Source organism: Harpia harpyja, chromosome 13 (genome assembly GCF_026419915.1).
Source record: "Harpia harpyja isolate bHarHar1 chromosome 13, bHarHar1 primary haplotype, whole genome shotgun sequence".
Lineage (NCBI taxonomy): Eukaryota > Metazoa > Chordata > Aves > Accipitriformes > Accipitridae > Harpia > Harpia harpyja.
The window spans coordinates 42,472,226-42,544,151 of record NC_068952.1 but is presented as its reverse complement, the minus strand read 5'-3'; the positions used below and the strand labels follow the sequence as shown (position 1 = coordinate 42,544,151).

General features: G+C 45.8%; 1 protein-coding gene across 2 annotated transcripts; it reads right to left on the bottom strand.

The window, feature by feature from the left end:
- Positions 1-13,488: 13,488 nt before the first annotated feature.
- Positions 13,489-68,701, bottom strand: DPYSL2 (dihydropyrimidinase like 2). 2 transcript variants are annotated; one of them, XM_052805793.1, is made up of 14 exons: positions 68,322-68,701; positions 53,812-53,900; positions 52,303-52,487; positions 34,216-34,380; positions 33,000-33,061; positions 31,747-31,827; positions 30,773-30,841; positions 26,068-26,188; positions 22,400-22,556; positions 22,097-22,238; positions 21,705-21,875; positions 18,678-18,857; positions 17,060-17,225; positions 13,489-16,378 (listed from the first exon to the last, which is right to left on the bottom strand). In XM_052805793.1, exons 1-14 carry the CDS (start codon positions 68,670-68,672, stop codon positions 16,287-16,289), a joined length of 2,031 nt encoding a protein of 676 aa, XP_052661753.1. In that variant the 5' UTR covers positions 68,673-68,701; the 3' UTR covers positions 13,489-16,286. The 2 variants fall into 2 exon arrangements, with proteins under 2 accessions (XP_052661753.1, XP_052661754.1); XM_052805794.1 differs by lacking the exon at positions 68,322-68,701 and adding an exon at positions 57,280-57,716.
- Positions 68,702-71,926: the final 3,225 nt, after the last annotated feature.

The following is a 71,926-nucleotide window of genomic DNA, read 5'->3' as shown; positions in this document are numbered from 1 at the left end:
AGACGTTTTAAAGTCAGTCTAATCTTCCCACGTACGCTTCAGGTCCAATTTTTCTGTGAGCAGTAACGCTGAAGGAGGCAGTTTGTCTTTTCGGCACAGCCACGCTAAGGGAAGGCATAATTACAGGAGTTTATCTTTTCACTCCACACCGTATTATTCAAAAGGGCAAGATATTTGCCTAGAAACAGTACAGTAGGTGGGAGGGAAAAATTCCAGCAAACACTGTGCACTTCCATAGTATCTTTCATCAGAGAACGTGAAAAGGCTTTATAAACATTACTGGGGAGATTTTTGTCTAAGTATTTGGCATTGGCCAAAGCTCTTCTTCCTGCTGTCCTTCCCCGCCTAAGCCCTATTAAAGGTTTTTAACGTCCATTTCTTCAGCTGTAAAACTAGAAAATGTGGCTTTGCCCTGAATCATACAACGGGCCAGTGAGGGATTTAGTGTCTTGAACCCAGGAGCTCTTTATATTCACACTTCTGGAAAATATAGGTCCAGATGTACTCAGACGGAAAATTTAATCCAGATCTCTTCCTCCTCCTCCCCAGCTGCGCATGGTGTGGCTGGGGTTACGTCCATCGCTCCCTTCGGCGTGTCTCTGTGAGTGGTTATGGGAGCTCTGCAGGCAGCATCTGGGCTGGGGTCTAGGATTAGGACCGTGGATTTTCCTCTGGGAGGCAAAATAGGATTTCAAACCTCAGGCTTCATCAATGCCCATTGCAGTCAATCAGCTGGAACCATGCCTATAGCCAAGCACGTGCCAACATACTCTGCTAAATTATGGGCTAAAACTGTCTTATAGGCACTTACCTGGGAACGCGAGTACCGATGAGCACTGCTGACCCATTACAGCACCAGGCAGACACAGCTCTTCAAAGAAGATTTAAAACAAAAGTTGCAGGGTTTTGGATCACATCCCCTCTGTTGCCGTGGCTCGTTCATAACATGGGTATTTAAAAAATAAACTTCTTATAAATAAAAAGGACCATTTGACAACCAAGTGACAAGTTACAGTGAAACCCACAGTGTACAAATGCCAGGGGCTTTTTTCAGTTTATAAAACCTTGTTTCTAAGTTTATATAAAACATCTTGCTGGTTTTGTTGGGGTTTTTTTAATACTAAAAGAACTCTAGGACCCAATCCAAAGACCACTGAAATGGATGCAAATACTCTCATTGATTTAAGTGAGTTTGGATCAGCCTGTTTTTAATATGGGATGGCTGCACAGGGAGAGATTTCTCCAGCCCAGGCTGGGGGACTCTTGCCCTCTGGTGGCTGCTGCTTCCTCTAGAAATAAACTATCAGGAAAAACTGCTTTAGAGCTGGATTAGAAAAAAGCCCACCAGCCAGCCTGACTGTACTGGGAAGGGTGAAGTCTGCAGTAACAGAGAATAAATGTCTGTTAACACTAGAGTGGCTCCACAAGAGCAAAAAGGGCAAAAACTCTTTTCTACTTTTTCCCCTCTGATGCTTCCAGATTTTGGTCTGTTCAGCTGCACAGAGCGGGGCTGGAGGAGGATTTTTCAGAGCCGTGCTAATGAGTTCTCCGTTGTTCGTCAGATCAGAAGGTGCTGCCCAATAAAACTCAGCACCATCCACATGCACGCATTTAATAAAGACTGATTGCCCGTAAACCACAAAGATAGTTGCCCGAAAGACCATAAAGCCCCTGTTGCAGCTGGGTTCCTCCCACCACAGCCCTGGGATTTGGTCACAGATGCTCTGAGGGTTTGCTAGACCTTGTCAGGGTTAAGGGAACTGCTCTACTCGGTGATTTTTTTAATGTTGGTGAAAGGCAGAGCAGTTCGGTCGCGAAGGACACAGTCTTTGTTGTTGAAATCAACACTGGACTGTGAGAAGAAAGAGGAAAGTGGATCTGAGCTGAAAACTTTTGAGCCCAAGGGATTGTTTTGCTTCTGAGAATCTGATTTATTGCTCTGGCATAAGAATAAACCTAAGCATGTTTAGTTTAATAATATAGTTTCTGTGTGACAGTTTTTATCAGGAGACGTCCGTGCTGCTTACAAAGGTAGTCAGAATTGTATTTCTGTTTTACAGAAGGTAAACTGAGGCACGAAGCCAGCCCCCAAACCAGAAACGGACATAAGCATGGCACCAATTTCCAGCATCTTCGGTGCAGGCAACCCCACCTGAGTTGGATGAGTAAAGACTCTTGCTAGTAAGTACAGGGAAAGAAGCACTCTTAGGCATGTTGCAGCTCATCCTAGGAGAGAAGCCTCTCTCCCCTGCCCAGTCTGTGGGGGAAAAGGCTTTAAATGATGATCGAACATGCAGAATCACAAAGCGGCACTAAGGTTGTATTTGAGCTCTAAGTGGCACCTTTGGGGCTGTTTTCCTTATTCTTTCTATTGAGGCAAGAAGATGCTGGCTAAGTTGTTTGTACAATAACGTGAATGCCAAAATATATGCTTTCTACTCCTACAAATGCAACCTGAAGTGGTCCTACGGGCACTTTAAAACCAGTGCATGTAAAGCAATGCACAACAGAGGAATGGTCCAAAGCCAGATGTGTGGCTGCAACGTGGGATGAACTGAAAAGCGTCTGCAAAACTCCCAGAGGCACCTCTGCCATGGCACGTTGTTTCCCCTCCTGATTTTGTAGCCACAGCTTGGCATGTTTCTAAAAGCATCTACGCTGATGCTAATAATAGCTCACCTTCCATCTGGATCCAGTCCTCAGGAAGGCACAATGTTCCCTGTGTAGCGACTACTGCTTCGTCTTCCGACCCGCGGGGCTGCCAGGCTGTGAGGAACGCGTACTCCCTTGCCGGGGTGAGTCATTGCTGTCCACTAAAGCAGGTAATGTTCTGGGCACTAATGTGGAGATGAGTGAAATCTGGAGGAGGGAAAGTGATGAAAAGATCCCTAATTATTCATAGGGATGTTTCTCTCTCTCTCTGTTTGCACTGTCTAACTGAAAAAACAATGTGTTCAGAATTATTTTGAGCTGATTTGTTCTAGCTGAAGTTCCCAGCACAATTGTTTAGCCAGAGCTGGAGGGAGGGAGGAGATGCTATAAGCCAGAATTGGATCTGAATTACCAGCCTATGAAGTTCATTCTAACTCTTTCCATGCCCAGGATGATTTGTACTTTATAACCTCGGATCCAAACCCAGTGTGGATATGCAGGAACATTGTGAAAACAGTAAGAGTCACAACAGTAAAACTGGGATCAAAACCTGGTATGACTCCAGAGTAGCTCTGCTAAAATAAAATAAAGATTTATATAGATTAAATAGATCTGAACATACGCCTTTTGGGTCAAAGCTTGTTACAATACAAAATCTTTCACATCTAAGCAGTTGGCCAAATCCATAGATCACACAGTCTATGTTGGTGCAATTTAGTGGTGGTAAGCAAATGCTTTAATGGCATCCCAAGGACTGGAGAATCTGTTACCAGTACTGTATTCATATTTTAAAAAGGGAAGATAAGCCTGCTTTGGTTTGCCAGCAAAGGTGCTTCCTGAAATACTGATTCTAGCCCTGGGGAACAGTGAAGTGATACGTCACGTCTTTTAAACATAAGAATCCATCTAGAGCCAAACCTGTGCTTTCTCTGAAGACACCTGAGGGAGGTGGGTTAGGCTTCTCCAGTAAGGAGAAGTCGGTCAGTGCCCCCAAGGCTGAACCCTGAGCCCAGGGTCCCCGTTACCCAGCCACCCTGGCAAGGGGCAGGTCAGAATAAAGTTTCTGCTTATAGTTAGTTTTAAAGGACAGTTTCCTGCACAGATACTTTTATAATCCCAGTATGCAGCCTCAGCAAGATGACGACCTAGAAAACACTGATGCTCTGGTATGTCCACCTACTACCTTCACCGAATGATAAAGAGACTCAGCACTTCTGCAATATCATTCATGCTAACCTGAATTAGTCCACCGGGAGCCACGGTTGCCCTGTAGTGGCTAGGGCACAGCATATCCCATTATCTGCAAATTAATAGGGTTGGACCTTTAATTCGTGTGTTGATCCAGGTGTCTCTGAGCTCAAACCCTGCTTCAGACCTATGCCCGAGCGATAAGATGACAAGGCAGCTAGCAAGGCAGTCCTCCATGGGCAGCGCTCCTGACCCCAGGAGGCTCTGCACGGCTCGAGGATGGTAACGATAGCACAACGCTGACAGCATATGCTGCTTTCAGACACAGGGAATCAACTTGTGCTGAGACCAGGCAGATAATTCAATATTTACACAGGATTTCAACAGTAAAAGAATGTTGTTATGCCTTAAAAGCTTTTGGAGGATGAGATCCAAGATGGCACAGCAGGGCCATGGACCAGCTCCAAATTCTATTTCTTTGTGGGGAATTTGTCAAAATGAGGTGTTGACTCTGTAAATCGCTCAGCGAGCAGATGTCGCCCCGTTCACAATGCCAAAGCTCCCAGTAGCCCTCCAACCTCCGGCTGCCGAGCGTGCCTTTGACCTTGTGGTTCAGTGAGGCTCCGGGAGACGAGGCTAAGGAGCCAGGGTTAGGCTGAGGAGTCAGCCCTAAACGTTGTGGCAGCCCCTTTCCCTGTGCTCCGCAGCCCAGCGCTGGGCTGGGAGCAGCAGATCGACGCATCTCCTGGTTCTGCCACAGGATTCCTGCATAACCTGGGATGACTCACTTCATCTCGCCGGGCCTCTGTTCTCCAGCTTTAAAATGGAGAGTGTCATAGGCAAGAACACAGCTCCTTTATCTATCTTTTGTATTAATGCTCCGCACGGTCGTGTTTGCCTCGGACAATGCAGAGCCCCAGTTTTGGCTGGATGTTCCTCTACTACCACTGTGTCATAGTCATAATAGCACGAATTTATAATAACCAAGTTGTGGTTCTTTTCCTACACATACTGCAGGAGCCCCTTTCTTTATTCCAATTCCTGAAGCCAGAGGCAGTTGCACAAAATCTGCGTTAGAAGATGATATATGACAGACCTTTGAAATCTGCCATTGAGCTGCTATTGTTCTCGCAAATGTGTTTACGGACTTAAAGAGACAAAAACTACTGAAGGGCTTTAATCAGCAGCCAAAACCGTGGGAAGCAACGCAGCAGCCAGGAAACCCCCTCTCTTTACCTGGCTCTGCCAGGGAGAGGGCTGGTGATGTCTAGGGGAAGGCACTCTGCCTCTGTGCTTGCCATTCCTACGGCTACTCGGAACGCAAGTTCCTCATGGCAGGGACTCTTTCTTAATCTAGACTTCATGGTGGGCAAATGGGACGGTGGCTCTCATGCTAAATTGCTGCCATTAGAGTAACTAAGCCCAGCACCCTCCCTCTCCCTGAGAAGCTGAACAGGTACATTGCAGCCTCCCTCTTCTCCATGCTGCTTGGCTCATCAGCTGTGTTTGTCCCCTGGCTTTTCTTTCCCCATCCCTCTCCACTTGAATTTTAATCAGAAGCAGCAGCTGAACAGAAGGTGCCATTTCCATAGCTACGGAAGAGGCATCGACAGCGAGAGGTGATGGAGAGGCTTTTACCCAGATGCAGTCATCATTAACATTCACCATAATAACCTCGCCTGCAAGCACAGCCCTACTATGGCAATAAGACGCTCGGGCTGTAAATCCTTGGCCAGGCTCATCTTTCATCACAGAGAACAATACCTTTTGGGGTCATATTTCTAATCTGCCAATTAATCATTTTTATACGTGGTAATGTTTACATATAAGCAGAGACCACTTTAAACCACGAACGGCTACACCAGTGGTTACCTGGGCTTAGGCACGGGTGGACAATAATTGCCCTTTCTGCGGTATTATCCGGACACACATGCACACAGACGTACACAGCATCTACCATCTGTGTCCTGCTCCTCCCATTGGACTGGTTTGTGCCTCTTGAAACAACACTGTTCAACAAAGACAGTCTCTCTGGATTTCTGGCTGTCCCACTGAGTTATTTTGGGATGCTGGGTACGGCCTTTCCTCTCCATTGTCACTGTTTAGCTTTTTTTTCACTTGTCTTAGACCTTCTGTCTGTCCTTCTCAAAAGCCTAAACCAGAAATATTCCCTCCCTCCAGGATCTTCACAAAACCAATATATTGTTCAGGGGCAACCCCCCCCCCTTGTCATGCCACGGGTTTTCTCCAGGCCCATTATGGTTTGTGTTTCATTTCAGGTACAAAACCTAGTCAGTGGGTGAACCAAGAAGCTGCGTGGCATCTTTGGGGGACATATTAGAAGGGGACCAGCTCTGGCATTAGGTTGGGGGTCTCTCTGCAGCACTGGTTTGTGCCTGTCACAGTGGAAATCTCTCCCCTGCAGAGCTCCAGCCTTGGCCGCTTAGAGATTTCTACCCAAGCTTCCCACATGGCAGCGCAGAGTGAGGAACCGGATGAATAAAATTGAATTTGAACGTGAGGGAGGGAATGCGGGTAGGAGAAAATAACCCTTTGAGTAATTTATGAGGCACGTTTATAGCTGTTATTTATAGAGCTCTATGGGGGATTCACATTGTTCTCTACCATCTGACATTATTTGGCAGTTTAGTGGTGTCTGCAAAAAAAAATACCCCAACCCCCCAAAAAACCCTCCTCCAATACCACATTTTTGATTAATAATCTTGAAAGCTCAGAGTGTCAGCAAGTCCTCAGAAAGACTGTCCCTGCTCTCCTCTAATAACTTATGGCTTAAAGGTACAAGGGCTTGATTAAAACTCTCATCACAGTAAATCAATGGTAGCTCAGGGAAAAGAGGTCCTTTCCCTCCCCCTTTTCAGATAAAGTTTACTTGCTTGTGCTTTTCTGGCATTTGATTTTGCATGCATGCAAAAATACTAAATCAATGCCATCAGTAAAGCGCTCACTGGGGGTGCTTAGTCCTGTCCATGGCAAGCTGAAAGCATGCTTTTTTATGCATGTGCCTTCAACGTTAGTTTTGGAGAGATTAATGAATTCAGGTGCAGTAAAAATAGTCTACTGCAAACAAACAAATTCCTCCTTAGCATACTGGAAGGATAAAGAATGTCATCTGCAGGAACACAACCTCAGTGATACCCACGAACGAGGCAAAGCAATTGCACCATTGCTGTGGCTGTTTGGGGCAGAGGAATTTTTGAATGACCTTGCCTGTTAGGAGCTGTTAATCCTAGGATTTACCTCGGCTGAGGCACGACACGCATCTGGAGATGAGCAGAAGAAACCTTTCAGCCCCAGTTATGTCTCTACATGGGCACAATATGTGGATCTAATTATAGGAGCGAGGTTCGCAGGAGGCTGCAAAATTAATGCTGATTCCTCCAAGTCTCCATGCTAGCAGAGTCGGGAAGGACTCATTTCCATGCCTACCCTGTTACCCTATGAGAGGGAGAGTTTTTTCACTGTGTTTCTTAAAATACCAGATCTCGGGAGACTTCAAACTGACTGCTCAGCCCTGGTCACAGTGGAACCCCCTCAGCCTCTGTAGGGTCTTTCCTGCACTCAGCAGTGCGGCTGCTGCAAGTTTGTTAAAGGAAAGGACAAAACACAACCGTTGGCTTAAAGCAAAAACGTGGGATGGTAGTTCATTACAGAATTGGCCTGGAGCCTGGGAAAGCTTGGTCCTATCACCAGACAAGCTTTAGAGAGGGCAGGAGAGCCAAGGGGAGCAAACCACAGGGTCTTCAGTAGAGCTTTGGTCAATCCACAAGTAATTTGGGGCTCAGCCTTGAAATGGCCAACTGGGCTGAGTTCTCTGGGACTTCACGGTTCTCTCTGACCAAGAGGTAATGCGAAATGGCCCAGACAGGAAGGCCACGTTAAACCTCATGGTGTGCCTGCTCTTTAAAGTATCACACGAAGCAAGCCCTTCCTGGGGACTGTCTAGCATTTGGAGCCAGAAGCCAGAGCGTAGCTGATGACCTGTGACACTTGAATGTCATCTAGTCCCAGTCCAACCCCCAATTGCTGTTTGACTTGGCAACTGGCTTCCCCTCCCTGTCCCAGAAAGGCAACGCTCCACCACGGTGGCAGCCACCTCCAAACCTCCCTACCTCTCCCCTGCTACCTTTGTCTTTGTCCTACAGGAGGAAAAACCTACAAAGAGATGCATAAATGAAACAGGACATTTTCCCGCTTAGTTGATGTCATTAAAGGAGAGAGATACACCAGTTTTCATCATGCTTTGACTGTCTTGTAACAAAAATCTTGCAAGAATTTGTAGAAAAAGCCTATGGGGTGACTCTGACGGGGCTCTTAGAAAATCACTAGTCAAACTATAGCTTTGGTGCAAAATTTTGCGTGCGAATTAAAAAATGCAGGGAAAAACACATGATTCCCTATTACACTTAGAGCCAATTTTTATTGGAAAAAAAAAAAAAAAAAGATTATTTCAGCTGTGTAAGAACCAGCATCTATCTAATCTAGGACAAAGTAAAATATGGCAGGTTTTGGTGTCGCGAAGCATAACAGATACAGAAATGCCAAGGCCTGTGTACTTTGTATTTAAGTAGGTCCATATCTGTTCGTGGAGGAAGTAATGTGCAGAGGAGGGAGAAAGAGCCCCAAGAAACTCAGAGAACTGCTGCTTCAACACGTGTATCTGGTGCCATCCTGTGGAAATGAGCCACTTCGGGGGAAGGGAGCAAATCCTGCCCGGTTTTAATGAGCAGAAAGGTCTCAGGGGTAGGGATTACTTTTTGGACTTAGAATAAGACTAAGAATGATAGAAACTAGAGTTCAGTTAGCATTTTAACTAATTGTTTTCCAAAAATCTACTGTGTGATTTTCTGGGCTAACAACTGAGATAGTTTTACATATTATTTGCGTAGCTGTAATAATCACGCCCCATTCCCGTATCACCTAACTGTTAGCAAACAACAGTCTCTATTAGGATGCTGTACTCTGCTCGCTCCTATTTTAGGGACCGGCGGAGGACAAGATGTGGCTCTTGCACAAATGAAATTGAAATTTATGTATGTGAGTTTAAGTAAAATTTCTGAACATTTGTCTCTGAAATCTGAATGAAACAAAGCCAAAAAAAGGGTAGTAATCTTCATGTTTTCAAATTGAAATCCAGAAAGCAGAACAAGCTATCATCAGACAAAACTGCCTACGTAACGCTGATTTCTGATCTACTTTATTTATTCTTGCATTTGCATTACTTTATATCTTAGGAATGTTTTGCATGACAGACATTAAATATAAATGCCCTCGATTGCTGTATGGGGTCTGGCTTGCCCACCGAAGCATGAATTCCTTGCCATCCTCTACATTCCAATCCTAACGATTCAACGCTATTGGTTAAATGAGATGACTCTTATACTCACAGTTTACATGGGAAAAATGAGCAATTTAAAACTTTTTTTTAACCAATAAGCATTGCTACTTTTTAAACTGCACTCAGGGGGAGCAAATATTGGCCTTATTTGCAACTTAAAAAAAAGGACTGCTGCAAAAAGAGGCTCTTCATTTTCTATATGCACTTACATACACCAGCAACAGGAATCCACATTCATAGCCAAAACCTGAAGATTGCAGGCTTGTCGGGTCAGATCTTCCACAGTTTCAGACGGTGTTACGAATCCTCTGTAGTAACGCAGTCTTTCATCAGTTCGGGCTGGCCGGACTGCAACTCAAGACGAACAGCAAAGGGTCAGCGAGGGGAAGGCACCGCAGCCTTCATCAGCACACACTAGCTGTACAAGCTTATAAATATTCAGCGTGCTGTTGGTTGCAGATCTATTGCTCTCATCACACAAGGGGACAGGCTGCAACTCTGCAGCAGGACGTGGCGGGATGTGGGGTGGGAGACGGCCAGAGCCACGGCGTTCGGCTCGGCAGCTGAGCCACCCCGTTTCACCCCAGAGAAGAGTCCCACATCAGTCTTAGAGGGATCGTTCCTCTACTGTGGGAAGGCATAACAAGAACTACTGGCAAGAAATGAAAGGCAGGCCAATTCAAATCAGAAGCAGGGGGAAAAAATTAACCACAAAGACGATTAATCCATGGAATAAATAACCAAGGGATTTTCTGCCATTTGAGGCTTCGCAAGTCAGCACTGAAAGACTCACTATAAGGAGTCTGCCAAATTTTATTGGTTAATGGTCGAAAAAAACACTTGTGGAAAGAACACCGCGCTCAAGTACGTAGCGGTAAATCCACAGTTAGAGTGCCAAGGCTGTAAGTCAATCACAGCTCAGCAGAGTTAGCAGAGGGCAATTTCTCTGGCCTGTGTTACATGGGAGAAAAAATAGATAATCTCCTCTAATTGTAGAGCAGTCACTTGGCAAAGTTTGCAGTTTTATGAGAAGAAAGAGGAATAGGAGGAGCAATAGCAAAGAGGGAAATGATTCTTCTGCAGATATTAGCCAGCAGCTAGCTCTTGGAAAGAGATGGCGGCACAGCTTAGTGCTGAACAGAATTAGCTTTGATTATTTTCCGGAAAGAAAATGGTTTTGTTTTCTCCGAGTGGGTTTTTTTTTAAGGGAAAACTTCTCCTGCTACTGGTAAAAACAACACAGAGCAAAAAAAATATGCATCTTTTCCAGGTTAGAGAGGAAGAACCATTAGGGGAGTTTCGTACTTCTATTTTTTACTATTTTCTCAATGAGAAACGAGTGGAACAACTAATATGATAATCCAAACACTTGTTCGTTCTTTCCCTCTTTTTCCCCCTCCACCAGTAGCTTCTTATGCAGGGAACAGCTGCACAAAGCCAAAAGCCAAAAAACTTGTTAACCACAGAAGAGGGGCAGGAAATGGCAGGGAAGAAACAGAAGCATTTCAGAGGAAGGAAAACACTGCCATTTCTTCAAACCTACCTTACCTCTGCTCTTGGACATCGGACATTTGTGGAGAAAAGCCAAAATCTGTTTTAAAAAAGAATGTTTGGGTGTTTTTTCCTGTAACTAAATTGATAGATAAAGTTTATGGCTTGCTCTGTATTTTATTAGAGGAAGGTGTCTTGTTAGGCTTAAACTATAATGGAATACACTCAGATGATTCATATCTTTTTAACATTGAAATACTATCCAATATATTAATATAATAGAGAGGATATATGCGTATGTCATCTCTCTGTCACAGTAATCATAAGCCCTGTGCATGTTCTACATTTATTACATCCTACATCATTCTTAAGATGATCCATGCGCCTCAAGGGAGTTTGTCCTTTTCATTTTTCATGTCCTGCTGCCACCTAATGGCAGCAAGCTCAACCTTCACCCTTGGTGTAAAAAAGAGGAGAAAACCCGTTCTGAAGCTTCCGTCCCTGTAGAGCAAGCAGCTAAAAGTACTAAATGCTTTAGAGTCATAAAAATCTTGGGAAATTTAAGTTAATTAAACTTAGTATTCATTAATAGGATTTACGTCCTGCACAAGCTATCTAGAGTCATATATAGTACCTTAAGTTAGGGGCGTGATACTGTGTTCCCAGCCCACGTGAAGGTGCCAGTCATGGTAACCCACGCTAAGGGTTACCCAACAGTGGGGTTTTTTGAAGTGCAAAGCAACTAGGTCCGCATTGCCAAGGAGCCCCTGGGGGCCTGTGCACTCAGACACCCGCAAATTAATGTGGGGGAAAGTATCAAGCTGCAGAAACACTGGTTTTAGCTGGTAGGAAAATAGTGCAGACTAGCCTTGTCTGCTGCAAAACCGGTTGGGTTGGACAGAGGCACATATGTAAGTTTTTATATAGATTATATAGAGAGATATGAATGAGCCCTAGGTCAGAGAAGCCTTGGCTTTGAAAATGCTGCGCTAGGTCTTGGCACACGCTGAAGCAGGACAGCCAAGATGCCAGGACCAGTGACAATTATCACTCCCAACACCCTGCCACTGAGGAATAAATCAAACCACATCGTCCGCAGCTCTGATAACCCACCTCTCCTCATGAGCTGACAGCTAGTGTTCCAGGTCACCGAGTCAAATTCATCACCTCCTTCCTTTCTCCTCCTTTTAGCCACTAATTCTGATTCAATGTTAAGATCCGATTCGATCTATATTGGGTCTTACATGCATGGCCGCAGACCAGTCAACGGGAGGCATGCAGAGAACCAAATCAGCGCATACGTAACGAGCCACGAGTGGGGCTTATTGCTGCCAGCATAAAGAATTACCTGGATTAACTGGCTGACAAAATATGGCTATTCCTGTGCTCTTCTGGGGCAGCAAACCAGCACTGCCCCACTGACCCGAATTGAGTATCTTCCTGAGATTTCTAAAGGGGTTGGTTCCTCAGTACACGTTAGGCTTAGATCTGGCTGTTGTTGACTTCTTCCTGACCTCACAAACTTCTACATGCCTCGGTTGATATTTTCTGGCCTGTTCTAACATGGACCAGGTTCACGGAGTCCCTGGAATTGATTTCCTGTGGAAGAAGTTTCTTTCTTTCCAATTTAGGCACTGGAGGAAGAGATAATGATAGAAGAAAAACAAATAGAGGCTCTGCAGATGTGCGTTAACCAAACACCAGTGCCTTAGGCTGAATGTGTCTTTCACTGGGATATTATTGTTGGGACGAGCTAATAAATCTTATACACAGCGACCCACTAACCCTGCTCTATGGGATTTGATTGCACATGTGCTAATATCTAATTTAAGCTGCCAGTAGCCAAATAACTGCATGTCATTGGTGACAGAGCCAGGATCCCCACATTAAGCAGAAGTCATCTTATTAGTGGATGACCATTGCCCCTTCTCAACAGATAAAAAGGAAACCCTCTTAAAACTTCCCACTGGATAGGGGTGCCAGGTTTAAAGCTGTGTGGAGAAAGCCGAAAGCATTTCACAGAGCGCTTAAACATTTGGTTTTGTTCAGATGAGGAACAAGAGCTACACATCATTGCAAAGTCAGTTACGAACTCCAGCCGTGCTCGGATTTGGGGGAAGACCACCAAGAGCGTTGATATGGTGGATGTAGGGATGCAGCAACCAACGGTGTGAGCGGCTGGCAGCGATGCTGGCTCTTCCTGAGCCCTTCCCACGATCTGCTGCCATCTCACTCACAGCATCTCTGCGACACCGAAAAACCCAACCCACTGCCACCGAAAGCGTCGCTGGCATTTTTCCAGCCAGCTCTAACCCTCCCCGTGCAGTTATCTGTGTGTGGCTTCTATTTACGGCTGTACTTTCTCTCCCCTCCTCCATCACTGTTAGGAGGGTCCAAGTAGAAACACATTGGAGGGCTGAAGGCTACGCCAATAGTTTTAGCTTCTTTTGCTCACATTTCATCAGCGATCTCTGCAATGCGGAGCCAGGATTTTTCAGGCGATTGTCTCTGCTTTGCCAAATACTGTTTTAAACAGACAACTGCCCTGAGAAGAGGCTCACTTTTCTCTAAAGGCAATTACACTGCGGATCATTGTTTCCTCTTTACCATCACCATCTTCCAAGGAACCATGGGACCTTATCTTCAGCTCTGCTGCTGTACATCTCACTCCTACACAGGACTACCACGAGCCTGCAACAGCACCGATTTCAGAGCTCAGTCAGTTTTTATCTGTTGGAGACACCAGCCAACGTACACAGTTACACAGAACACGTATCGCCTTGAGACACAGATGCACCTAGTGAAACAACAACATTTTGTCTTTATTAGGAGTTCCCATGGTAATATAACACAGAGTTCTTAAGGAATAAAACACAAGACTTGGGGTTGGGGTGGGGTGGTTTGCCATCGCGACAATGGTCAAATATCAGTACTTCTTTTTGTCTACACACATGATCAGCTTTAGCACTTACAGCTCCTCCACTCATGGTTCACAATCACAAATCCAAGGGTTAAATCCAGCTAGTATTAAATCCTACTTTTTTATTTTTAGAGCTTCAAGTCACTGCGGTTAATTAATTAATTAAGTCATCGTCTTTTTTTTTCTTTAAGCATTTACATATGACATTCATTAAACAGACACAAAGCGGACGAGCTCTCACAGGAAAAAACATGCTTACATAGCCTGCAATGATCTTTTTTTGTGATTTTTTTTTTCCTTTTGAAGAACAAATTAAAACTAAAAAGTCATATCATGAGTCAGTGAAGGAAAAAAAAAAAAAGGAAGACTTAAGTGAATACTGAAGAGCCGCAAGTGTTTCGTAGAATTGAAACGGATCTGCAATTCTTTTTTTTTTTCTCCCCAACTCGTTCAAATTGATTTTAACATACAGGTGAAAAAAAATGAAAGTAGCTGCAATATATATTAAGTTCACGGATTACTTAACAAACAAAGTGCAAACTCTTTTATGCAAAACTAAAAGACCCAATAGTTAAACCTAAATGCAAAATGCATGGATGAATATGGCAATGTTTTTCTTAACTTTTGTGTTCAAAGGGGCCTAAAGGAATTAGGTGCTGAAGCTGGGAGGGTTTGGGTACCTAAGTAGCTTCCAGATCCTTTGCAAATCCCAGCACTGATACTTCAAAACAACAAATTTGGTACTTGTTTCTTAAAAGCCTTCATATATAGTTTTTTCCCTAAAAGAACCTGTAAACACCATTTAAGAAAATACTCACAAATATGGAAAAACAAGGTCAACGTACGTGGCAAAGTACAAATAGAAGAGAAAGCAGAAGATGCAGCCAAGTGCCAGGGCATACAGACAGTGGAGGTAACGCTGTGTTAATTGCGGGTAGAAAAGCTCTCTGTGCTAAGAGACAGGCCAAGTCCTTGGGACCGCTGAGCCCTCCAGCTAAGTTTAGGTGGGAATCTAATGGTGCAGATTTATTCTCCATGTCCTGAAAATAGTAAGCCGCCAATACTAGGGCTAAAAGACCTTCAATCCCAGAATATAGTTAAACACCCAGATCCTGCTGACTGCCACAGAAGCTGGGGCTCCTAAATTCATTTAAGGACCACTCACGGCCTCTGGTTTCTCAAATCTGAGGCAGCAGGCATCTGAGGAAGGGTGGAGAACCACCAGGCCTTCTCATGAGTATTTGCACAAAGGCAGATTCCTGAAGGCATGAGTGACTGTGAAATTCGCACCACGTACGAGAGATTCTCAGCTGCTGTTGACCCATCGAGCTACTCTGAGGCTCCCAGTTACAACAGCTGGGCATCTGGACTCGAATTGGAATTGCCACAGATGCTCAGGCACACACTCAACTGGCCGGCCTTTTGACGAGAGCTAAAGATAAGCTCTCTTAAAGTTTTAAATAACCACTCATCGATGGCCAGGAAGGGGGAAGGTGGCTGCTACAGAAATCTTTCAAGCAACATGTTGCTCTTTGCCCATGGCCCCCTGCTTATCAGTTTCCACCTCCAGGAACGGAAGACAAACTAGCCGCTAAAAACTTCTCAGGAGACTCTGTCCCAGCTCCTCAGCTGGTATCTAGCCCCTTTGCACTAGCTCAAGACCTAGTACACTGAAGTGAAGACCATAGCTTATGAACCTGCTCCGCGACCTCCTATTGCAGCTAAGTGGCAAGCATTGGCTGGAATGATGCAACCTAGAAATACCTGAAGTACCAGGGCGGCAGTGGCAGTGACACTGGCGGGAGTCTGTAACTTGAATGAGGGTCGGGAAGGACCGGGAAGAACAGGGAGATCCCCCAGTTCTCAGATAAGGCTTCGTAAACACAATGATACAAACATATTAAAAACACACACACAAACATAAAAAAAAAAAAAAAGTTTCCTCAAGGACCTAATTTGCAGCAAAATCCAGAAGGAAAAAAAAAAAAAAAAAAAAAAAAACCAAACCAACAGAACCAAAGTCCCCAACGATTCTAGCTCACCCGATGGCTGGGTGTGATGCGCTTTCTCAATTCCTACTGCTGGGTCCTGTTTCTCTCCCCTGGCAGCAGACAACTATTCAGTGACCTCAAAGGCGGTGGTGGGGAATGGTTACAGACAGGCTGGGATTCATGTCCCTCCGTGCTTGCCTAGCTATTCTGCTGGAACACAGAACCCTACAGAATATCCAGTTTAAAACCCTTGAACTACTCTTCTGCTTGACATTTAAAAAAAAAAAAAAAAAAAGCGCTATTTTTTACATTTCTTATTTATTTATTCCTTTTTTGTGTGTGTCTTAAAGGCAGCTCCTGGGAAATTCACTTTATCCTTCCTTTAGTAAAAGAAAGATGCTGAATGGGACAGAGGCCACATATTTCAAACATCCTCTTTACACTTACTTTTGCATGTCAGAGGTGTCAAAACAGGGCTTATTTCTTTAAATGTGTAGGGGCTGAGGGGGGAAGTGAGAGGGGTCGTGAAAATGAGAAGGGAATCGGAGGGGACTGAAAGAGGCGCCTTACTTCAGCCCCCCCTCACTGGTTGCCCGCAGTAACTGTCACAGGCTCTAAAAGAATCAAAAAGGGTCTCCAGGTGCCCCCGTCCCCCGGTCCGCTAGGCGGGCACAGAAGGGGTCGGTCCTTAGCCCAAGCTGGTGATGTTGGCACGTCCGCCCGGCGGTGCCACGATGCGCTGAGTCGTGCGGCGTGGGATGTTGTCGTCGATCTGTGCCCCTGCGGGAGAGAGAAGCAACGTCAGGTCCGCCGGGTCAGCGAGAGTTTTGAGATGAGCGAGCTGCGGGACAAGGGAATCGGGAGAGCACGGCTGCACTGAAACCCACCCAAGTCCTCTCAGGCCAGGCTCCAACAGCGTGCACCAAAATGCATCATCTTTGGAGGGAAAGCCCTTACTAGCCTCCAGTGCCTTAATTCTGCTGAAACCTGTTCTGCGCTAGTACCTCCGCACTGAACACCTGAGCCTCCCAGCCCTGCCCAGGTAAGAGCTGGCTAAATGGTTTTCCCTTAGCGAAGCTTTTTATTCCTGTTTACAGTTCGCCCTTATTGCACTGAAACAGCACGCTGAGAAATCAAATTTGCCACATACCAGATCCACAGCTGGTCTCAGCTGGCAAAGCTCTGCTGAAGTTGGTGCCATCTGCCCTCTTCAGACACCCGGCTGAGGACTGAGCCCAGAACGCACGGGGGTACTCGGCATTCATGCCACGGCATGAAAATAAGCAGGACTTTACGATAGCTCCTATACTGCTCTTCTTCCTTTCTAAAGGGATAACCTCCAAGCTAAAAACACATCACAGCCTCTTTCGCTGCCTTCCAATTTCAGCAGAATTAATTCAGAGTATGGGAGTATAAACAAGCCGTGATTTCAAAGCAGTTTAGCCCCATGGAAGTACGTACCAGACAAGCTGAATCCGGACTGGTGCAGGTTCCTCACGGGTGGGGCCTGCTGCTTGGCAGGAGACGTCTTAGCTGAAGACGCTGGCGTGACGGTCTTCGGTGTCACCGACACTTCGCAGACGGGTCCGTCGTAGAGGCCTCGAGGCACACCCCGCAGCTCGGCCAGCTGCAAAACACAGAAGCAGGCAGTCTTCAGGGTCAAACCAGAACTAAACAGCTGGCCAGATGTTGCTAAGCCAACGACGCACATTTCAAGATTTGTCTTTGGTAAGAGGATTTGAAAGCGTACATCATCTCCTCCGTGCTGATCCTCGGGTGGTAGCTGGTCTCTGAAGCAGCATAGATAAAATGAAACGCGCTCTGGACTGCTGCGGCTCCAGCTAGTTGTTAGCTGGCGCGAGCAGCCTACAGAAGACAGCCAGTCTGTCCCCTGCACCGCAAGTTCTGTCCTTTAATGATGTCAACCTACCTGCTGTTGTATTAAAGGCTCCTGACGACTCTCAAATGAAACTTACTACTCATCCCCAAAAAGCAAAACAATGCTGAGACAGAGGCAGGCCTGCATAAAGAGGAGCCAGGCTAGCTTCACATCGCCAGCCTGGGAGCTTTAGACTGGGTTAAATGCAATTATTCCAGTTGAGATGCTGCCCAGTTGGATTTATAGCTCAGACACGTATTTCTGTGGGAGACCAGAACACAACAGAAACCACGGATCCGTTCTCTGTGGTGCTAAATTATTTGAGGTTGTAATTTTGATAACTTGCTATTTCATCAAAAGAACAATTAAAGAAAGATCATTTGCAAGGAATGTGAAGATTACCTATGGTCAGCAGAACTAACACAACTCTGGTTTTGTCCAGGAGAGGGCAACACTTCAAACATCAAAACATTTTTCTCCTCAGAAATCTGACTTCATCTAGAAATAAACTTCCCTGAATTCTCAGCAACTAAGTTGCAGCTGCGTTCAGCGTCACCTTCTCTGTCAGTTTTTACCAACTAAAGGCATTATCAAAAGGCAGTTTCTGCTCTGAATGGGTGTATTTTACAAGAGCACTTTTCCAACACTTTTAGCCTCTTAAAAATAGAAAATTCTCACTTTTAAACAGTCAGTAGGCTGTGCCTGTGACTCACCAGTCACCAGACAAGAGCATCTGATCATATCTGACAGAAGGGAGAGCAGCATAATGTATCTATAACAATAAATTAGAATTCTAAATTGTTGCTGAAAGGTTTGATATATAAATGCTCTCAGTAACTTCTCTTGGTTCTTCTGTCAAGGAGAAGCCTGCCGAGTGATTTGCAGATTGACTCATGTCCAAACTGGACAGTTCCTGGACACATGCTCTGTATAGGTGTCCCAAGACAGAGAATAAGAATTAAAGAGCAGAAAAATAAAATTTGCAGAAAATAAAAGCTCAAGCCAAAGCATATTCCTGTAATGACTCAAGTGAATAGCAAAAATGAAAGAGGAATGAGATAAATATGGCTCCTATCCAGGGAACATTTTCTGTTGCAGAAGTGTGTGTCTGCGAGCCAGGGGATAGCATCTGTTTTCCACCCTCTTTAACTCAGGAGTTTCAGTGAGAGAACAAATGTGCATCCAACCATTTATACTCACCCTGCTCCTTGCTTTGATGCGCTTGTAAACGAAGTCAGGGAACGGTTTCCTGGGGATATACCGTCCAGATCCCTCGGTGACATGGAGATTCCCATCCTCCAGCACGATCTTCCCCTGGCTGATAACCACCAGGGGAGACCCACGGCACTCCATGCCTTCAAAGATATTGTACTCCAGAGACTAGAACAAACAAAAAGACAACATGAGGCAAACGTATTCATCCCAGTAAAGCCTGCTGTGCTTTAATTAGCAATCACCAGTCATGCTAACTGCCAAAATTTTAAGGACAGATGGAAGCAAACTCAACAGCACTTACCTGAGTTGTATACGCTGTGGTTTAATAGAAAGGCTGGTCTTTATTATCAGTCTAAATTTATTAAGGATTTACTCATGCAAAATTTCCATTGCAACAAGATTCATAAAGAGGAAATACAGTTTCAAATGAGAATATCTCGAAGCCTACCTATTTAAATGCATTTAGGCGCCTATCTCTTCCAAACTGCAGGGGATTTAGGAGCCAAATAAAGTTTTATCTGAGTTGCATGCTAAACATAATGATAATTTTGAAAAGCTGTATTTCAAACCAGTGTTTTGGTTGATGGGTCAGGGACCAGGACAATCTTGTTTTACTCTAATGGGATTGCCCATCCTCAATTAACAGGATTGGAAACGTTACACCACAGAAAAAAAGACAAGTTTTAAAGGAATCACTGGTAAATGTCCCACCCATGAAGCATCCTGGAATGAGATGCACTACAACCATGTTATTTGGGGACTGTTACTCTAGTGACCATCTCTGAGACAAATCCAGGTCATCTTTACTGAGTTAATAATGGAGTTTGCTCTTGAAGTGTGTTATAAGTACGGGTAGGCTTGACTGCAGATTTACAGTTAGCTAGAATGGCGGTTAAACCGACACTGAACCAGATCCAGTCTGAAAAAAAGTTGCGGTGGCAAAGGAGGAGGCTTGGTTAGAAGCTTATGAAGTAGGCTGGTTCCAAGAACAACACTATCTCCCTCCCTAGCTCCTCATGTTTCCTTGCCAGACAGTGGCAAAAGCAGTGTCAATTCTTGGAAAATAGCCGTGTGTTGCTCTAGCATTTAAAAAAGTAACAATCATCTGATGCCGCATAATCACTACGTCTCCCTGTGTCGCAGCAACCGCTCTGCCTTTCAAAGGGGCTTTTGTTTTATGCTTGACCAAACTAGGATGCCTTGACTCTAAAGGCATCACTGGTATCAATTTCTCCTCCCACACAAGGCACGTGTGCAGTGTGAGACACAAAAAAATACCCCAGCAGGTGTAATGCCAGGTATAACAGGCAATGCAATGACAGGGGAAGAGGTTAGAGCTGGACATGTAAGAAAAAAAGCTGCGATTTCTTAGACAACCCTCCAAGCTCTAAACAAGCCATCTGAAAACGAGAGCCCTTCATCCTCCATAGTCTTGGCACAACTTCGAGATGCAGCCTTTGGCAATAGCTGACCATTGAGTGCTGAGGCCTCTTACATGGTACATGAGTTTCAGGGGGATCTGCGGTCCTTAGCGTACAAAGTATTTCTGAATGGTCGCTCCATGGTGGATCTGGTTCTCCTTCAGCCTAGCTCAGATCCATGGCAAAATCATGGGAGTCAATCCTGATTGTACTGGAGCATACCCACAAAAGATAGTCTCTGAGTTTTGTGTTAGGAAATTTTTAGAGAGTCCAATTCATTTCCTAAAGACAACAGCCATTAAATGGCAATGACTTTCAAATACTCCATCCAGCAAGCTACTTCCAGCTCTCTGAGCCATTCATAAGCACAAACCCAGGTTCAGACCATTAAATTTGGCACCTAATAGCAGTATATCCCTGGGCTCCCTCCTCTAAGTCATTCTTCTCCAGACTGGAGGTGTGATGAGTCTAGAAGCACCTCTGAGGTGACTGAAGTGACTGGACTTCTGGGTCTGGATGCCTCTGTTAGAAGTCTAAACACAGGCAGGATGAATCCAGGCCATCTGTGACCAATTCTGACAGAGTTAAGTCACAGGGAAGGGAACCAAACCTTTAAAAAAAGTTTCTTTGTGAATGTGCCCAGGGATCCAAGTGTGGAAGAAAATTTTGCTCCTTCAGCTCCAGAGTGAATGAAAGCATTCACAGAAAAAAGAACAAGGAGTTTTTTTTCCAGGGAAACATTCCATAGGTTCATCGCCAGCAGTGAAACAAGTCGTCAACAAATGCAAACAGTGGTTGCTTTCTCTGAGACAGTGCCCGAATGTCACAGGGAGACTCCAACCAGCCCTTTGCACTGGGACCATTCTGCCGTTTCCCACAGGGTGGAACAGCTTTTTCTCTGTAGGAGCCAGGTATGAGATATGGGACAGAACTGTGGGCCACAAGCAGACAGTGCCTCTAACAGTGCCACCACAAAGCCGCAGAAGAAACAAGGGGAAGGACTGGTTAGTCTGGGTGCTGCCTCGTGCCTCCCTGTGCCTACTAATGTTGGGATAATCACCAGTAAAATCATGTCTAAATATGACTCCACAGACATGTGCCAGATCAGTACCTGGTGTAAATCCACGCAGACTCACTGATCTGGATCAGATCTCCAGCGAAGGTGTCCACAAGCTGGCAAGCTTCACTGACCCCAGCTAGAAAAGGGGCAGTTCACATTCCCACTGCTAGCAAGCCAGAAGGTCATAAATGACACATTGTGATAAGAGGCCTTTTGATATTTTAGAAGATGCAAAGAGCTTTCTGTGTGCTCAGATCCCAGCATCCAACACTCAGAAAGAGCAGACAATCTCTTTGCTCTGAGGGGAATCTCTGGGTATTCATGTGATTTCGGATTGGGACTCAATCAATTATCTTCCCTTCTGCTCACACAACTGAGCCGTACTGGGTGTAAGACTAAAGAGGGCTTGGGGCATCGAGAAAACGAAGCCCTGAGTTGTCATGAGCTCTAGTCCTCGGCAGCACAGTCTGGCATTGAAGGAAGAGAGGAGGAAATGAGCAGCAGAGCTCACATCGTAGAAAATATCCTTACTATGTTATGAGTCTTGGCGGAGATTGTCTTGACACTGTCAGGATCCCAGATAACCAGATCAGCATCCGAGCCCACTGCAATACGGCCCTTCCGCGGGTACAGGTTAAAGATTTTAGCTGCGTTTGTGCTGGTCACAGCGACAAACTGGTTCTCATCCATCTTGCCAGTCACCTGGGGAAAGACAAAAGGAGTCACTGCATTAGCCAGGTGGGGACCACTCTGAAAAGCAAAGAGCTGACAGCACAGCAGATTCCCAACCATCTCTGCAGGAACAAAAACCTCAAGTGCAAGGACCGTAACAAGTGTCTGGGGGGAGATAATAACACACTGCTGCAGGTCTTTCAGCTCTGAATGTCTAGTTGCAGCCTAAGCCTGTGACACATGTGACATACCACAGCCTTATCCCAGATGATGGACATCCTCTCTTCAGTCCCATTGGTTCCTTCAGGGATCAGGGTAAAGTTGTCCTTCCCAACAGCTTTCTGAGCAGTGTTGAAGGTGCAGTGGGCACTGCCAGTAACTTGGAGGTCTCCGCTGGAAAAGACAATGATAGGTATTTAAGATATTTTACTGCCACAGGTTTACTCCTAAAGGTAAAAGAGCCTTTTGCTTGCTGGCAACAACAGCTATTATTTTTATCACCCACTTGTCTCACGATGAAGCACATGTTGTATGAACACAAAAGCTCTACTCACCAGGACAGTAGCGAGTTGAGAAAATCAGGAGTGGTTGGGTCAGGACTCAGTGGTGGGGAAGTAACAAAAGCTGCCGCCTTAGCCCAATTCTTGCTCCAGTAATGAGATCCATCAGTACCCAAGCTGGCTGTGATGGGCTCTCCATACACCACGGTGCCTACAGGACAGGAATACAGATAAATCCACTCTGAGCACCAAGCAACATGCATCTCCAGCCTGGCTTCCAGGCATAAAGCATCCTTCTGAAAAAGGACAAGTTGGGTAAGTTATGACAGCATCACACGCTGCAGGGTTTCTTGGTACTTCCTCTTAAGTATGTGATCACAGAGACACAACACTGGATTGAATTCACCGGCCCGCATAATGAGATGATCAGACGTCCTTAAACTCCTGGCCTGTTCAATGCTCCTCAGAAACTGTGTTATGTTACTAGGGGCATGTTTTCACAAGCAACTCTTAATTTTGCATGCCTATCTTGAGATCGCTAAAGGAACACTGAGAATTTTCCAAAAATCAGCTCCTCAGACTAAGTATCCAAAAAACTAAATACCTGAGTTCATAATAAAGATACTGTTACTGACCAGAGCTTGGAGCAGCAAAATGCACCCAATGCCTTTACACAATTGCTGAGGTCGGTGCTGATTAATTGTGCTTGAAAGGGTTACTGTAAAGATCCATTGTATTGTATCCTGGGCCAAGAACCTTATGAAAGAGGCTGAGGGGAACTGTAAGAGCCTGAGGAGATCCAGTCTGATCTAGAAGGGACGCGGAAGAGCATGAATGAAAAAAACAGCACCTACAATATTTTTACAAATGTGTATGTATTAAAGATCTAACAAGGCTGGGTTTCTTGGAGCAGGCTCTGTGCATAGATCAGGTAAGAGAAAACTCCTATCAGGAAAGTTTCCTGCCTACAGAGAAAGCCCATCCCAGAGGAATTATCAGTGTTTCTGGTTCACAAATGCAGCTGAGTGAAACTGAGTAATTCCCCCAAAGGTACACGGTAAATCTGCGGCAGGGCTAGGAAATGAAACTGGATCTTCTGACTCTCTGTCCAGTGCGCTAACCACCAGTGCATCCTTCCTCTTCATTAACATTTTTGGAACCACATGAAGGAACCTTAAGCGGATCCTTAAGGCCACAATACTTTGCAAGCTGGAACACACCAGCAACATCTACACACCAAGCAGATGCAAGATGCTGCAACTTCAAAAGCGTGCAAGCTCGTAGCCCCACAGATCTGCTCACCAAATGCAACCTTCCTGAAATCTCTGCTAAGTGCCTATCCATCTGGCTTCTGAGCCCAGACACTTCATCTGTTTGTATCTGCCTGCTAAAGATGTGGGTAGTTAAAATACTAAGCCTAAATACTTCAATCAGAAGAGAGTGGTAAAGGTGACCCCAGAACTGGTCAGCAGGGTCTTACACACCTCACCGTGCGAAGTAAAAAAATACGATCTTTCTTTCACCATATTGTCTGAGCTACTGTTATGTCTATAGGCTCTCAAGCTAGCTGGGAAGGAGCGTATTAGCTGAGGCAGAACGATGCATTAACTGGCTTCATGCTGCTTCCAGGACCACACTGAAACAGGAGGTGTAGGAACAGCCTTTGTCAGAGGGGATCCACCAGCAGAGGAAGAGGCCGTCTGACATCACTTGCCACAAATAGGGTTATGAAATCAGAACAAGGCAAAACACACGCTGGCTATTAATGGGAGGCCTGTTGTGGGCCAATACATTGGGAGGATTGTTCTGCAGGGAACGATGTTTTGAGCTCCCAGATCTGCCAACGACAGAGTCTGCAGGGAATCTCCTCCATACAAATGCCACTGGGAACATCTGGCTTTAAATAACATTCGTTCTTCTCCATTTAGCAAATCAATTCTGTTTTGTTTTCGCCTTGGATAGTCTTCAGTTATGTTTCCTCTGTTGCTTGGGAGGGCAACGCTAGTGTGTGTGGCCCTCCTGGGTTACCCAGTTGGGTAACTGCACAGCATTTAAATTGAATTATTTAATAAAGGAACAGAGAATGGTGTGCCATTTATACCCAAATTCTCCTTATAAGGAGAAAACACAATCTGAATGAAAACTGTATATGCTAGTTCACTCAGGAGGCTAAGTGAAGTGAGTTCTGTGGATCATTCATCTGGGACAATCCCAGCACCTTTCACAGGCAGGGTAACATCCACCCAGGTCAGGTTGTGTTTTACGGCTTCTGCGATCTAAGCGTATGGTCCCTCATCCCAATGCCCCTCTCCACTTGCCAGCTAGTGGTCTCAGGGGACAGCGAGCATAGCAAGAAGGTGTTTTTGTTGATGCTCCATCTCTGTGGTGCATCTGTCACCAGTCCTTTACCTACAAAAAGGAAAGGATGTTTCCCGGGCTTATAGGATTGAGTTGCACAACGGCATCAAGTTGTTTTCTGGGGTAACGCAACACGCAGCCACTTTGCCGTGTCAACACATCTTCTCATTTCAGCACGATCTCCACTAATGGAGCTAGGAGAGGAAGGTTTATCCCAAACAGCTTGAGCTGTTTCCACGCCATGAACAGAAAGACATGCCTTGGAAATCGGTCCTCCTCACCAACTCTGAACTCACTTAACAGGAATCATGGGACCAAAATACTTCTGAGCCAATACACCAACACAAATCTGTTTGCTGTGGTAGGAAATTAGCTCTTCTCACACCAAACACCCAGATGGAAAGTGATGTCATTTGTGTATCCATTCAGGCTTATTTAGACTGCATAAAATTAAATCCAATCCTTCTGAGGAAAGAAGGGGGAAAATCATCCCTCCTGCTTACTCACCCACCCAGAGTCGCTTTAAATAGAAACGAAGGGTTTAGTCACAGAATAAAGCAGGGAGACGGGCACTCACTGTGCTTTGTAACCCTTGCTCCCTGGGGGCAAGACAGCAGGGTCAGGACTCGGGAAAAGCTACTGCATCACTCAGAGCAGCGCAGCTCCCTCACAGACCTTGGCTAGAGGGAAGAGACACAAGGCAGCAGCATCCACAGCAGGTCTGAGTCTTGCTTCTTGCAGCATCCTCAGGCAGAGTTATCAGAGGCGACTGCAATTCCCAGCCGAACCCAGACTACTGATCCCAATTCCTCTTCGGATGCCAGGCTGTGAGTGACAGCCCACGAGGAGTATCTATTTCACAAGCAAGGAGCACAGTGGATAGCTGGAATCGGTAACCTCTTCGGCTACTCCAACTAAATCCAACAGGGCTTGTGAGTTGAGACCTCCGTCGGGACTCTTGGAATCACTTCTGACCCCAGGAAGCAGCTGAGCAGAAAGCACCAAGGAAAGACCACAGCAGCTGGAAGGAGGACACAACTTGCAATCTCCAGGGGGATTCATTAAATGGAGACAGCATGGAATTACTCTGCAGTAACATGAAGGCGCATGGCTCGATGTGGTAGGATGAGTGTCAAGAGAGGGGCTCTAGGGTGAACAGAAGAAACAGCTCCTGGCACTGATATGACCACTGAATACTTGTCTGTGGGAGATGAGACAGAAGCAGTTGCTTGGGACCTTTTAAAAAAGAGCCTGGATGATAACACTGGAAAAAGAAACCTTTCCTGTAGGGATGAGGCTTATGTTGGCAAGGAGTTGAACTGCATGAGCTAATAGGGCGCTTCCATCCAAGGGAAATAACTTACCCTTTTTCCTGGCTTGAGCAATGACATCAGCAGCACTTTTGCTCATCACCTTGGTGATATAAAGGGGGCAGTTGGTTTGGTTGGCAATGGTTATTGCCCGGTTCACAGCCTCTGCCTCCACCTGAGAAACAAAGTCAGCAGCAAGTTAGTAACATTCCACATGTTAGCATATCCCATTCCCCTTCAGAGGGTCACAGCCTCTGCTTTCACAGGAAAACAGGGTGTGCAGGGCCAAGATGAGAGACTTTCCACCTCTCCGATTCTGAGCCAGAAAAATGTACAGTGTAATCATGGTAATTAAAATGACATCAAGCTGTAGTCCCCTCTCATTACTACCTTTTCTCCCAGGCTGCTTCGAAGGTTCTCTGCAAGGAGACCAAGTCCTAAAATAACACCCCAGGTGCTCAAGGTCAGAACGATTAAGCCCCCTCTTTAACCTAGACAAAAATAAGCAACTAAATGTTGACTCAACAAAACTATTCATGTTCCAGCCCACGCGGAAGAGAGATGCTGTAGCCGCATACTCTGGTAAGCCACGTTTGCAAACAAGCCTCCTAAATTGTACCCTCCACTACAATATCTGGCTTGGGATCTGACAGAGTGTGAACCACCCCATAAATCCACTACTTTTTCTTGCATGTGTAGAGAGATAACCTCAGCAAGACTGAGGGTCTTTATAACTTTATAACTACAGCCTCAGAATGAACGTCATCACTCTGCAGACTTTTACGGATCACACATCCTCATCAAAGCAGTCCAGATGACAGATTTAACAGCAGGGTAATGCTCATAGTGCCTGCTGCCATGGAGAACTAAGCCTGCAATACCACAGACATTTTCCAAGCGAACAACAGAGGAAATTGAAACCCAGAGCAATCAGCCACCTGATTCCCAAATGCAAGAGGCTACCAGCACCTCCCATGGACTCCGGTGAGACTGGCACATGCTCAGCACTTCTGAAAATCTGCTCCGCAGTGACTTATCGCAGACCGCGTGCCGTACATCATCAGTCCCAGAATCATTGACTGCTGGCTCCTAGCTCTGTGCTTGGTCCACCAAAAGAAGTACCTGAGACTAGGGACCCATCAGCTTAGGAAACGGTGTGTTCGCCAGACTGACGTCCAAGTGCCCAGAACAGCTCTGCTCACACTGACAAAGCCACCGCTTCTTGTAACACTGCTCTGTTTGCAGCTGGACCGCTCAAGAAAAACAACACGGCAACAGCTGGGAGTTTTTAAAAGAAAACCAGCCCCCCCAAGCCAGTAGGTTGGGCTCTAGTGCCAGACGGGTCAAAGCCCTTGCCTGTCACCATGCCAGGGCTTCTGATTAACCCTCCCCAGGCAGGGTGATACACAGAAGGGGACATTTTCTGGCCCAGCTGCCTCACGCAAATGGAAAAGGCTGCAAGGAAGGGTGTTTATTCCAGGACATTCGACTCGAGTATGTCACAGCCAGCAGCACTTGGAGGGAAGACGCAGGCTCAAAGGAAGAGCCAAGAAAAGCATACTTGTCCCTCCTGAGAGACAAGGAGAGAACTCGGATGGGCCAATGCTTCCAGGCAATGGCATCAGTTTGCAAACTGCCCATTTAAAGCAGGCCTGCACACAGCTCTGTCACTGCAGCACTTGGAAGGCACGTTTCCATGCTGTGCCTTAGTTTCCCCACTTGCAAAACAAGGATAAAACAACACGCATCTCCAGACTTTTGACCAAAAGGCATTTTGAGCAACTGCTAAGCAGGAGGAGAAGACTTTCTGCACAGAAGAGAACAAGGCTGCTGAATTCATGCCTTGTGCCCAGAGGCTATGGTGACAGGCACATTACAATAACCCAACGACTAGTCCAAAGGGGAATGTTTGCAATTACCAGTATGCATTAGAAGCCCTAGCACAGCAGTTCTCTTGGAAAAAAAAGACAGACATTTCCTGGAGCACTTGGACTGCTTGTGCTTTCAGCGTTTTTGTGGCTAAAATAAAAACAAAAAATGATGGATCACTCCGAAAAGTCATCACAGAATGATCTGAGCCATGAGGGGGAGAGTTTTCCAGAAAGTGATGGATGATGCTGACTTGGGATGGTGGTGTCTTAATTAAGGCTCCCTTTGCTGGCTGGAACAACATGCTGAATACCGTCACCTTGGCTCAACCCAGGTTACTGAGGTGAGCAAGCTAAACCCGTGAGTCAGCAGTGAAACTTAAGCCTTAATTCATGCCTTCTGCTCAACCTGGGAATTCAGAAGATGTGTACGCTCCAAGTAAGACACAAATGCACATGGCCAGGCCCTGAATGCTTCATTCTGACGTAAGTCTCACTGAATTGAATGGGAGTTTTGATTTAATAAACAGTTTAGACTTCTTCAACAACTCCTGCAGGTTTGCTGTAGATGGAGGTCTGAATTAAGCAGCTCTTCAGTAAGGTGACAACCATCATAAAGTCCTTAGGACAGGCTTTACACTCCGTAAGGGGCAGCATGGAAAGCCAATTCTAGTGTTAACACCACCCCAGAGGGACACCAAGAAACATCCACTCCTACTGAAGTCAACAGGAACTATGGATCTGCTGCCACCCTCAGAATCTGGCCTTTATCATCAGCCAGCTTAAAGGAAGTTGTATGCTTTTAAAAACACACAGTTACTCCCGCGTTGGAGAAAAGGAAGGGAGGAAACCAGATGACATCGTTTCCTGCTCTGTTTCCTATGACTTTCAAGGAGGAGAATTTTGGACCAAATGCTTCCACTCTGGGCAGACAGCACAGCTGAGTTCAGCTGCACAGAGGCTGCCCAGCGACATTGGGAATTAGACCTTACTTGAGGAATTAGATCCTCATTTGAGGCAGCCACGTGTCCTCAGGCAGCCTTCTTTGCTCTACTGAGAAAGAACACATTTCTGCACAGATGTAACAAACCAACCAAGCCAGGGAACCACACAGTTCACACTTTAAAGCTCCTGCTCCACTAAGGATGAGCTTTGAAGTAGCCAGACAAGACTTGGCTAGTTTGATGGCCAGATCTTTTAAGGTAAGGAGCAGCCTCCCTTTGAAGTCAACAAAAGTTTAGGGGTGCTCCACAGATGAGCCCCAAGTGTCATGTCGGCATCTGTTCCTGCTCTCCTGGTGCAAGGCAAAAAATACGTATAAAAAAAAAAATGCAGGGGTGGGTGGGTGGAAAGCTCAGTGGAAGTGTTTGCTCACAACTTTCAGGAAGCAAAAAATCCCAGCTCCCGGAGCCAAACACAAATTCTGTGAGGATTCACATACTGCCCAAGTCGAGCACTTTTTTTCCCCTTCTGCATGAAGCAACTGAATGATTTATATTCCTACTGAAATGTCTTTGGATGCTGCTTGTCTGAACCAAGGGGAGGAAATAGAGAGGGAGCATGAGGGGCACGTGTGGATGATCTCATACACCCAGCTTCCAGCTGCCACATCTGGCAGTCAGCAAAGCCCCAATATCTTAGAGGAACAAAAAAAAAAAATGCTTGTACATAACAGATGGACTTTACAAACCCAGAATGCCACGGTGAGATGTCTAGCTTAGAGATACTGAAAGACTGGAAACGAAGAATGCAATGGAAACCAACCTGAAAAGCGAAGTTTTAAAGTTCGTTCTTAGTCTTGAGATTTATTTTAAAGACTTCAAGGGAGTGAGAGGGATTGGGGTGCTTGACCCTAGAGAAATCAATGGGGAAGTATGGAGGCTAACTATATGAAAGTGCTAGGCTGAGATCTGAGAATTAGCTCCCCTCTCTGGTACATACCTTCTGTGCATTCAGCAAAACACTTCGTCCCTTGGTATAAAAATCCACCATCGGTAAAACGTTCATCAGATCATCAAATATTATGGTAATGAAAGCTATGCAAGTGCCTAAGACAGAATATCAGGATTTGGGCATACATTAAAAATTTCTACTGATTCAGACGAAGTCCTGATAAAATAAGGACCAAGAAAGAAGCCCAAGAGATGGGATCAGAAAAGTGCGTGGCAAAATCCTGCCTACATAAACCTAAATTCTGAAGTCTTTACTCATGCTAAACTTGACTGAAAGCAATGAGAAACCTTAAGAACTTCAGGGTCTAGCTCCATAAAGACCAACATCATCAATCAGAGCATGTAATTTTTCAGGGACTCCATCTTAAAAGTGTTCCTGTGCAGCAGTTGAATCAAGGAATTGGTGATTCATACCTGTGCTTCAGGTTCAACATTTTCTACATCTCCTAATGTCAGATTCCAGTTTGGGCTCTCAAAGGGCTGAACTGAAGATGTGCTAAGTACCAACAGCTCTCTGTGTCTTGAGTGCTTCTCATGGGCTCTGTGGTTCAAACACATCTCACCTCCCTTTAGACACCTGATGTGTGAGCAGAGCCTTTATAGTCTATCTCCGATAATTAACAGAAAGAGATGAGCTTTTCCAGAGGGTGAATCAAATCTCAGGCTGGATGAAGTACACCCTGGAGATGTCCCCTTCTCCAGTACAGAAGCTGAGGGAATTCCTCATAAGTACCCATAGCAGTTAGTCTCTAGAAGGGACTAGTTACTAGTGAGTCCCTAGAAGTGTCTCAGCCTCTTCCCTTACCCCATGCAGCAATAACGTTTACAGCCAGGATGAAATGGTTTTCCAGCCACATTCATCCCAATATGAAGTACTTGATGGCAATGCAGAAATGTTGTAAGTTGGGGGAGTAAATGCAAAGGCGGTAAAGTCCTCACCTCTTCAGGTCTGCTCAGCACATGCCCTTCAGGGCCTGTGATCCCCAGTTCCAGGATCCTTTGCTGCTCCTACGGCAGAGAGAAAAAAGAGCAGGAAAAAGACTTAAAGCAACATGCATTTTTTCTTGCAGCAAACACAGCTGTTTGAATGTGGTACAAGTGAGATCCTACGCATCTGTGCTAGCTAATAATCACATGGGGCTTTACATAAGGGCTTTACAACCAGAGTCCTGTCCAACTTCCCTTGTTGAGAATAACCAGAGCTCACAAAACCCTCGCTGATTTGTTCCCAGGAGGTCAGGGAAACCTTTTATTTTGATTTGCTTCACACTGGTTTCATAGCCCCTCAGCTTTTACTACTCATTTGCGCCTATAAAATAATCTCTAAAGATACAGCAAAACAGTATCTCATGAAAAAAACATCCTGCAGCTGCAGGTGACTGGACTCAAAGACTCAGGTGGGCTCTTCCCCAGTCAGACAATGCAGAAGTCCTCTGCAACGCCAAGTTTTGCATGCTTGAGACGTAATGTATAAAATGAGCTGGAGGTGAGATTAAATCCAAATACATTATTAACACTTTTCGTTGTTGCTGTTTAAAGGACGAACAGATCCCAAGCATCAGCATCCCAGGTACTGTATGAAGCTATTTCCCTTCCCACTCCCCCTGGTCTTAGTTACCACAGAACATTTTACTGTACACGGTGACAGTCACACCCAGATGCAGTCTTTCACTTATGGGGAGAAAGGCAGAGATGGCCGATAGCCACCACAAGCTGAAAGCTGCCATGAAAACCTGCTTTATCAGTGACAATGAGGGGATGAGATTTGATGTACAGCTCTGCTTGCATCCTTGATACAGCTATGTCGTGCTTTAATAAGTCTTGGTGATTTTCTGTTTGCAAAGAAGGAATTAAGAGTTTAAATCCCTCCCAGCATTTTGAAGTTAATAATCCGCAGAATAAACATAACATACCTCAGCAATGATGTCACCGTTCTCAGCATGCACTTGAGCTGTCGCACCAATATCCCGGATTACACTCAGGACCTCATATATCTGGAAGAGAGAAAACACACATTACAGTATACCCTGAGTGTACGCTCAGGTACGCACCTATTATAAAGTATACGCTCCAGACTCCTTCGCAGCATACAGAATTTTGCAGAATGGAAAAGAGAAAGAGAAAGAGAAGCATTAAAGAACGTAAGATGTGGTTTGCTGAATAGGTATGATCCATTTTCCTGCCTATAACTGAATTTCCCAATCTGTACAGTCGGATGCTACTGATACGGCAAAGCAGCACTACTCAAAAGCCAGGTTCGGTACATTTACCACACTGGAGGAAGAAACAGCAACTGCACAGGCCTACAGCTGGAGTGATTTTAAAGAGCTCACAGAGTTGTAACTGTTTCATGCCTTCATCTACTGGTGCCTGGCATGAAAAAAAAACAAACCTTACATTTGATTTTCATGGAGAACCTGCACCCACCCCTCTCACTGCCTGGGATAGGTGCAGTGTCATTTCCCACTCCAGCAACCAGTTTGAGAGGGCTCAGGTTGAGTAACCCACAACTGACGCCGGTTCCGTCGATGGTCACTCATTAAAATGCTTACCAGAGTCATTAGAGATAACTGTCATACACCACTGCCTCCTACACTGTTCCAAATGACTCCCAGGCATTCCTCTCCTCCCACCACGTTTAGAAATATAAACTGCCCATCTCAACAATTAAATGTACCCAAACGTATCCACCAGAATTGCAAATGGGAGGGCAATTCCTTTCTAAGGTCACAGCGATTCTAACGCTAAAGCCAGAAACCCACTTCTGGACCAGGATCAGTTTCAGCTTATAAACACATAGCGTAGTTATGCCAGAGATCTCGCTGTCCTGCCCTGCGCCTAGGCATAAAGCAGCAATTTATAAAACTGCCACTGCTTCCACACCAAAGGAGCTGGAATAAAACCTTAGATCTCTCAAAATGAGGGTTTTGCCATTGCTTTCCCCAGCCAAGCCTTTCAGGGTTTGTTGTTGGTTGGGGTTTTTTATTAAAAAAAAAATCTTCAAACCAGAGCTCTGGGTACTGTTGCAAATCTTAGGTACTCTTACACATACAAAGATTGAAACCAGAAGAGAATGTCAGATCCCAGTGTATTGAATTTAAACCCTTATATGTGACTAACGCACTGCTTGCAATGACAGAAGCATGTGAACATTAAGCCTTCCTACCTGAGAATCAGTTAGCTGAAAGCGATCTTTGAAAGCCATGTAAACCAAGAAGGAGTTCACACCTAGTAGAAAGAGAGCAAAGGAATTATCTTTGACATACAAATTGCAGGCACGGATAAAGCTATGAAACACACCGTTTCTCACAGAGAGAAGACGTCCCCCTCCATCAGGCCCCCAGCAAGCAGTAATGGTGGGTAGACAAATAAATTACTTTAATCTGCTCTGAAATGTGTACACACATGTGCGCGCACGCAGACACATGCATTCTCAACAGATCACAGTGTAAAGCCAGGATCTCCTCAGCCACGTGGCATTCATTAACACAACTGATGAGAACAGAGGAGCCTGCACTCCAGCCGTGGGGACAGCTAAACCCCCAGGCTTCCACTTAACATTAAAGTAAGAGTAATTCTGTGGATTCAGCACTGTAGGAGGTTGAGTAGAAAAATAAGCAAAACGCATCACACACAAAAGCAGAGACTGGGCCTGGCTGCCTGATCCCCCAACTCCCTCCTGTGAGAGCAATGGGAAATCTGTGTTTGTAGGCATGCCCCCCTCCACCGTATTCACACTGACCAAGACACAGGGAGTGCTCCTAAGTCGGCTTTCCCTCTCCTGCCTTCTGAACCAGTAAAAGCTCTTACCCAGCACGTGTGGGAAAGCGCTCGTTAGGATGTAAAAGGTTGCTTTTTTAAACTACAAACAGGATGGAAAATTACTCTAGCCTAAGGATGAAACGTCAAGGAAATTAAAGAGGGGAAAAGCCTATGAGGTCATTTTATTCAGCTCTTCTCCACTTTTAGCAACCAGTGCTGGATTGTTCCTTCTGGGCCCGATTCTTCCCTTCTTTACAACAGTTTAATGGCTGAAGCTATCACCTACCTGCACTAACGAAAATCGAAGGGCCTCCACCAAACAAAGGTGCTCCTTTGCATGGCAGCAGCAAGAGTGTCACCTCTGCAAAATCAATGCTCACCCACCTAACACACTGCAGTGACACTAGTGTGTACTGTCCCCCTGAGCCCTCTACAACAGTGACTGTCCAAACCTTCACAAGAAGCCAGAATGGGCCAAGTTAATGTCAGGGCCCAAAACAGCTTTATTGGGATGTAAGAGTAAAATATTTCACAAGAGCCAGTCCTAAAAAATAGGGGAGCCAGTCCTAAAAAAATAAGGAGGGAAAAGGTTTCTGTGAACTTTCAGTAACAGAACTTACCATGATCTTTAACCAGAGCTTCCATCTCCTCCTGGACACCTTTATGCCACTCGGTGATATCCACATGCAGAGAGTAGTCGCAGCAGGATTTGCTGTCTGCCCATTCTCGCCACTGGTCAAACGCAGTCAGCAAACTGGTCCCTGGCTCGGGAACCACGTGATCAACTGGGAAAGACAACCAAAGCGTTGGTAAATACCTGGCACAGTAGCTTTCCTGGATGTCCAAGACAGAAAGCATGCTTTGCAGAGGCTGCCGCAAAAACAAGACATCCCCTTCCCCTTAAAATATTTGAGTTTGAAAGACCTGGTTTCTAAAGCCCCACACCTGAGAATGCAGCCAGGAAGCTGATCAGGGAGCAGAAGCTGAAAGAAATAGTTCAATGACTACAGCCTGTTTACTGCAATTGTGAACAAAGCAAATGAAACTCCCAGGGCAGCAAACACAAACCACTGCAGAGAGCTCTATAAACACCGCTCTCCTGTTCGGTGACAAATAAACAATGACACAGGCGAGATCCCCTGTGAGCATCAGTCCGCAGCTTTCGGTACTCAGCACCTCATGTTCAAGCAGTGCTTTTGTCTGTGCCTCTGGACACGCTAGAAAAGGTGTCCAAAGAGTGCAAAGATGTATTGCTGCCGGCACGTACGCAGTGGATCAGAGCTGCTTTGTGCTACACATCCCAACCAAGAGCACCTTCCAGAGACGGCGTCTAAGTGAGGACTGGAAGAAGCAGGACCGACAGTCTGTCACGGCTGGAGAGACACCTCCTGACAACACGATGGTCCTGCTTGCCTCTGGCATCTGCTCAGTCTGATCCTCATGCTAGCCTAACACATTAGGAACAGCAGCAACTGGGTTCATAGGCAGCTACAGGATACTCCACCAGTGCTACAGGTGCAGAACAGCCTCAAAGGGTAACAAAAGAGACCTGGTTCTGAAGATTTAGCGTTCCTCGCAGTAATTCGAATAGCATGCAAATTTCTATGTGAATGCACGGGATCTCTAAGATCTTCACTAAACACAGTGAAACAGAAGAAGCAAGCCAGTATCTCAGAAACTGAACTGCTGCTAAGAGAGTAGGAAAAGCCTGTGGGACTTCAGGGGTCACAAACTGGGCAGGCACTGTTGCGGAGGAGGAGAGCGCCCTGGCTTGATTTTACATCGAATCGCACAAAAAAATAAAAAGTTGCTTCAATTATCAGCAGAGAAATTCAAGCAGTTTATTTTTAACTTCATTAGCGAGTATCTGGGCTGCCATCAGCTCAGTACTTAGCTCTAAATCACAACTGGGATAAGAGACAAAGTCCTTGGGCCCTACTCGCTCTCATTGAAGTACAAAGCTTTGCTTTGCCCCCACGCAGACGCATCAGCCTAGATTTACTGGTTTTGCACTGCCTTAAGAACTGGATTTACGCCGGGGGCTCTCGGCCCGCTGCAAAAAGCAGTGCAGCTCTCCTGAACGATCCACGAGCTTCAGCCACCGGAGTCGATAATGATGTCTCCAACGTTTGAGATGCGCAAACACTGCAGAAGGCCGAGAGGATTACCCAAAACAACCATCCGTCCCGCAAAGCTCTGCCCACCCTCTCTCCCTTTCGCAAAGGTGACTACGTGACAGATAGCAAAATAGCAGTTAAAATACTCGTGCTTTTCCAAAAGGCTCCTGTTTGCGCCTCGAAGTATCACGCCAGCCTGCAAAGTGAAGGATGTGATGTACAGTTCTCTGCTGATACATCGGCAGTAGAGCTGCAGCTTTGACCAGCAGTGGCTTAGGGGTTCAGGAGCGGCTGGTGGCCTTCGTCTGCTCAGAATGCACTGTCCTGCCCATCAGAGAAATCTATGCTATGAGTGAAAGCTCTGCAATTTGCCTGGTGACTGGCATCAGATCAAGGATGTGCTTTTCACCACCCTTGGGAAAAGCAACCCAAATTTAACCAGACGATAAACTGTCCTGTTTTTTAAAAAAAATCATCCAATTTCTGTTCCATGATCTCCTCCTCCCCAGTGGTCAGAAACCTTCCACTAACTTCCAGACCGAATTGTTTCTTGGCCAGTACGTAGCCCCTTGTCACTCTGCCAAAGTTAATCTTTAGCTTAAGCAGTATGAACAACAAGGAGAAAAGTAACATTCTCTCTGCGTTACCAATGGGATAGAGAGAAAACCCAGGTTTTCACAAATGGCCAGTGCCTTAACACAAGAGCTGTCTTCCTCAACCCACTGACTAATTAAAAAGCAAAAAAAGCCTATTTAATCTCTAACACATCACAGTAATAAATCCATCTCTACTGAAGACGAAAGGTGCCCTAAGAGCTCTATCAGCCTCAAGACGATACACGGCTTATGGGCATTGGAAATTCTGCCTGGAGGCACCAAGGGGTTAACACAGTGGAGTCCTCACAGCCCAGCACGGAGCCCCTCGGAATGACTCTGGTGTCTAGGATCAGAGCTTTATCACCATCTTATTTCATGCGCTGCCCAAGTATGACTAATGGGAGTTTGCGGAGGGAGTGGGAGAGGGGGTAAGGGAGCTCATCAGATCTTTGACAAATTCAAACCACAGCTGGTTACAATAAGGGTAAGGGATGGAGGTAGTGGTGCATATGTGCATGAAAGTCAGCTCTGGGGATTAAGAATATCTCATATGGAAGCTGCACTGCTGACACATCTCATAGCAGCTCCCTTGAGCTCACCAATAGCCAAATCACCCATCATCCCCATCAAAATAGAACACGGTTTGTTTCCATAGCAGTTTTCTGCCAGGCAAGTATTACCGATCAACCACTTCTTTATACTCACGTGGAAGGAGTCAGCAAGAAGGCAGCCTGAACGTGCAAGGTAAGTCAACAGCCTTCAAAAGCCTGTCATTTAACCAGTCCCAAGAGACTCAGGGAAGGAACAACATGACTGAGCGTACCATGGGGTAGTCACAGTGACAGGGACATCCCTGGACAGGGATGGTCCAAGTGCTGGAGGGCAGCAGCAGCTATACCTGACAGACGACACCCTGGAGCAGGAATGAAGCCGTGTAGCCACACGTGAGGCAGCAGAAACGGTAGATGCTGCACATAAGACACGAGGAAGGTGGATGTAACCCTAAGTGCTAGTCTAGAGGTAATTCAGACACAAATGCAAACGTCTCCTCAATTTCACCATCCCTTGTTACAACAGAAAGGGCCAACTACATTGCAAGATCATGGCCTACATCCCTACGTGCTAGGGTTGGGGTTTTGGGGAGCCCAAGTAAGTAAGAATGAGCCTAGATCCTTTAAAGGAGAAGCGTCAAGGTTGAGTCTTCGCCTGCTGTTAAAAGAACTGAGCATTGCAACTACTTCTGCCTATTGGTATGGACAGGAATCGCCCACATGCAGCTCAGAGGAAGTTCTCCTTCCAGTCCTCAGGCAAAGCTCAAGAGCTCGGAGTAAAACAAAAAGCTTTTTCTTTAAGGTCCCTGTGCTTCAGAGCAGTACAAAGCAGCTGATGAAAGCTCCATCCGCTGCATTCCCACAGCCCTAGGTTCCCAAGATGACCCTCGGGTATGATCCACCACAGGACCACGGACACAAGGTCTTCTGACCCACCGGAGCACGCAGCAAACCCAGCCGCGGAGATTACCCTGGAGGCTTCCCATGCGAAAAGCAGTGTGCTGTCCCGACCTCGCTGAACCACTTCTCTCTAGGGAATCCGACAGCTTACTGCCCTATCTTCCATGCCTTCATCTCAGAAAGCAGGAATGTTCAATTCCTGCAGCCACCGGAGTGGCCTCACATCTGCGGGACGCACTCAAGACAAACTGTTGCAACACAGACTGCTGTCACCCCTTTATTCTCTAGACCGTTTGACTTCTTCGTGCTTCCAAGCCCAGATATTTTCTTCCTGTTGTTGATTATTGCTGTACAAATGATGTCAGCTGCTGAGGTCTGAAAAGGAAGTTGCCAGCTCAATTTAAGCTCAAAGCTTCCTCCAAAACCAGTAACAAAATGAATTAAAAAAAGAGAAAAGGAAAAGATCATTTAAGTATCACTTCATCAGTACTGAAACCTTCAAAGGAGAAATTAAATAGCTTGTGGTCCTTGTAGTGGCTCCCTGAATCAGAGTGAATTTCAGGCTTAACGCTGATGTTTCTCTTTATTTAACATATGCTCTCAGCAAGTTACATGGCAAAGCCAAGGTTAGGATTACAGTGGTTTCTCAGCTATGAACAGAAAAGATTCTGCAGATTTATCTTTTAACCTTCCGAGATGCCGAATCCAAAATGCAACAGCCTATGGCTTAGAAGCAAAAGCAAGCTTGTTTACATCAGCAAAGTAATTGCTTTTAAAAAAAAAAAATTTAAAAAAAGGATTTTGTACTTTACAAATCATCTAATTTTTCCCTTGGTAAAATACTGAAGGTATTCCAAAATTACTGGATAGTCTGTTTATCTTTTTCCCAGACAAACCAAGCGTTCACCTCCCTTTGGAAGGCACTGGGATTTGAGCACCTGCATACCCACATGCCACGGTTGTTCCAGCCACATTCGCTAAGACTCTTAATTACCTCTCCCATGTGCCTGGTTTTGCTCTCCAATCATTACATACAGTTTCACATGGCCTACAAGGTACATCTGCTCTTACTTCCAAGTATTTCAGCTCCCACCCACCCATCATCCATGGCTGTTTTTCTGCCTGTCTCGCTCATGATCCTTCGCTCCTCCTTGGACAGATTAATCGGCTCAAGATTAAAGGCAGACAATAAGCTGAAGTGAGACAACACCACTAACCACTGTTAGCTTATCTGTGTGGCTTTAATATACCGGAGCTGGCATTCAGCCACACTGAAATGTTACGCGTCCAATGAGCCGAAATGGCCGAATGCTGTGGTGGAGAGATAACAACCACCAGCACATCAGGCACTCGGTATTAAATGAAAGGGGAAGGCAAAAACTTAGAGGAATTGATTTAAAGGGAACTTCCCAAGGACGGGGAAAATAAAGTAGTATTGTTTTAACATAAGCATGAAAAATCTAAGTAAGATAGGAGAAGTGACAGCATCGGTTTATAAAGCACTAGCATTTACTAATCACGTCGCTGGTCAGCGCGCATATTAAGGGTTGGCTCTAAGCACACCTTTGCTCTTCATTCAGCTGCTCTATCTTCTCACTCACTTTAAAAAACCATACCAACCCGCTAGCTGCACAGCACACTTAAAATGGTGCTGATCTCAGCTTTAAACAGTGGCTTTATAAGTGTTGCATCACACCTTGGCTGCCTTTTACAAACTCAGATACACTGTGGCTTTCTGGTCCTTAAGAGCTTTTCTGAAGCAGGGGGATATCTGCAGCTGGGATATCTCAGGCCCTGAACAAGTGCCCAGCTTGAGAACGGAGGTGGCTGTTCTGCATGGGCACGAGGGATCACACACAGAAGACAGGGGAATTGAACCGACAGCCTGCAGGATGCTTTGAGACTGAAGCCATAAAAAATCCCATATAATCTCTCTGGCACTTTGAAGCTCTCAAAAAAAAAAAAAAAAGGCAGTTTAAGAGCCATGCCTTTATATTTTTGACCCCTCACTAAGCTCAAGAGAAATTATTGCTTCACTGGGAGAGCTGAATTCAGCTATTAGCCTTGCCTTGAAAACAAAACTTTACTTTTTGGATGGATGTCCTCATGGGTGGGGATTAATGGGTCTTATAGCTTCCTGGCATTGTGGCATGTTCAATTTTTTTCTTTTTTGCATCCTGCCTCATTTGAGCAGGCCTTGGCTTGCTAACAAACCCTTCCTGGAGTTTCTATTAATAGCCCTTGGTTCCAGCTTTCCCCTGTAAAGGCTTTTTTCAGCTGGTTTAATTACATGCCATCTAAAGCATGCATGAAATTTTTCTTGCTCTTCAGCTAATGAACACCACTATCAGGAAAGAGAAAAACTATTTGATACGGACAATATAAACGTGAATTAGGGTCAGATGTTACAAAAATTGTGTATGTTATAAAACCATGTATGCGGGGTTCCAGTTGCTATTACAAACTGCAGTTTTACACATTATTTCCTGCTCCTACTAGCATTAAATGTGCCTATTGTTTAAGAGGAGTTTATAAGGTGAAAATCCTTAACATTTAAGCTTAAATGTTAGCAGGCAGATTTCCCCTACCCAAAACTTTAAATAGCAGCTTGATCACTATAAACACATCTGCCTTTTTAATACTACTTAATCTTCACAGCAACTGCATGTGATGAAATCTGGTGAATTTATTGAGTTGTACATTCTGTCACAAGCCATTTTATTGAGAGGTTGTAATTAAATTCAGCCCTGGTAATTGCACAGCTCCCTGCTTAAAAGTCTGGAGTTGTTGCTAGTCTATGGCTGCAATAGTATTCTCCTGGCACTGGCGTGCACTGGGAGTAATGCTATGAAAGTGAGCGGAATAAAATCAATATATGTGAACTGAAAGTCAGGCCCTTGACTGACCCAAGAAGCTTCACAGAAGATTATCCCATCATCACAGACCTTCTTTCATCCAGAGACTTCAAACTCTCAGCTAATATATCATTATGACCCTTTTACGTGTCAAGAAATTGAGCTACCAAAAGCTGCCTTGTCCAGGCACAAAGTTGTTCAAAAGTCAAGCCTCCCAGCAACAAGACTTCTGCTGGAAGTACTGACACACAACTGCCAGCTCACCGGCTCTGCATCAATTTAGGCTAGAAAGAGACCTCAGCATTTCTTCTGAGCTCAAAAATCCCAAATCAAGTAACCTAAAAGAGCCTCACACCTCCTATGTTCTGATTTCATACCCAGTTCTTCCTCTAAACCACACTCCAGGTCATGTTTTTGATCTAGGACAAGAAAGGATAGCTACAAGATCACTTTTAAGGTTACCACTTCATGTATCTGACGTACCTAAGCTGATACACTTGAAGGTAACGAAAAGTCAAATGAAGAATTTTCTTAACATCCTGGATCCAGCAATCAGATTTCAGCTTTGCATATTTCTGGGGATTTATTCCCACATTATTTTATTGTTGTTGGTTTTCTTCCCCCAAGAAAAGATACTGAAATAAAGAGATTATTCTGAAGAGTAACAACACTCTGCACAGAATAGCACTTACTGTGCTAATACAACTACACAAGGACCGTTCGCTTGTATTTGTCTGCCAGACTAATAGAAGAAAAGGCAGGCTAAATGGCATCGCGTGTTGTTTTCTGTCAGTTTAGATCCAGTTTATTAGACTCCATGCAGAGAATCAGAAGCTGGACCAGGCTCAGAAAAATTAGACATATCTGTGCTACACTGATTACATTTTCAGACTGCAATGTTCTCTTATTCCCTCATTGATGTCATACAGATATTTCACTTGTCTTTTTAGCTGATTAGATCCAAAATATGATTAATAATTTAATGCCAGCTGGACACAAATGTAAAGAATAGGGGTCTGTGTGTCCAAACGGTAATTAATAGCCCTCTTCAACAGCTGGAACGACTACATATTTAGATCAGATCAAAAAAGGCTTCATTTCTTTAAAGTACAGGTTTATTGTACATCTAAACTCTGTTTGTATCTCAGGAGGTCACCATGATAGAGGAGGCAGGGAGCCAAGTACAAAAGAGATTTTAAGTGATTCCAAGATTTATTCTTTCTTTTAGGCATACTCCACACTTGAAGCCCACGAAAAAAAGTACACAGGACTTCAAAGACCTCCATATAAATTAACTGGCCTGTAAACGTGAAGAGAATGGGATTGAGAAAACCTCTGTTTGCAGCCATGGATTTCAAGTTGAGGCAAAACACAACTATAACAACACATCCAAGAGGCAAAACTTTGATCAGAAACAAGAGGACAAAAGATCAAGTGCCGTAAGCCAGTTCTGTCCCTCTCAGGTCAGTGGAGATACACCCTGCCCATCAGGCTTTTTCCACTAGCCGGGAAGCTGGAACAATTCTGGATTTGCATCACTGTCGCCAGGACCAGATTTTGGCTTCTCAGCTTCATTTCATTGCCCATGGTTGTCTCAGGGGGGCGTTGGAGATGAAGAGGAACACAACTGCAGAACTGGAATTTTTACAATGGAAATTTGCGATGGTGCTGAGAGGGCTTTGTTTTCAGGACTAGAAAGATGAATTTTTTTTCCCCAACAAAATCAACTGAATGCAAAGAGTTCTGATTCTATAGAAGCACTTTTGGTTTTTGGTTTGGGGTTTTTTTTTTAAACAGCTTGTGAGGGAAATGGAGGGTGGGGGGTAGAATCTGCTTGGTGAACATGTCCTTTCCCTCTGTGTATTTGCCATATAAACACCTCCCTTCGCTGGATGAGGACCAGACACTTCCTCTTCTTGTGGCTGTGATGAAGTGACATGACGCTTTGAGGAAGAGTTTTTCATCAATCACCACCATACCACTTCTGGTAAGACACCAACACTCCCCATTCTGTTCTCAGTTAAACCACTGACTTTGATGACTGTCAGACAGAACTATAGACAAAGAAGTGAGGACTGAACCAGACCCAAATGTCCACATGTCCATAGAGAAAACTGTGGCGGGATCTGATGTGGAGGTGCAGCAGAACCTATTTTCTAACAAACCTATCGCAGGACAGAGATCAAGCAGCACGTTCACATTGCGCACGTCAATTTTCTGACTACACCTAGCCATCTGCTAGTTTTCTATCAACTTTGTAAGGCTAATACTGCCTGCAAAAACAGCCGTTGAGATTGCTGTAGTAATAACCTGTAGGAGGCCCTAAGTAGATTATCCTTCGTTTAAATAGGAACTCTGTGACACAGTCCCCAGCTGCCAAATTTCCTTCCCCCAGATCTGAAATAGCCCTGTCCAGCCTCTGAAGCAGTCTGGTATCTTCCCAGGCCCAGGAAACTCCCCCTTGTTTGGGGGCACAAAGCACCATATTTGAGGTAGGAAAGGATGCACTCCTGGGCATCGCCTGATCTGGCCAACCCAAAGATGGACATTATGCCTGTGGCTCTTCCAATCCAGGACCCTACAGCCTGAACTGCCCCTGGATCCATGCTGCGGGACAGCTCGGTGTGAGTCATTTCCATGCAGCTGCCATTTTCCCCTTTTATAGTGTGTTTACATAGCAAAAGGACTAACTGCTTGTCAGAAAGCAGCAGAAGCGAACTCTGGTCTTGGTACCGTGGCCTAATTCTACTTCACGTAAGAACATCCCGCACATCTACATTTTCCTCCAGCTACTTTTGTGCTACAAAGACTTTACAGAACTTTTTCAGTTCACAGTGGATAAAGAGTCTCTGCACATCAGCCTGAAAAGTACTTTGCACCCCATCAGTAGCTGAACTCTTCTCTTTGGACACTGATACAAATCCTGAGAAATCTTATCTGAAATAAAGAAAAGTCTGTTGGGAAGTATCATTAACTGACACGCATTTCTGCAGTGAGATTTTTGAAACGGTATTGGGTTACGCTATCTCTTGCTGTGCTATGCTTTGGGAACTTTCCCCCTTCCTCTCCTTTGCACAAAAGCAGTGCTGTGTAATAATACGGGATCATTCTCAAGGAACTCCTTTACCAGCTCACGTTGCCTGTAGGCTGTGCCAGGGAATTTCATTCATATGTAAAACACCACAGAGTCCCCCAGATTCCAAAAATATACACTCTGCACATATGTAACTGCTTTCAGGAGCAAAGCAATCTGGTGAAAATATGCCCTAGAAGCGGTCAGGAAGGGGAACTTCCAAAAGCACGGCCCTTTTTGATGGGCTTTGAAAATTCACCGAGAGACTCCCCAGTTAACATTTGCATGTTGAAGTCAAACAGTTCCTCCTATTACTTAAAATAGGCTTTCGGGATCCAGAAAGCCAAAAGCACTTTATGCACACAGGGCTCACCTTGTCTCTGCCTCACACAGGGTTTTTCCTTTTATTCATATCCTGACAGTAACCAGGGCTGTGCATCACGAACGGCAGGGACTGGGTGTCTGCATCTGCACTGGTCCCAGCTGGGAGGGACGGGGACTATCTCATGGCTAGGTGGCAGCCAGTGTTTCACACATCGGGCTCTCATGAAAATAATCACTTTGTACTTATAATATGAGGGTCTAGGTGAACTTAACTAATTTGAATTGAAGCTTACAACCCCTTGGCAACAAAGCCACCTCCCATTACGGACAGCTAGCAACTAGCGTGGAGAAATTAAATGACATACCCATTGTCACAGAGGTAGTCCTAACACTAACTGTAGTGTATCAAGGGAAGAAAAGAGTATTCCCAGAAGCCATTACTCTTAAGTGCCCATCGTTGCATTCCTTTTAAATGCACATGGCTTCCATGGGAGTTAGGGTTGTGCAAAGATGCAGGCACAGCCCCAAGTTGGTAAAAACTGGCAATTTATAAGCATGATTAAAGCATGCTAGACAGGAGGAGCTAATTTGTATTCCTTAAACATTTCTCCCTCTCACCAGAAAGATTACAAAACAATCCAGTCTCTAAGAAACAGATGGGATCTATGAACTGAAGGCATAGAGGCTGAAGGAAAGATGGAAAAAAGACTCTGCTGACCCAAGACGTCAAATTCCACTCTGCAGACAGCACTCGCCTGAATCCACCCCAAGTGAGAAATACTGCATTTAGTTTTAGCCATCACTTCGTTCAGGCATCACTTGCTTCCTTCCCCTGACACACAAAGCTAATTCCCAATGTGGGAAGTTAAAAGTTCCTGTCTGACAAGGACGGTTTCTGCTGAGTCAAGCTCACGGGAAGGTAAAGGAAGCCAAGGGATTCAACACCGGTAGGAAGGCAAAAATCCGTGCCCAGAAAAACAAGCCAAGAAAAGAGCTGGAGGCACCATTTCCTACCGTTTCTTTTAAGACCTTGTCTCAACTTGAAGGTGATTAAGACAGGTTATATAGCAAGATTTAACACACATGCCCTGAAAACCTATCACAGACAGCTAATGATGTTACATTAACCGAGGTGGATAATTGTATTTTATTTTTTTAAGATTGCTTTTCCATCTACAGTAGACAGGCTTTAGCTGAAGGACCCAACTTTTACACCGGCACCCTTCGAAGTACCACATGCATTTTCCATTGATGTAAGGGGCTATGTAAGACACGACGCAGTGGTGATACCCGTTAGCTCTTTACTTCTCCTGTGTGTCATCCGTAAGGCATGGGACTTGGGGATGAGAGCACTGGACACAGGAAAGCAAGAAAAGCATTTAAAAGCAGCTCTTCAAACAAAAGCGCATGAACTCTTCTCCACGCAGTGGGAAAGCAGCACTACTGATCCCAACCATTACACGGAATAAGAGGTATTAAGTGCTATTGCATAAACAGACAACATTGCTTATTTCTCCTGAGTGCGTGCCAAATCCCTCTTTTCAGATGCACGGAAAAAATCTAGGTCAGTCACATCTGCAGGAAGACGGCTGCAGTGTCAGTGGTGTTGCCATTTCAACATTCATTTGTTCATAACTAAATCAGAGTCTCCAGGCTCCAGCACGTGTGGGACAGCCTCCATCCAGTCCTTCCTCCGCAGTGACAGGGGTGGAGCGGGTCCAGAGCAGAACGCGGCAAAACAGAAACGGAGCAAGGGCCCCGCTCACCTGCTCTTTATAAAAAATGAGTGTTGCCAAAGAGGCAGCAGGCTGGGAGAGGAGCGAGGGACAGGATCCAGAGCAGCTCCGGGGAAGGTAGAAGATGGGAAAGTAGGGAAAAATCTACCGATTGACTTGCAAACAAGCCACACTGGACTGCAGCAGTTTCACAGGACTCCAGCCCAAAACCAGACACTGCTGATTTCGCTCTCCAACACTAAGGAAAGATGGCCCAGCTGGTAGGCAGAGTCATTAGCCCGACTATCTGACAGCCAGAGTTAAAGACACTATCACACCACAGGCCTCCTGCATAACCTCAGGCAAAGCTACACAGCTCCTGAAGTCCTCATCTGTTCCTCACAGGGGCCTGTTCTCTCAGCAGCAAAGAGATGACAAACAATAGTCACAGCCCAAAGGGAAAAAAAAAATAAATAAAACCCACAGAGTAACACACAACGTATGCCGAGGACCGAACAGCTGTTTCCTTCTGTGCTAACTGGCAAGAGACATCAAGGGCTTGGCAGATTTGTTCGCTTCCAACGAGACCCCTTTGGAAACCCCATGAGAACAATAGAAGCGATCCCATCCAGCAGAAAGCCAGCGTCACAGGGATGGCTGGAAGCAGAGCCGGCCCCAGCAAGGCAGGCTGTCGTCCGTACGGTAGCTGCAGACACTACTGCCGGCAGAGAAGCCTAATGGACTTAGAGGGGTTTAAAAGCTTGAGAAGAGTAGCTCGCGACGGGGGAGTGCCCATCTCTGTTTACGGACCAACTTTCTCATTAATGATTTTAAGCCCACTCTGAATGAAAGCAACAAACACATCAGCAGCAAGCTGGGAGTCAGTGAAGGGAACAAGATTTAGCATGAATCGGTGCAGAGGCTGAAGAGTGCAGGGGTATGAAAAGCACCGAGGGGAGCTGGGGAGAGGAGAGAAAGGGCCGGAGGGACTCTAGACTCCTGTGTGGTAATGTCATTATCTTAATAACAGAGTTCAAGGAAGCCTCTACCCAGATAAATCACCAATAATCTTTTGTACAAGCGAGCAGACATTTTCATTACATTTCTAGAGAATTAAACATTTCTTTGCTGCAGAAGCACCGCCGCCAGCTGCTAGAAAGTGAAACAAGCCATACACCCCAAAGCAGCCCATCTGAAGTGCTAGTCCCCAGCTGCACAGTTCCTCTTTTATCTCTGCTACTGGGTGCAAAAAGAAACAAAAATTCAGGCGGGTGTCTGCAGAACAATGCAGTGCTGTGTACACATAACCACAGAGACTTGGTGAGACACTACAGCTCTGTGGTCACTGCCCTTGGACTCAAAACGCTTGGTTTTATACTTTCAGCTCGGCCACAAGTTACTGCATGACCACTGCTGTCACCTCCTTCTGTCTCTCTGTTTCCGTCCTCCTCCTCTGCCCACCATTTCGACTCTTGCTCTCTACCAGCACAGGACTAACCACGAAAATACAAAATATTAGCACCCAGTAGGGTAAAATATGATCTAGTCTTCACTGGCGGGTCTAAACACCATCCCATGCCAAGTTGCCCTTGCCTTTTTCTAAACCCTACTCTAAGCTCACACTGTTGCAGTTTTAGACTCTGAACTCCTTTGGGGCGGCTCCATTCTCTCCAGTCATGCTCAGCTCAAAAACCGAGAGGCAAGGAAGCACGCTAGACTGGAAACGTTTCCTTCTGGCAAGGTGCTGGTCTTCAGGATGACCTAGGAGACCTGGTGTCAGCTCACTACAAATGTGATTGTAGCTGAGCAGCTAACACGCTCCTGAAAACCTCTGCCATCCTGCACGTAAGCTCTCTCTTTAATAGCAGGGTAAAGCATTAAGAAGCAGACTGCAGCCCATGTGAAGTGCCCCTTCATTTTCTGAACCTTCCAAGACACAAAGGCTCATATCCCTAGCGTACATTCTCCATGTTATTAGGATAACTGCTAGTCAAGTTCAAAAGGCAGCTGGCTTCCCAGTCACCAAGCCAGAAAGAGCTATAATTTCTCTCACTGTAATTTCTCTCTGTGATTATAACAGTGGTTGACTGAGTCAACACAGGCAATGTCAGCAAGCGATTTCACTCAAGGACAGCAGATACCCAGGAAGAAGCACAGTCTTCGGGAGGGGGGGCTGAAATGTGTGTGGGAGCTGGCCTGGATAGATGCAGATCTCACTGGGACATTAAACAGGCTAGAGGATCAGAGAGCCAGTAAATACACACAGCTTAGCTTCATCCTTTCTGAAGGGTTAGGAGCAGAGAAAGGCAATCCTGCCTCTACTGAAATCAGGGGGAGTTTTACCGTTGATTTGGATGGGGATTTCACCCCTCACAGTTAATAAGCGACCAAACCATCACAAGACTTGGAGAGGCCACCTTGCTCTTAGCAGCGGTATCTTCCTTCTCGAATAGCTCCAGGGACTGGTTTATATCCTAGGGCATCAACCTATCTCCAGTTGGGACAATAGGTGCTCAAAAATGCCATCTTTAGCTCAACAAAACGTGGCTCCATGGATGAGAAAGAGCCTCTTGTAAAGGGCAACTTCAGGCGGAGTCCTTTTCCAAAGGTCTGAAAGGACTGTTCTCTTTTCATGGAATACAGGGGAGCTTAGGGAAGCTACCCTGAACGAGCTGGAGCCTATCTAATATTCCTCTCTCCTCCAAAGTCTTCTGCGGTTCATCCTGGAATCCTCCCTTCAACTTAATATCCAAACACTGTATTCTGACATTTTAGAAGGGCAATAATCCAAGTTTTTTCCAGAGTAATGTTATCCTAAAACATGCGCAGTGCTGTTCGCCCTCGGCTGACATACCCACACTAATATTGTTTTAAGGTAGGGACAGCGAAACGATCGTGCAAATTGCCGTTTCAGAAAAACAATCAATCGTATCACAACACGTCACTTCATCTCTCGGCAGCTCTGCACAGCAAAACCAACTAACTATATTTTTTTCATACGTTAGCAAAGTCAGCTGGAGTCTTGCCTTTGGCACTGAAGAGGGTAGAGACAGAAGGATCATAGCTGGAATTCCTGGTCAGATGGCCTCCGTGGAACGAGTAGCTAGAAAAAGCAATCAGCCCTAACTCCTGAGCGAAGCAACCTAGAGGAGGGCTCAGGAGAGCAAGGACTGGAGAGCCCTGTGGGAACACAGGGGACATAAAGGAGAAAAGGGCTAATTCAGATCGTCACCGCCAGCCACTCTCCCTCCTTCCAGCTAACCAGGGGATGAGTTGGGAAGCACTGGATTGGAGGCAGATCTGCTTCCCACCAAGATAAATCTCCACCGGTCCCACGAGGAAAATGGGGCTGCTCCATCTGATATCGGTTGAGAGTCGGATTCTCCTATCTCTGATGCTGTAGTAGTGAATTTACTTTAAAGGGGAACAGAAGTAAATGAGAGCACAGGGCTTGGAAACAATAGGTTACATTCTTGAACTCCTCTGTACTTCCCTTGGATGTGTCTGCCATGAGAATTAAAGGAACAACACTGAATTTGATCTGAGCTGAAAACGAAGTTCACTGAAACCAAACCAGACATACAGGGTGAATTCCTGGCACTGCTGAGGTCAATGACAAAACACTCCATTACCTCGACGAAGCCAGGATTTCACCCACAGTTCTTATAAAACCAATGGTCAATAGAGACCTATCCAAGATTCTTGTTTTAATTTCACTGAAAAATGTACCTAAAACAAGTATTTCCCTACAATGATTGTAAACAGTTGTAAAGTGCCCTCCTGCATGAAAACGTGAAACAAACTGAAGCATGAAGCCAACTAATCTGTTTTCTTACCCAAATTGAGGGCTATGTATAAAAGAGAAAAATGGATGGGGTAAAGGTATTTGTAAATAAATAATACAAAGTTTGCTTAAAGCACAAATGAAGAAACATGGGTGGTTTTTTCCACAAAGCTCACATCCATGAGGCTATTCTTTCCAAAAAAGCCTGAAGAACGGAGGCACACAGCTAGACACATTTCCATGAGAGGAGCGTATTCTCTTTTGAAAAGTCCCAGGCACGGTATTTAAAATACACAATGACATAAACATTAGCATGTCATTTTCAGGCTGTAATTTGTTTGTGATATTATGAATCTAGTTCGCTAAATGTTGTCCTACTTATCACAAAAGAAAAAATGCTGCCATCAACCACAACTCCCACCTGCTTGGGGAACAACCAAAGGCCACCCACCAAGAGCATGTTCACGAGGGCAGTTCTGCATGCTTCACTGCGGAAAAACATTTTTGCAAATGGTATAATTTTGCTAAGAAGAGAACAGCTGAGCTGACACAGAGCAGAGTCTCTGAAGCTTTGAAGTCTAGTTGGATTATTTATCCTGCTTTCCACTGTTCAGCTCCAGTTGCTGATACCCACCCATCAGAAACATCTCTCCATCAACCTAAGCAGTCCAACTACTGTCCTTACTGCTATGCTTTAGGAAGATGATTTTTGTTCAGAGATGATTGTGTATTTTGGTATCCTAACTGGAGACACTCAGGAAGGCAGTAAGGTCAAGTTTAGCCACCAGCCTCCCCTACATGGTTTGCCCACGGTCATAAGCTACATTGTGCTATTTTTTCACAGCTGTAAAATGAGAAATTATAAAATGGGCGACTCTCCTCCAACTTCCCTAACTCAGAGAAGTGTTACAAACACCATTAGCGAGATATTCAGATACTACAGTCATAAAGGCAATATACATGTATGCATATACGCAAAGGTCCAAGCATTTCTGAAGTACGAGGCTCTGCATAGGTAAAATCAGGCAACCAAAGAAAAAGGGCTACTTCAGAAAATTTTGCCTAAACAACTTCCGCTTAAAATGTTTTAAAAAGTGCCACTGTGGGAATTAATGCTGTTGAAAGGTCAGATGCAGATGAGGGAGACTGTTATTTTGATCTAATTCAACTTAACAAGGAAGAACAGAATGATAATTCAAGTGCGAACCAGGTGTACTAACAAGAAAGCAGCAACCAATGAAACAAAGTCAATGAGCTGAAGCTGAAAAGAAAATACCATTTCGGTGTTATTAATTTAAATTGACAGCAAAGATTTGAAGAAAAACTGGATATTAGTATGCACATCCACAGCTACACTCCCACTTTACGTTCTCTGTATGTGTGAGGCTATCTTCACACACAAACTTCATACTCTAAAGTGATAACATTATGAAAAATAATTTCCTGGGTTATCTTAAGGTTATTTATTTGAAGCATTAGATCAACTTCATAGGCCAGACACAACCTCTTTGCAAGGTCCAGACCCAGAAAAAGATTTGTTTCTGAAACACAGAACAGCCTAGCTGTGTTTGCGCCACTGGCTCCTACTCCCAACCTCCGTGTCAATCAATCCCAGTCCGCCCACCAGGCCAGGGATCAAAGATCGCTCATAACCCTCCTCGAAGAGATAAGGATGTTCTAGACCACAAGGAGTTAGGCTGGGACTGAGGAGGGTTAGGACGATTCCTGGCTGTGCCTAAGATCTCTTTATATCCGTGGATTGGACAATAGACACTAGTACCCGTTCTGAACCACGCTCTTTCATTTCTCTGTACCTTAACTCCCCTCCTGCGAAATGGCAGCACCTCAAAGTACATGAAAGAATGCCAGATGCTCAGATATACTATCACTTTACACCTTCATCCTTGATTCCCGTATGCGGCAACAGACTCCAGGGCGCCGTGGTACAGTTTACACGTGATCAGCTGCACTGCAACAGAGGTTTTTATTTTTTTCTCTAGCTCAAACAAGGTTAACAACAATGACTCACAGAGTTTTAAGATCCTGGCTCTGACAAGCCAAGCATCTGTAGCCAATGCAAGCAGGGACAGATAGCCTGGAAATCATTCATGAGGCATTTTAGAGCCAGAGTGGAACACCATGAGCGTCTAATCCTGGTGTCAGCAGAACAGTCAGTCAGTCTGCCTTTTTATTTTGAGATATTTTCACTTCCCGGTTTCTCTCTTCCTCCAAAAGAGGATATGAGCACAAAAGGAACAACGCTAACAAAAATTCTGGTGCTCAAGCCGCGTACATAAGCGGGCATGTGAAAATCCTTAAATAAGTGGCCCTGTTTTCAAAGACACATAGTACACTGGCATCAAGCTTCTGGGTGTGAACCATACGATGGACATCTATCCATAGACATCATGGAGAAAGGAACCGAGGCACAGGAATGCGGAATATCGGCTACTCATACTGGAGCCAAAGGTCAAAGTGACACCGGTTTCAGTAGGAGCAGACCCAAATATCTGGCAAAGTCACACAAGTAGCAAGGTAAACCCTGCCAACAGAGAAGACAAGAGTGAAATGACTGACAGCTGTGAGATGTGGAAATCGTGGGGTCTTGCTTTTCCACCCCTTTTCCCACCCCTACACAAGCTTTTCTCAGCAACCTGGAAAGACATCAGAAATCCCCCACTGCTGGTACCTGGTCCAAAATATCACGTGACTTAAACAGCCCACAGTTTCTGTACTTATCCGAGAAAGGGAAAAGTGAAGCTGTCTTGGAAGAGAAAAAACAGCCAGCTTACTGATCATGGTGGTGCCCCCAGCCAGTGCAGCCTTGGTCCCCTGGAAGAAGTCATCAGCGGATGTCATCCCCTGTTCCGGCATCTGGAAGCGGGTGTGAACATCAATCCCTCCAGGAATCACCATCCTGCCATGGGCTTCAATAGTTTTCACTCCCCCTGGCACAATCAGATTCTCTCCTATTTGCCTGGGTAAACAGGTTGCAAACAGCAAGTCAGACACAAACAAAGCGAACAGCCTGTAAACATACACCCTTGTGCTACTTAATCTGGCTAGTGTTTTCTTTTTCCATATAAAGCAACGTACAGGATCAGCATAGATAGCTGATAATGTTTTATTCTTCCCCTTGAAGCAGTTGCATAATTGAGAGCAAAGTATGCAATTACTTCAGGACCTCGGGGCAATATTAGACTGAACAGGAAGGAAAAGAAGGAGCCGCACTAGCAGGCAGCTGGAGAAGGGACCACGCAGATAATCGGATGATCGCCGCACCAACACAGCAAGAACCTTGCGAGCAGCTTTATTGGGACTGGACTGGGGTTGCCGAGTAGCAGTTCAACACTTGATCCTAGCTATCTAACAGCAATTTAGATGCTAGTATTGTTTTAGGAGCACTGGAAGAATTTTTGCCTCTATAATGTCTGCTTTCCTTTCTTGCATAAACATCACGTAGTCCCTGCACAAATATAAGCCCATGCAGATTATCAGTTACCAAATTCCTGATGAGCCCATCAAAGGTCTCTCCAGTCCAGCTCTTCACAGACATATTCTTAAAAGTGCCATAGTGGATGACACATTGCAATTAATTAGCTGTCTTTGGCTGGCTCCTTTAACTTTTAACCTTGATTAACAAAGCACATGTGCTGACCGTTTAGCCAGAACAGGAAGATTCCTTGTTTGTAACCTCTGGCTCGTCCATTTTTTCCTTAGAGTCATTTTCCAAAGATATCTGTAATATATTTAACGTGCCAGAAACGCATGTTTCAGGACTGAAAACACAGAAGCAGGCTGGAAAGAGGTCTGAACCTCAGTCCTTAAACTACAGGATCATTTTTAACTTTAAGGGGGTTTGGATTGATCCTTGCATCATAGAATCATAGAAGACGGCGCTGCAAGAGGCCTCAAGAGGTCACCTAAGTCCAGCCTCCTACCCTAAAACAGAATTAACTGTATTAGGATGCTGAACTCTGGATTCAAAATCTCTTAAGTCATAACTCAGTAAAATGTTACAACACAGATAACTTCAAACATATGTGTCATCTCAGCATGGGGCTATTCACATGGCTGAAATTAAGCACATGTAAGTACCTCCTTTGACCCATGCTTTAATAACAGCGTTTATGTAATTCAACATCTTGTTTTTAAAGTTCCTCCCTCAAACACCAGAATATACATGAAATATTCATTTTTCACTGCAATTTAATATAGCTCAGAGACCAAGTTATTCCTTGCTAATCTGCAGTACATTTCTGTACATTTCCAATCACAACACGGTATCAGGCTTCACTTACTTTATCAACCCATCTTCCATGTAAATGTCTGCATAAAAAGACTGGTCGTCATTGACTATTTTACCACCTTTGATCAAAAGACGATCACTCTGCAACAAAGAAGCATACAACAATACATAATTATTCTGTGAGAAAGCTGACAGTCTGCAGTGTCACTTCAGAGATGAAAGAGCAGAGACAGAAACAACCTCTGCATTATTCAAAAGTGCATGTCAAAACACAAGTCAATTGCTGCACTTTCAACTGGAAAGATAATATATTTTATTTCATCTGCGAGTCCTTTCATCACACTAACGATCCAAAAAAATCAGAACAGAAAAGGAGTTGGGTTCCAGTGGGCTTGTCTACTTGGCAGCTTCACTCATACCTGCAGTTTGCCACCATCACCTACAGCAAAAGCATTAAATAATACTTTGAGGGATGCGTAATAGCCACATCTCTATTTTTTCTGCCTTGGTCGTATGCACAGTTTCCTATATGCACCCACACACTGGAGTCACTACTTGGCTAACTGTGAGTCAACTGCTGTCAGGGAAATGGACCAAAAGTCTGTTGCCACGGGTTACACAACACAAACAAACTCATTTTGTCCAACTTAGTGATGTTTCGATGCAGCGGATACTTTTACTGCCTTTCCAGAGCCCTACTGCATAATCAGATGGAAATAAGCACATATTAGCAAATCAAGTTTAAGAGAAGGATTTAAAAAACGGTTATTAAAATTTCCTCAAATTAGACGACAGTTTGGCAGGAACAGAAAGGTAATTATAACAAGGCAGCTATCAGGCGATGTGCTTTTATCGCAGCCCAGGTTACATCTCGCTTTCGCGAGACTTCAGGTCAAAGACCCATTTATCTTTTTTTGCAGTAGTCGTAAACAAGAGCGAAACACACTCTCCAGAGCTCTGGATGGGGAGGAAAGTTAAAAGCGACTGCTCTGTTCCTCTGGTTCCTCCATTCCCTACGTTACAGATGCATATATTTAAAGCAAAGCACATACACGCTATGCAGCGTTTGGTTTGAACTACACCTTGGCCCTTATATCTGCACTTGTACTTACTCTGATTCTCTTTCCTCCTCCCAGAAATGTCTTTGTAAGAGAACAAAGCTATACCAGAACAGCACAGCCAAAGACTGGTGAAACCAAACGCTGACTTCAAGAAGGGGTAGAAAGCAGGACTTTAACTCGATGGTGCCTTGCACTTACAGCAAATACATATAAGACAGTGACAGTGGTGCTCAGGGCCCTTATTTTGAGCCGGGACTCCTCCGCTGGTCAAACAGAAGAAAAAAATCAGGCATTTTCCCAAAGAGCTTATAATAAAACTGAAAAGCCAGAGCACCAGATTCTCAACAGACACAAGCTGACATGGCTCTTTTAACGCCAAAAGGGCTACAGGAATTGCATCAGCTACTGATTTATGCCATTATATCCATCTTCTATATAACTGCTAAACACCTATGAGATGGTAAGTGGTTCTCTTTCCCCCTCCTTTTTTTCCTTCTCCTTTCTCCTACTGCTGCAATAGAGAGTTTCCCTGAATAACGCCACCGATTTAAAAAACAAAGAAAGAAAACCCCAAGATTTAAATTTAGGATCTGCTGTGAATGCCAATAAGCCTGAATGAATTAACTTGGGGCGTGAAAAACCCACTTGTCTTTCAACGCCAGCCTCTACAGCAAACTGTCCTACATGTTTACCATTTCCAGAAACACTGCAGTATTTATGCCCACCTCCAGTGCAGACTCCTTGTGCTATTAAAAAGGCCGGCTACTAGTGAAATCGGCTAGTTTGGCCATCGATGTCACTGACAGCCCAAGTCCTAATGCACTGGGCATCAGTTAGGAAAGAAGAAAAAAAAAAAATATATATATAATGACCAACAAAAACGCAGCCTGGACCGTTTTGATGATGCCTCTGAATGCTTCTGCTAGTAAACAGGTCTCCTGCTGCGGCTGTATGGTAGGCTCTGAAATCAGTGTGAATCCTTCTGCTCATTTCAGCCACCTTGGAGACAAAAGCGCACGCAGTTTGCAACCGTGCGAGGGCCTGCCGCTAAACCTGGATGTATTTACCCTACTGATGCAGTCAAAATAGGACAGCTAGACGTTGATGATCCTTCTTCTTCAAGCATTAGTCTCCGTAGATCAATCCTGGGTTTGTACAACAGCAAATAAGACCAGAATCTGATTTTTTTCTGTCCCTTGTCTTTACAAGAGAATTGCACTGGGCGCACGCAACACAAATCAGAGCATTCAGTCATAAGAAAAATGCGTCATACTACTTTCGGCCCGCGACAGCGATTCAGCAGTAACCTTCATCCTTATTTAAATGCAGGCATCTTTTTAAACTCGCTAACATTGGACTCTTGGAGGGAAACTATTCCGCACCGCACCCCACCCCACCCCCTCCAAAAAGGAGGATGCTCCATTTATCACGTAACAATTTTGTGCATCCCCTGCATTTCCTGGACACGGTTTAAAACGTAACTGTGCAGCCCAGCGGCTCCTGCACAAATGTCACACTTCAAAGCTCCATTTCAGAGCTCACTTTTCTGCCTCGGAGGCTGAGGAAGGAGAACTAGGATGGGTGTGTCCGCGGGGGCTGCGAGAAGGAGCCGCTGCCAATAATGAAAAAACTCCGCGTCAAAAAACCGAAATGGCTGTAACGGCCCGTTAGGTGCGAATATGTTGCCTTACGTAACGAAAAGTTAGTATCCTTGGATCTGCAGTACCTGCCCTAAATCGGCTCCCACAATAAGGAAACCGAGGGAGGGGTTTATATAACGGCTCCTTCCCTGCTCCCCCGGGATCGCATCGAGGAGCAGAGCGCACCCAAAGGCGCGCCTTGCGAGAAGCTTCTTGGGGAAGAAAAAGAGAAATCCTGCTCCATCCCCAGCGCCAACCCGGCCGGGCTGGGGGGGTCCGGCCGATCCCCCCCCCCCCACCCCATCCACCCTCCGAGCCGCCCTTTTGCCGGGCTGGCGCAGGACGGGGGGCTCCATCCCTCTCCCCCCCCCCCCCCCCGGGGGCACAAACCCTACAGGCAGGGGAGCCCCCCCCACCCCGGCCGAAGGTACCGCCGTCCCCGAGGCTCCCCCCGGGGCCGGCTGGGCGATGCTGATGAAATCCTCCCCCCACCCCGGTGTGTCCCCCCCCCCTCCGCCCCGCTCCAAGCCGGGCGCGCCGGCTCCGCCGCCCGCTCAGCATCTCCGCGGTTCTCCCGAACCTCGCTCAAACTGTCGCTCAACCCCCCCCCCCCCTCCAACCACCACCACCACCTTCCCCCGTCCATCCGTGCCCCCCCCCCGGGCGTCCAGCCGCGCTGCAGCACAGGAAGCGCTGCATTAGCCCCTGATCTTATTATCCTGCCCCAAACCCCTGCCATCGCCCTGCGAGCACACAAAGGGCTTAATCCCCGCGCACCCCTCCCCCTTCCCCGCTTTTATTCCCGGGCACTCAACTCACCGTGATCCGTGGAATATTTTTCTTCCCCTGATAAGACATCTTGGGAAATCACTCCCCGATGTATTTGTTTAATGAATTTTTTTTTTTTTTTGGGGGGGGGGGGGGAGAAGCGGGGCGGCTGCTGTATGGCTATTGTCTCCCGTGCAGCAACTGCTCCCCGACCTCCCCTCCACCGGAAAAAAAAAAAAAAAAAGGCGGAAAAAAAAAAAAAGCGCGGCAATAAAATAGAATAAAAATAAATCCCCCGAGCCCAAATCAATGCGATCCCAAGGAAGAGGAGCGGAGGGTCCGCCGGGGAGGGCGCGGCACGGCTGGGGCTGGGGAAGGGGGGGGGGGGGGAAGCGAGCCCTGTTCTCCGCAATAGCAGGAAGGGGAGAAGCAGCCACCCCTGCGCGTCTCCCTTTCTTCCCTCTGCCCGGAGCCCAGCCCAGCCCAGCCCAGTCCCGCACCGCCCAGCCCAGCCCAGCCCCGGCCGCGCAGGGAGCGGGGGGGGGGGGGGGGGGGGGGGGGGGGACGAGCGCCGCCGGCAACAACAGCGGAGGAGCGGGGAAGGAGCGGCGCATGCGCCCCCCGGCCGTCCCCTTCCCGCGGTGGCGGGAAGGGGGGGGGTGGGGCGGGGAATGAGCCGCGCAGCTCGGGGCGCCTATTGGCCGAGAGCCTGGCGGGGATGCAAATGAGAGGCGGCCGCCGTGCAAATGGGGAGAGGGGAAGGCGCTGCTATGCAAAGTGGCGCAATGGAGGCGGGAGGGAAGGCGCGGGGGCGCGCGCTCCTGGCGGCGGCGGGAAAGCCGGGGGGGGGAAGAAGTGGGTGCCCCCCCGCCGCCGCCGCCCGTTTCCCCCGTTCCCCCCGCCCCGCGGCGGGGCCAAGCTGCTGCCAAGGGACCGGTTAGCGGAGCTGCCGCGCCTGCTCGGGGGGGTTGGAGGGGGAAACGGGAGGCGGCCGCCGCCGCCCCGCAGCGGGCCCAGCACCTGCGGTGCGGTGGCCGCGGATGGGGGATGCTGCGAAACGACGCCCACCCACCGCCCCCCCCCCTCCCCGGGGGTGGGGGGGCTGCGGACACCCTCCTTCTACCCCCGGCGGGGCTGCGAGCCCAGCGGGAGGAGAGGAGGGCTGCCCGGGGAGCCGGTGGGGCTGGCAAACGCCCTGCCGTCCATCTTCTTTGTCCCACCCCGCCCTTCTTGGCGCTACCGGAGCAGAAAGCTGTTGGGAAGCATTAGCAAATTGTGGGGGAAAAAAAGAAGGTTTGAAGCTACTTCCCCGCCCTTTGATTTCCCAGCATGTCTGCCGTGCTTTCTAAATACCTTCTCCCGCAGAAAATACAGCCCAGATTCCAGTCCTCCCCTCCCATGGTCACTAACCTGAAGCTTTAGTGCCAGGGACATGTGGGATCGGAGCTACACACACAGGCATGGTGGTCCTCTCCAGTCACTCAGGCCTTTCCTTACTATTCCAGTGTTGCCAACTCCCACGTTCAATGTTTCAGTCACACTTGGAGTCTTAAATTTCTCACTCCCTGAACTCCATAAGCTGGTACTTCAAGGAAAGAAATGCATTAAATGGCATAAATATTCCCTCGTTATTTACAGTGCGCTTGCCCCAGTGCAATGGAGATGGGATCCATGGCCAGAGTGTGGGATAACCAACACCAGTTCCTCTTACATCAACTGCTTTGGGGGAAGGTACAAGACACCTTTTGGAGAACTCATAAATAGCACAAATCCACTTCTGCTTGGAGGTTATAACAGACAATTAATGACCAACAAAGACTTACCTTCTTCCCTCATCATGAGTGAATTTCACGTCACACAAAGCAAACTGCAAGCTTCTCCTATCACAAAACCTTTACGTACCCAAGTAGTTCCCTGACACACACTGTACGCAGCCCATAAGAAATTAAAGCCTTCGGTATCTCACTGCAGTAAATTATAAAGGCAACATCTGTTCAAACAGATGACTACCAGGACCTTTTATGTACGTTAGTTCACAGGAAGCTATAAAGAAAAGAGTAAAAGAGCTTTTCCTACGTATAGGTAGGGCATCAGGCAACATTTAAGTAGCTAATGTGCCAATCAGTTAATATCCAATTAGTAGCAAATGAAAAAGTGGCTCATTATGACAGTAGCAAAATGATTAATTTGTTAGCCTGTAGGATTTTATTTCGATTTAATGATTAGAATAGACAATACTAAATGAGTTATCCTGCCCCTCCTGATCTGTGCTGAAAGAAGTTTTAAAACCTCAGCATATTTTTGCTCAGAACATGGAAGAAAGCATTTACATCAGATTTCTAAATTTAGACAGTGCAACTGTTCCTTTTTTCCCTTTAATGCTAGCTTTCCTCCTCAATTTTCTATCTGAATGGTTTCTTGCCTCTGCGTGCCAGGTAAAAGAGTGTCTTCAGCTATCAAAGAGGAAGCAAACGCTGCCTAAGGGTTTGAGGGATAGCATCGAGGCGCTTAGGCAGCTGACCTGAGATGTGGTAAGACCAGCTACCATTTCAAGATCCTGCCCTGGCAGCAGCGACGTGATTAGAGAGGAACCGCCACCAAGATGGGCGCAGGAAACCGTACATCTCCAGCGCTGACTCGCCTCCCCGACCTTGGGCCGCTCATTTCTCCACATTATGCTAAAAGTTGTGGAACAGCAGTACTGGTAGAAGGAACAGAAGCACCTTTAAGGGGATGATGTCATCAGCACGCTGATGTTTCTAAAGCTATTCTCATCTGCTCAAAGGCAGCTATTTAAAAGACTTTTTTTAAAAGGCAATCCTTACTGCACATGGGCCTAATTCAGAATGGCAGTTCTTGAACTTTGAATACATTCCATAACTTGAATCCAGTAGTGACTAGGTTCAGAAAGTAATAACGAATCTTCAGGTGACACTTAGCTTTTCCTTCCCATCACCATGTTGCAAGAACCTAAGTAGTACAGAATAAAATAAATGAAGAGATTAAAGGGCTGAAAAACACGGTTGTTCAATATTCAACATCTACACAGCACCAAATTTTAAAAACTTCCGTATGATTTAGCATGTACCCAAAGGACCAGAACTGAGCTCCCAGGTGTATCTTCTAGCTCCATTATACCAATTGCCAATATGGCCCAATTTTCTTTCCTTCTAGCGATGAGCTAAAAGGTTGTAAAAATAAATAATTTAAAAATTATTAATGTAGTTGCTAACTGGCTTATTTAGCCTTGCTAAACAAAGGCAAGGAACGTGAGGGGAGGCGATCAGGAGGGAAGGAGAAGAGCTATTGAGGCTAAAGGACAATGTTGGGATGAGAAAAGTGGGGAACAGAGTCAGAAAATGCCACGATGTACACCTGCATCGTATTTTTTTTAGAAAAGCTGGTTCATTCCTCTGGTAAAGCTATAGTTTGTGTCTAAATTCCCCCTGTAAGTTAAATGAAGAAAGATAACTACTTTTGAAATGTCAGGGGCAGGAGTCAGGTTCTAGGTTAAAAGAGGAGAGTTGAACCCGCTTCTTAAATCCTTGCAGGTTTGTATCCAGTCCAGCTGTCATACAGCAGTGCCGTTACCTGCCACGGTATTGCGGGAAGTGGTGGGATTTCTAGATAATGTTGATGCGCTTTGCCTTCCACAGGTCTGTTAATGCACATGGCAGGCTGAGCAGGCTAAAATTAGAAGGTGCTACAGAGAACGAGCACTGCCAAATCCTCCTTGCCAAACATTAACGAAGGAAAAGTGATGAAGGACAGCTGGCCAGCCCAACCCAGCTCCCTGACTGCAGCCACTACGACAGGACCAGCGAGGCTGATGCAGCCAAGTCACATCAGCAGTAGAAGAAGAGCAAAAGAACATAAATGTCTTCCATTACGCTACATCAGCATTTCTAAGGGCCCTGACAACGTTCTCCAAGTGGCAAAACAGGGGAAGAAATGCAGAAAACAGAGCATTATGCCCACATTTGCACTGCCAGCCTCTACCCCGGCCACATACGGAGCTGTGCTCTGCACCGGCTGAGCGTCTCTGGCTCGTCCTTGGGCTTAGGGTAGTTGGGGGGTATATCAGCCAGTGGATGCACGAGATTGCCGTCAGCCATTTCTGCACAGATAATCAGCTGGTGTAGGACATCTTGTGCAGGCTCTCTGCAGCAGGAACGCATTTCGTGTTAAAGGAACGTCTATGTCTAAATTTGTCTTCTGGAAAGGTCTAGAGGGAAAATGGCACAAGAATATGAGAATCTCTGTACAGTGATAATCTATGCTAAAATAAATCATCACAGGCATCAGTGGAAATCAATTTACATCAGCTCTGAATCTTAACTTTACAGATTCTGTGGACTACCATAATGCACTTTGCAAGGAATTTTATTCCCACTGTGGAGTTACTGTATGGTTGGGAAAAAACTATTAAAAGAGTCTCTTTCTCTGTGGAATTTTAGTGTAGTTGCAACAAACCCCACAGAATTTCTGCAACACCCGATTGCTTTTACTCCTACTGAATTCTTAAAGGTTTACCCACAAGGACATTTTGCTAAGAAATTATAAAACCTGCAAGTGGAAATACACGTTTTAAAATGTAATCAAAAGAGGGATCAGAGATGGATTTAAAGCATTCCTGGAAGTAACTGGAATTCTAGCACTACAGCATCAACAACCTCTAGATTTCCCTTTAGGCTTGTTAGATGCTAATAAACCCCACTCCCTATTGGGGAATCACCCCCTGCCAAAGTCAGCGAGGCTCCTGTCATCGCGATCAGAGGCAGCAGGACTGGGCGAGAAGAGCTTTCATGAGGTCACCCATCAGGCCCTAATTTTCTGTCGTGATTCTGCCCATGCCAATTGCTGCATCAGCTCCGAGTCTCAATGACTTGAAAGGAGTTTCCCATGGATCCAGCAACCCCCTGCATCTTGTGAAGTGCTGAGAGGATTAAATACAGGCTGATATATGGCAGAAGAAGTACATCTGTCCTTCCCAAAAGACGATGAAAGAACTGTCCATTATTGATCATTATAAATTAAATTACAGAGGGGAATTATACTTGCCAATGTGCATCTTTCGTTTGTTTCATTATCTTACAGGAGAAAATTAAAGTTAAGTGTCATGACATGGAAATAACCATAGAGGTCAAATGTGCTACTATGAGGTAAAAATCATACAACTTCTCAGAGAAACAGCCTAATCTTTTTTGAATACAGACTATCTTAGATTATGAGGGGGAGATTCACTTTCTAACCGCACAAACCGGTCGATAAAAATGTATGTTTGATCTGCAAATTAAAATTAACCTTCCAATTGATTTTGTTTCCTTTAAAATCCCAGGAAACCTTGAGAAGGTTCAGAAATAACCTTCTAAGAAGACTGTTACCGTTATAGTGTGTTTCTTAGAGGAAATGTCCTGAGCATTTCAGGTGCACTACAGACTTAATTGTCCTTAAACAAGCCCGAGCCGCTGCTCCACAGTTAATTTACTATCGCATCATGTTATCGGGAAAGAGACAGCCCTCTTCGGGGTTCTAGACAGGGATCGCTCTGTCATGGGTAGTACAATACAGAGCAAAAATGTGCTTTCCCCTCTAAACAGCTTACCGCCTACACTCATGCTGTGACCTTCACTATAGTTAAATACAGCATTTCTGGAACAAAGGCATGGGACATTTGGGCATCCTTGTCGTTGCTCCTCCCTTTCACCCAGTGGAGAGAGTTTAGCACCTCCAGGCCCAAGGGAACCATGAGTAGGGTCTAAGAAATGGCTATTTTCCCAGTGATTTGCACTGTTTCTCAATATTATAATCCCTTCTCCTTCCCCAAAAACCTACGGGGCAAAGCATCAGGCTTTCAGCAATTGCTGTCATTGCTTGTGTCAGCCCGATTTGCCTACCTCTGATGTACAGGACAATCGTTACCCCAGACAACGAGAAAATGAAATTCTGACCTTTCTCCTCCCACCCTGAGATTCATTCCAGATCTCTGGGAGGTGACCAAGGAACAGGACATTACGCTTCTGTGTGAATCTTACAGTAAAGAGGTTTGAGTTTGGGTACATTTCCTGCAGCGCTGCTCCCAGATGCTGTCCCTTTATTAGGGTAAGAGAGTCCATGCAGAACACACACATCAACTTCACACGAGCTTTGCTGCCTACATCATTTCCCAACTCTATAACACCACCACAGAAGATAGACTCCGATTTAATGTGCCATAAGACAAGCGATACAGGGAGTTAGACATGGTCTTGCAGGCAAAAGATTTCCAGCAGACTTAAACAACTGCTTAGCACCTACTAAAAACAGATGGCTCATGTCAAATGATGGCCACAGCACTGGCGTAAGGGTGGCACGCAAAGCTGCCAGTCTCATTGTGCCAGATACTGCACCTATGCCCCCGAGACAAAGCCTGCGTTGCAAGGTGCTGCTGAAAGACCAGACCTCTGAATCAGCTCAGCTCTAAACTGAGTGGGGAGATCTGGCCCCAGGCATTCAAGTTCTCTCTCCAGTCTTTAGCCCAAATGATAAGTTGGCACTGCATCAAAGCCCCTTGCTCATTTCTGCATGGGAGAGTGTGGTATTGGTAAATTCCTGACATAACACTAACAGACCACTCCACAAGACACTCATTGGATGTACGGCACGTTCCAGCTATGCAGATTGATGGCTTTGAGAGGGATCTAAGAAGTTAAGAGGAATTTGCCATTTGTGCTCATAATTGTTAGTTTCTCTATGGGGGTTTTTTTCCAGTAGTCAGACAAACCATTATGATCTATTGGAAGAACATGCAAGTCATCCTCCTGTATGATTATTTTTCAAGCAAAGATTGTCAAAATAAGGCTAGAAAAATTGCAGGCATTGTAACAAATTAAACTCAGAACTGCAATTCCAGCTGTCTGGAACAACTTCTTTGTTTTACACAACAGTTCCATTAATGTTGCAGAGTCTATGATTATTTGAGCTCCAACAACGTCCTGTTAATTATTTCTTTCCAGGAACGAACCACCATGATCCTGAGAGCTTTGAGGTTTTAGCAGAAAGTCCAGTCATGTCAAAAGCTTCATGACACTGCATTTTGCAAGTGATTCCTCTCCTGTCAATTCTAAAATAAAAATATTTTCCTAGTCTCCGTTTATTCATTATTGTTACTTATTGTATTATAATAGGACATAGCTTTGTTGGTTTAGACCAGTAGTTTACACCCAGTGCTCTGCACTTCCTAAAGGTCCATGAACTGTTTCTAAGGGATGCAAAAAAGGTACGAAAAGGTGACTGTTTGCTGCGCAGGGGAACCACCTGAATCACTGGAGTAAGGACAAGATGGCAATGGGAACTTTGGCTAGCAACTGAAGATGAGATCTGGGACCCCAGGGCTTGTAGCTGTGTTGAAATGTCTTGGCACCTACTCAGGCTCTCTGTGCAAACTAGATTAAAGCAAGCCCCAGGCTTGCTGATCCCTCTTGCAATCAAACCTTGCTTTCCCCTATAGATGTTCCCTAAAAGACTGTCTCTGTCCCAAAGAATCTCAACAGATGAGCAAAACAGAAGGAAAACCGATTATACACATGGGAAAGCTGGGAAATGCACACAGAGAAATGACCCAGGTCAAGCAAGCAATGGCCAAGGTTTTTCAAAGTCCAGATGAATGCATGTGTCTCAAGATTGGTCATCTAAGGAACGGAGGACTAATGCCCTGGGAAGCCAATGTATCAGTCCCCCTGCTCTGAGACAAGGTAGCTTGCAGCTCCTGCACTGACTACTACAAAGCAGTGCTATGAGTAAGTTCCACAGGTCCCTGCCCTGATGCTATCTGAATACCCAATCCCACTGTAGGAAGCGGGCTTGCAGGTGCACAGCAATTCATGAAAGCCAAGCCAAGTGTTTATTGTCTCATTCAAGAAATGCCGGGTTTGAACATGACATTCTTGTTAGACTGCAGTGATGGCCCAGCTGAGGTCAGGGCCTCAAAGCACTAAGCAATGCTCAGGCATTGAACAAGTAGCTCCAGGACCAGGCATTAACAGTCTAAACAGGGAAGATGACAAAGTTTAAGATGGGAAATAGAAGCACAGTTAATTCTCCAAGGCCTGACAGCTGGGAAGTAACAGAGCTTGCCTCAGATCTGCTGAGTTGCAGACCTGTTGAATAGGTCACACTGCCTCCAGAGGCCTAACTGTAAAGAGCTGCTTAAACCAAGACAGAGAGCCTTGCTGGTGCCTCCAGAGAGGATCTTAACCCTGAATTATGAGGCAGCATGGCCCAGAGGCAATAAAGCAAGGCCATGATAGATGCCTATAGAATACCCTAGACAGGATAGACACAAAGAGATTTGATTACCCTTATCTTTGCCTGCAGAACAATATATTGCAATTTAATGTGGAATAATTACATTCCTTTTTTTATCCTCTGGACAGTTAAGAACTGAGAAAAATAAAAAATAGCTTGTCCATCTTGCTTTGTTAATTATTTCGGTGGAGATTAATACAAGATCTTTCTATACAGTGACAGAAAGGATGACTGGTTTTGGATCCAGTCACTGGCTAAAATACTTCCACCTATCTCCATTGCCTCCAGTTGTTAGGCGCCCATTCCCATCAGCTCACAATACGGTCCTTGGGTTGCTGAAAGAGAGCATGGACCATCCTCTGTGTTGGTTGTTACATGTATTGATAAAAATTGCAACTACTGTCAGCCTCAAGCTAAAGAAAAAGAAGCAGTAAGATTTCTAGCCTATTGTGAAATAATTCATGCAAGTTATAAATTCAAGATCCTATAAATTAGCATACTGTTCCTTTCCACTATAATTTACATTCCTATCACATAGAAATAGTGTATAGTCTATCCAGGGAGAACCTATTTCAGATGTGTTATTAAATGCTTAAGTCAGAGGTTTGAAAATAATGGGCCAAATTCAGTTGCAAAACTTCAGAAGCCTTTTAACTCCTACCTGAAATGATTTTAATGCACTGTTTCCTTTAACGCCACTTCCTGCAACATTATTTTTCTCTACCTTATTTTTTTTTTAATATGTTGAGCTTTGATTATCATCATAAACACATTTCTATTAACTACACTGAAGTAAAGCCAGTTTTACCTGCTGAGGATCTAACCATTGATTCAAGCTACAGTTGCAGTCAGCTGGAAAACCATCAAAGCTATAACACTCCTGCAATAAAGTGCCAATCCATAGCGAGACATTTATAATAAAAGACTGCACTTACCCGAATGCTCACAACCCCTCGCAACACAATCCATTGGCATCAGTGTTATGTAAAGCTAATGAGAAACAACTCCAATGTTGCACTATCCCATTATTTCATGGCCTCAGTTAACATTTATACAACAATCTTTAAAAATAGAACCAAAACCCACACTTTTTAAAAAAATGTGATTAATACTCTGTGTGGACTGCTGATTTTTCACCACATTGTACTTAAAGTTTTTTATTATGTTAATCACAAAATAATTGAGCTTTTCAGAATTAATGTATCACCTGTTTATACTTATGTCCTGCAGCACATCACCACGTCAAATTGTCGGAAATGAGTCCTGAAAGCATCCTGAATTGCAAAACCTTTGACTCCCCAAGATGAAAAGGTGTATGCCCTTTATTCTTGAGACGCACCTTGGTTAGTCCAACAAGACTAATTAATCATGGAAAGTTGCTCAATTAGTAGGCACTTCAATATGGTCAAATTAAACCATAGGCATTTGTAGTGGCAAACTTTTGTTTGGGTTTGGCAAATCAGGTTTGAAGTGGTGTGGAGCATATCCCACTCCTAATTAAAGGTCGGTGTGTAGCACTTCTGAATATCAAGGCCTACCTTTGTGATCTCACTGTAAACGGCAGTTGTTCACGCATGTAAATATGGCTGGATGGAGCCCTTAGGTTACTGTAGTAGGAAGAAGCAGAGTAGGGTCTGATTTGAGGAGGATGAGTCCCCAATAATACTCCTAGTAATATTTCCCATTTCTGAAAGCAGGAGAAAGTGGCGAACAAGCCTATATTATAAATTCCAGGCAGACTTCTGCCCTATATATGCAGTCCATACCGCTATTAAAAATCAGGAGGCACATCCTAGAAACAGTTCCCAGAAGAAAGCACTGCTCTGTAAACCCACTGGTGGACTACACACAGAAACTCTTTCCCAGTATGCTAGGAGTTTATCGGTTTGCTGGTCGGCGCTTCATTCATTTCCGCTCTTCCAGCCTATGCATAGGAGCCAGCATTGTCAGAGGAACACACAGAGTATTTCGTGGCTCAGATCTGAATAAAGCTTGCTTAAATCTATTTATCAAGGAGAGCAAACGTGCACGGTCAGCTAGACCTATGGGTTGAATGGGTTTTGCCTCAGGAAGAAGATAGGCTTTATTACACCGTGACACATACAGAGAGCGAGAAAATAGCTTCAAGAGTCTTAAAAGACTGGGAGGAGTTCGGTGGGTTTCTAAGAGAACGCCACATTCCTGTGAAAGTCCCAGATCTTCCTGAGGCAAAAATTCCCACTGTAGCCAGAGGCCTTGATCAAAATTGGTATTGAAACACAGCTCCCAGGGGTCACTCTGGAGTCTGTCCTCCCCTGGGAGGAGGGGGTAGGAGTTTCCCCTGGAAGAAGCCTGCAGGGATTTAATCCCTGTAGGTGGAGGCTCATTGATGCTCTTTTGCTAACAATTGCATTTCTGTTCCCATGAGCTGCGTTCACTAGCTGGGTGGGGCATTTTGCTACCGTTGTGCTGGGGGAAATCGCCCAAGAAACAAAAAAGTCAGTCTCTATCACCAAATAGGAAGGCAGGGCAGGGAAAGGGAGGATGTTTGCGGGTGCGGGGGCTCCTTTCTTCTTCTGCCCTCTTCCCTGCGCACATACACACACACCTGCAGAGAGCACACGGATAACGTTAGATGTCTGCCTGGCAAGAAGGCTCTAGGAGAGATGCTGCTTCTTAGAGGAAGACATTGACTGCCACATACACGCAAGTGACATAAAAGCAAGAAACTGCAGGGTGGAAAGGATACATCCCTTCTGCAGCCTATCGCGTGTTCGAGTTGCACCTCTCACATGCACACACACATATATATATATATATGTACCCACCTTGTCATTTAGGTTCTGCAGCGCCTCCTTCCCAGTGGCACTCCTGATCTCCACCTTTCTCCCGAAATCAACAGATGGTTCCCCTCCCTTCCCGCTCTGCCTGGAATAGATGGATTGAGCATCCGGACCCAGGTGGGCAACATCCTTCTGCTTTGCCACGACTTTGTTAGATCCGCGGCCCACCGAGAGGGAGTCGAAGTCGATGGTCTTGTTCTCCAGGGAGCCTTCCACCGGGCAGAACATGCCACAGAATTTCTGCCGGGGCTTGGGACTGCCCGAGCCCAGGTTTTTGAAGAAGGCTGGCACTTCTTCTTCCTCGCCCTGCCGGCCAGACTGCTTCCTCTCAGCCATGGCTTGTGTGGTCTCTCTGCTAAGGGAAAATAATAACAGCGGTAACCAGGAGGATCCTTCACACACACACGCACACACACGAAAGGAGGAGGGGGGGAGAAAAAAAAAAAAAAAAAAAAAAAAAAGAGATCGCTCTGGGTCCTAGAGATACAGCAATATCAATTGCAAAGGGCTGTGCCTGGCAGATCCCCTGCCCCCATTGGCACAATATAGCCTGTGGCTCGCTCTGTTTTCTTTGATGCAGTGCAAAGTTAAGGGAAGATTGGGGCAGATCCTGCTGCAATCAAGGGAGGAGGTTTCAAGTTCCCAGCATCCAGATGGGGAGGGAGGGAAAAGGAGAGAGGAAAAAAAAAAAAAAAAAAAAAAATCCTCACTCTGCAGCAGAAACTGAGGACTGATCCGGAAGTGATGCGACTGGTGAATTGGCAAATGGACTCGATCAGGTTGGAGCAACAGCCCCCATCACACACACCCTTTCCCCCCCCTCCCCTTCCCCAGCGTGCTGCTTTTGCTACAAGTTGCACAGAGGCTGATGGGGACTGAGCACCCCCCTCACCTCCGGCTGCTCTGGAGGCGTGTTCCCAAGGCAGGGGAGAAAGGATCTCTTCCTTCCTCCCACCACCCTTTCCCCTTCCTCCCCTAGCCCCGCAATGGTGGAGTCAGGGAGTGCTCCGGGAATCCTATTGTTCCTCACTTTTCTCCAAGCAGCGGAGCCGGAGGGCGGGGAGCAGATGAGATCGCGGTTGGGTTAGTGGGGCTAGTGGGAGGCAAAATGCTGACTCATCTTTCTGGGTTTTGGGGCACCGCTGGTGCCGTGACTCGGGTTAGACCCTCTTCAGGGGGGAAAAGGGTCGATTGATGGCACTGGAGAGAGAATGAGAAAGAGAGACAGATGGGAGAGGGGTGTGGGAACCGAGGGAGAGAGGAGAACGAGCCGTTAACCAGGACTTACCTCCAGGAGCCGAAATTAGTGACCTTGCAAGTCAATTAAGCCTCTGCAATGCCAGCAGCCCCCAGTCCCTCCCTGCGGGGGATCAGGCGAGGCAGCCAAAGGCGGCTCCGGCTGAATACAGGTTTCTAGAGGAGGAGACAGAGCAGCAGCAGCAGCCCCTTGCCTCCCCGCTCTTACCCATGCTGACAGCCTCCCTGCGCTGGGAGACGGAGGCAAAGGCGGAGGCGAGCGAGAAAGCGAGGGGCCGAGGGGGGCCGGGGCCGAGGGGGGCCGGGGCCGGGCGAGCCCCCCCCCGGGCCGGGCCGGGCCGGGCCGCCGGCGCTGTCCCTTCAGCACCACCCGCCGCCCGGCCCCGACAGCCGGCCCGGGGCTCAACGCCAAGCCCGGGGGGGGGGCTCAAAACCAGCCCCGAGGGGGGGGCTCAGAGCCACGTCCAGACACTCGCCACTCGCCCCCCCCCCCAGCCCCCTTTGCGCCACGCAGCGCCTTGCATGAGCCGCTGGGCTCTAACACACCCTCCTGCTCTTCGTGGCTGGTACAGCCGCATGGGTCAGGGATTCTTTTTGGTTTGTTTTTTTTTTAACTTATTCTCTCGGGTTTGTACCTAAATAAACCGCTCCGGCGGCTGGCGGTGCGGAGGGTGGTTTGCCTTAGTCATTTCCGAAGGGCTTGTTTCAGTAGAGTACACCCAACGGCCCTGCGAGTCCAGCTGAGGCTGTGTACGTGGGAGGAGAGACATTTTTACCACAAAGGTAAGTGGTGCAGCACACAATAGGTTTAGCTTGGCTGTCTCCACCTGATACGTGTTATTAACACCGCTGCTCTGGGTCCTTAAGGCTAATCCATATGCAATATTGCTCTGAACCAAACCCAATCACCAAGGTGTTTATTACTATGCATTATTCATCGATATGCATCTTTGCACATGCATATATTAAATGTTAATTCAGAAGCATCTGTGTCCAAATGGTTACCAAGCACCTTCATAAGATTCAGGCCAAAAAAAAAAAAAAAATCACCAAAAGCAAAAAATAAATAAATAACAATACAAATGTCAGAGCCCTCTCTCCCTGCAAACCACACCCAAATCAATGCGTTTTTACTAAGAGGTGGAAAAAATCCCAAACCAAGGTCACAACCAAGTGAAGCCCTGTAATAAATGCACAGCACAGTGTTAAAAGACTCCAGACTAAAAGGAAAGAAATAAGCCTGCAGCTTGGCCCTGAAGGATGAAGATGATGTGCTCTGGTAACTAATGAAGGAAGGAGAAATCCAAAGACAGGGGCCCTCCAGGGGAAAAGCTCCACCTCCTTCCCCTTCTGGGACCGTAACAGTGGATCAGCCAGGGTTGTAGCCACACTGATCTCAGGTGCTTGGTTGGGGATTGGAGGCCAACATATGGTCTCTCAGGTACGCTGAAGTCCTGTATTATTTAAGGTTTATAAATATTAATAGTCATAGCATTGCTGATCAGGCAGTCCGCAGAAGCTGCAGAGAGTGCTGACAGAGGCCCCAGCAAGCTGAAAGCCTTGAAGCGATTGTGTTGACACGTTCTGCAGTTTGCTGAAATGTATGCAGTGGCTTTCAGGGATAGCCTTAAATAAAGCTCATTCACCACTTGGCACATCCTTGGAAGATGCTCAGATGGCCACAGACACAAGCCTCTGTGGAGGGATGGAAAGAGAATGATCTGCCAATAAGCTAGCCTAGAGGCTCTGAAGTGACTGAGACAAGAACAAAATCCTGCAGACAAGACTGCAACTTCCAAACGTTTCGGACCTGATGAAGGTCACTCCCAAAAGCTGAGGTTTCCTGCCATACAGATCTGACTCTCTTTTCCAATAAACCCTCAAAACATGGACAACAGTCACATATTGAACAGCTGTCTCCAAGTGTTTCCCCTTCCCACACGCACTTGAGGACACACTCAGCAGTGTCTTCAGTTATTTTGTGTTCAGCTCCAGTTGCGCTCACGGGAAGTCTATCAAAGATGCCTTACCGCCTTACCACAGACTGATCTGTTGAGTCTCTGATTGGCCTCACATATCAAAGCAAAGATGATTCCAATAACCCATGTGGAAACTCAGGCACTCCAAAAAAAAAAAAAACCCCTCACTGAACTACTAAAAGGAATCCTCCTTCGACTGTATTCTCCTTTTTGGATATTTCACAGGGTGTTTGTAAAGTACTCTCTATGTCTTTATGGTCCTTTTACGGACACTGAAAAATACTGGGGTAATCTCAAATGTTTCTATTCCAACCTGTGAAACTCAAGTATCAGACCTTGAGAAATGTCCAGCTG

Bases quoted from the DNA above. Each gene is read 5' to 3' on its own strand.
- DPYSL2 (XM_052805793.1), bottom strand. From the start codon at position 68,672: ATGGCTGAGAGGAAGCAGTCTGGCCGGCAGGGCGAGGAAGAAGAAGTG. The intron at 52,488-53,811 runs GTAAGTGAAGCC...CTGTTTACCCAG, and splicing joins ATGGAAGATGGGTTGATAAA to GCAAATAGGAGAGAATCTGA. The intron at 31,828-32,999 runs GTAGGAAGGCTT...TCTCTCTTCCAG, and splicing joins TTCAGCTAACTGATTCTCAG to ATATATGAGGTCCTGAGTGT.